At 44.0% G+C, this 72,089-nt stretch overlaps 1 protein-coding gene across 1 annotated transcript; it reads right to left on the minus strand.

Moving 5' to 3' along the window:
* Positions 1 to 29,979: 29,979 nt before the first annotated feature.
* TNFSF10 (TNF superfamily member 10) lies at positions 29,980 to 52,011 on the minus strand. Its single transcript, XM_073674907.1, has 5 exons — positions 51,824 to 52,011; positions 38,636 to 38,782; positions 38,470 to 38,515; positions 35,447 to 35,560; positions 29,980 to 32,694 (listed from the first exon to the last, which is right to left on the minus strand). Exons 1-5 carry the CDS (start codon positions 51,947 to 51,949, stop codon positions 32,285 to 32,287), a joined length of 843 nt encoding a protein of 280 aa, XP_073531008.1. The 5' UTR covers positions 51,950 to 52,011; the 3' UTR covers positions 29,980 to 32,284.
* Between the last annotated feature and the right edge of the window lie 20,078 nt (positions 52,012 to 72,089).

The following is a 72,089-nucleotide window of genomic DNA, read 5'->3' on the forward strand; positions in this document are numbered from 1 at the left end:
GGCTGGTCTCAGATGAGGTAGCAAAAACCTGCTGCCAGATTCCCTTTAAGAAACCGGACAAAACAGTTCAACAATGTATTTCTTACCTTAAAATACACCACATACTTATATACGCTATGCATCGTGCTACAATTAGTTTGATAGTGGCAGCGAAGGGTTTAATGACTGGGATCAGTGAGGGCACGACCAATAAATTAATTCACAATGACAAGAAGATATGAAACACTATCAGTAGCATGGAGCCTGTGCTGGCATGAGATTTGCATTTCTCCACAGACTAGCAGACAAAAAAAAAGATTTTTCATATTTTAATAGAAATATTAGACAGCATGATATAGTACACTAAGGTTATGCAGATACTTTAAACCCTTTCCATACAAGGTGATTTCCCATTTTTGTTTTCTCCTTCTCTTCTTCCAAGAGCCACGTTTTGTTTTTATTTTGTTTGTTTTTCTGTCCACATAGCCGCACGAGTGCTAGCCATTGGCACCCTGTGCAGGAGGTTGTTGGCACCCACATTGCAGTAGGCCGTTGGTTACAAGAAACAGCTCGCCCCTGAACCATGCGCTTTATTAGAAGCTCCTGAGAAGCACAGCTCCTGAGCCTGCAACAAAGATGGTGACCCAACATTGGATGTACCACCATCATGTTTATCAGACTTTGCCTAACTTTACACTGCCTCTTGGCTAGCTTATTTTTAGCCCACTTTGTTTTGCAAAAATTATGGCTTATAATAGTGCACTTTTTCCAAAGCCACACACCTCATTGGTTAGCAATACATTTTCGCACATGCTTTCACATTCTAAGCTGCTCCCCTTTATGCTCAGACACATCCCCTAACCTCTAAATCTTGCTCTAAAGAGGAGCAAAAAGTGTCTAAAACGCCGAATAAATGTGGCATGGCATGTGCTTCACAATTGTGGCTAAATTTGATCCAGAAATCTAGGGCATTTTGAACAGTAAATCTGCCCCATCTTGTTTTACTTTCACCTTGCTAAAACTGGGAAGGACAGTAAATCTAACTAGAACAAGAATATTCAACAGGGTGTTGTAAAGAATTTAGTAAGTGAACAGGTTTATCAGCCTTCCAGATGAATTCTTACCTCTTGATGCTGTAAAAAAGAGTAGAGTAAATTCCTTGACAAGTACAATAGGCAAAGTGAGACGTTTCAAAGAAGAACTTTTGGCTCTCCTGACTAGTAAATAGTCACATTCCTTAAGAAATGTCATTCTGCTATTCTCCCTGCAGATGTATAAATAAAATGACAACTGGGGTATTGCCATTCCTTCAGTAAACTGGGCATGTTTCTATCTGCTTCGACACTGTCCAGGACCGCCTTGTCACAGTGGAGAAACTTGTTAGGTCATGCGAATACATAAGCGTTAACAAAACCCCTTCATATGTATGTATTTTGCTTAGTTATATATGCGGCATAATATTTCATAACATTTTACAGACATTATCATCACTCTACCCATTGGAACACACAGTCTAAATTACTTTTAGACCTTACTGGGAGTCTGTCAGCAGTTTTTTTCTATTTATTCTACTAACAGCATTATATAGGGGCAGAGAGCCTGATTCCAGGGATGTGTCACTTACTCAGCAGCTCACTGTAGTTTCAATACAATCTGTGTTTTGTCAGCACCAGGTTATCAGTGCAGGACTAGTTGCCATGTGCCAGGCAGTCCATCTAATGTGATTGGCAGTTTGCAGACAATGCACAGTGTGCACAGGAAGCTGGCAGTCAGTGGTGTGGACAGGGTTATACACAGCATTCTGACCACTGCTACATTTACAGCAGAGAAAACAGAGATTTTATCAACACTGCATCAATCAGTCCAGTAAGTGATACATTGCTGGAATCAGGTTCTCTGTCCTTAAAGCTTGCAGCAGTAAGAGGCTGACCTGGATAGTCATGCGCCTCTTTCCCTTTTGTGAATGTATTGTTCTACTCTGTGTTTATATATGAATATGTAAATGTCTATTGTCTAATGTTAGTTACAGGGACAGTATATGTTAGGAGTGGATGGTATATTAGATTAGGCATTGGATACAGTGCAGTGGTGGGCACAACAGTTTAGGATAGAAATAGTTCATATATTTAGTAATAGCTCCAGTGTAGAAGGAGCCGGGGTAGTAACGGAGTAGTTTGCCCAGCAACCAACGGAGACAGTTGATGATTGGTCCAGTTGAAAAAGGGGGAGGAGTTTGGGCCATAGGAGAGCAATGGTTATTCCTGTCAGAGCAGTTGTTGCTGTTGGTAACATTAAAGTATGTGCTGGAGGAATACTAAGGAGAAGTTCAGGGCCCTTTTTTCTTGTCTGTTCATCAATTTTTTAGAGATGTCCAGTTCCTGATAATGAAACTGTTGTGCCATATGTAAACCATTACTTTATGACCATCCTCTCAGTGTTCCATGGTATACCTAATGCCTTGGAAATGTATTGTACCTTTCTCTTGACTGATAACTTTCATCAATGATATCCCTTTGCTGTGTTGTAAGATGTTTACGGACCATGGCTTGTGCTATAAAATACAACTAAGGAAATGTCAGGAAAATCCAACAAAAACAGCAAACTTTATATTGGGTTAATAAGTATCACTTTAAATGACGGCAGCTGTGTACTGACTAATATTTAACATAAGTCTAAGGCTGTGTGCCCACTATGCGTTTTTTAAGCGTTTCCGCAGCGGCAATTCCGCTGCAGAAATGCTTGGTAGAAGGCCTGCCATGTTCCCCAATGATAATCCGCATGTGCTGTGCACATGTTGCGGAAATTTCCGCTGCAGATTATCATTGCGGAAAAAAACGCAGCGCTACCAATTATTTTGCGGAATCACTGCGTTTTTGCCGCCATTGACTTGCATTGGACCGCATGGAATCCGCATCACTGCATCTGTACATGCGGATAACATGCGATTCAATGTGTGGATGGTACCATAGTACCTGTAAAAAAAAGAATAAAATAAAAAATATACATTATACTTACCTTCTGATGGCCCCCAGTGTCCTTGTCCTGGCTTGCCGGCAGCTCGCGGTAGACTAAAAGGACCTGCGGTGACGTCATTTAGTCATGGGACGGGTCTACCTCGAGCTGCCAGCAAGCCAGGACAAGGACACCGGGGGCCATCAGAAGGTAAGTATATATTAATTTTTTATTTTCTGACATTCTTTCGGTCACAGTATATAAATCCATGCCGTTTGCATTGATTTATGTAGTGTGACCAAGTTGTCAAGCACTTTCCAAGTGATGCTAAAATCGCTTGGAAAGCGCTTGTCAATCCGCATGCGAAATCGCATGTGAAAAACGCTTCACATCCGCATGTCCCTGGCAGGAAAAACGCATGTAAAATCCGAATGCGTTTTTTCTGCCAGGGAGATGCAGAAACGCTCAGGAAAAATCCGGAGCATTTCTGCATCGTGGGCGCATAGCCTAAATGTTATTGGCTAACTCTGAACGTAACCACATCCCTAATTCTAAAAAGGTGTTCACACTGATGCAACCACATTATTTTTATTTTCTTATTTTTATTTTCTCCAGCAAAAAAAAATGTTAGTTTGTTTCTGTATGGATTTGTACAAATTATGGGTGACATTAAACGTGGAAAAAGTTCTGAAATTATTCTTCTTGGTATGATTTTTTTACATTTAAGGATTATGGAGGCCACTGTGCTCTTAGGAACCTTGAGTAATGCAGAAATTCTTTCGTAACCTTGGCCAGATCTGTGCCTTGCCACAATTCTGTCTCTGAGCTCCTTGGGCAGTTCCTTTGAGTTCATGATTCTCATTTGGTCTGACATGCACTGTGAGCTGTGAGGTCTTATATAGACAGGTGTGTGCGTTTCCAAATCAAGTCCTATCAGTTTAATTAAACACAGCTCCAATGAAGGAGTAGAACCATCTCAAGGAGCATCACAAGGAAATGGACAGCATGTGACTTAAATATGAGTGTCTGAGCAAAGGGTCTGAATACTTATGACCATGTGATATTTCAGTTTTTCTTTTTTAATAAATTTGCTAAAATTTCTACATTTCTGTTTTTTTCAGTCAAGATAGGGTGCAGAGTGTACTTTAATGAGAAAAAAAATGAACTTTTTAGAATTTACCAAATGGCTGCAATGAAACAAAGAGTGAAAAATTGAAAGGTGTCTGAATGCTTTCCATACCCACTGTGTGTGTTGTAATGCAGCGGCTTGCGGCATTACTGTAATTGTCCAGGGGGTGTTTTCTGGCTGACCATGTACCTCTCCCTCAGGTGACTGATCACATGACTGTGACATCATCACAGGTCCTGTGCGCACAGAAGGACTGATCACATGACTGTGACATCATCACAGGTCCTGTGTGCACTGAAGGATATATAAATCCTGGTGGTTTTGAAACAGGGTGAGAGGCGTGAGGCCTGATCCTTGTGTGTGGGACACCGTTAGCCTGGAGAGGCTGGAAGAGAAAGAGTGGCCTGGTGAGGCCTAGAAAGAGAAGCCTGGTCCCTGTGTGGGACTCCACTAGCCTAGAAGGCAGAGGCTGGATCTCCCCTGTGTTTGAGATACCAGTAGCCTTTGAAGGTACGTGGCCTGGAGGCCCCATCTGGGAAGCCTTAAAGCCACAGCTGTGACAGAACTGAGCTGACTGAAGCAGCTACGACCCGGCAAAGGTAAAAACACTGCTTGATGTGGACATTGATATTGTTACCTTGCTGAAGGCTGTATCTGGAGCCAAGTGGGCATGTCTGTCACTGGAAAGGCTCTTGGATGTTATATGTGTAACATGTCGGCGAGCCACTGAGATGGACTATGTTATGGGCGGTTTATGAGGTGTAATAAACTGCCGGACAACATATTACAGGAAAACGTTGCATGTGTGCTTTAATTGACCTGGTGAAGCGGGTGCCCCCAGCGTGATGAATAGCGCTACCTTACATGTGGTTGGAGGATGCGGGCAACTGCAGTCTGGTTGCTAGGGGCAACTGCAGCCTGGTTGCTAGGGGTAAGGGCACAGGACGACGATTGTGGATGCAAGCATCTTGCTGTGGCTCGGCGGGGTCACGAAGATTAAAGCATTTTGCTGTAACTCGGCGGGGTTACGAAAATTGTCGTCGCACTCAAACCTGGTTTGCTGTGGCTCGGCGGGGTCACGAAGATTAAAGCATTTTGCTGTAACTCGGCGGGGTTACGAAAATTGTCGTCGCACTCAAACCTGGTTTGCTGTGGCTCGGTGGGGCCACGAAAAATTTTCCAGGGAGAGCGGTGTGAAGTGTCTAGTGTGAACAGTGTACCGCGATGGCCATGAATGGAGCAGTATCTCCAAACGGAATGGAGAAAGCGTTAGGTAACCGGCTGCAAACGGTCTGCAGCAAAATGGAGTGTCCTGAAGAAATGCAGGAGCAGATAAAGATGGCTGTGAATGGAGCAGCAAATAAGACTGAAGCTATTGAGCGATTAAAGTGCCTGTTAAAATTGCAGCAGCAGGCATTTGAGAAACAACAGCATGTATTTGAGAAACGACAACAGGTTGTGGTGCAGGAAGGGCAGGAGCTGTTGGCCCATTACAGAAAGGCGGCAGAGGACTATTCCTTGAGTTCTCCTGTGGTGTCGGTACTATCCCAGAGTACCCAGGGAGGTGGTAAGAAATGTTGTGAACTGGGTCCTAAGACTATTGCTGATTTTTTTTTGTAAAGTACCCCCTTCCGGTGTGGTTGTTAAAAAGGGGACGAAGTCAAAAAAAGGGGTGGAGCATACAAAACAAGAATTGGTTACTGGTCATGTGTTGGTATCGCCTAAAAATCACAATTCGACCGTTGATAACGGGGTAGCTCCAGTAGAAGGGGTTGACGTCAAAGAGGGAGGTGACTTGTTAGTCCACAACACCATGGGGAGTGACACAGACCCCATAGCTGACGGTGACACTACGAAAGTAGAAAGAGAGTTCAGTCAGGAGGAGCTAGACGAGGTGAAAAAGTCCCCCTCTCGTCGTCGACGGCGCAAGGGTCACAAAAAAGTTGTTCCTGTAGCTGGTGCTGAAAGGGCAAATAAAGAAAACGCAATGTTGTGTGCCTTTATTCCGACTGTGGATCCTCCTTTAGAAGCAGAAGAGGAGGTGACGTTGCCAGTAGCAACCTCCGGTAAAGTATCAGACAACAATGAAGAGTTGGATGCAGTTCTGCAGATTTGTTGCAGGCAGGATGATCTACTGAGACAGAAGGATCTGGAACCGACAGCCCTGAAAGAGGAGGTGGCCAATCCTGACCAAGAGCTGGAGCCTGTCAGGCAGCGGTGTCAGAGTGACGTGCAGCAACTAAGGAAAAACCTGGAGAACGTGTCCTCACACCAGCTGAGCCTGGAGTCTGAATGGCAGAGAATAAGCCAGGTTGTGAGGAGCTTGCAGCGAGAACTGGAGGAAAGCAGTGAGGAAATCAACAACTGGAAGGAAATGTTCCAGAAAAATAAAGAGGACCTCCGCAGAACCAAAGAGGAAGTTTTTCAGTTGAAGCTTGACAAAGCGGAGTCTGAAGATGAGCTGTACGAGATGAAAAATCGTTTCTCCCTGGGGTGGAATTATATACTTAACAAAAAAGTGTGAAACAACTGAAAATGTGCCTTATATTCTAGGTTCTTCAAAGTAGCCACCTTTTGCTTTGATGACTGCTTTGCACACTCTTGGCATTCTCTTGATGAGCTTCAAGTGGTAGTCACCGGAAATGGTTTTCACTTCACAGTTGTGCCCTGTCAGGTTTAATAAGTGGGATTTCTTGCCTTATAAATGGGGTTGGGACCATCAGTTGTGTAGTGCAGAAGTCTGGTGGATACACAGCTGATAGTCCTACTGAATAGACTGTTAGAATTTGTATTATGGCAAGAAAAAAACAGCTAAGTAAAGAAAAACGAGTGGCCATCATTACTTTAAGAAATGAATGTCAGTCAGGGTGAAAAATTGGGAAACTTTGAAAATGTCCCCAAGTGCAGTTGCAAAAACCATCAAGCGCTACATAGAAACTGGCTCACATGAGGACCGCCCCAGGAAAGGAAGACCAATAGTCACCTCTGCTTCTGAGGATAAGTTTATCCGAGTCACCAGCCTCAGAAATCGCAGGTTAACAGCAGCTCAGATTAGAGACCAGGTCAATGCCACACAGAGATCTAGCAGCAGACACATCTCTTCAACAACTGTTAAGAGGAGACTTTGTGCAGCAGGCCTTCATGGTAAAATAGCTGCTAGGAAACCACTGCTAAGGACAGGCAACAAGCAGAAGAGACTTGTTTGGGCTAAAGAACACAAGGAATAGACATTAGACCAGTGGAAATATGTGCTTTGGTCTGATGAGTCCAAATTTGAGATCTTTGGTTCCAACCACCATGTCTTTGTGCAACGCAGAAAAGGTGAACGGATGGACTCTACATGCCTGGTTCCCACCATGAAGCATGGAAGAGGAGGTGTGATGGTATGGGGGTGCTTTGCTAGTGACACTGTTGGGGATTTATTTAAAATTGAAGGCACACTGAACCAGCATGGCTACCACAGCATCTTGCAGCGGCATGCTATTCCATCCAGTTGGCGTTTAGGTGGACCATCATTTATTTTTCAACAGGACAATGACTCCAAACACACCTCCAGGCTGTGTAAGGGCTATTTGACCAAGGAGGAGAGTGATGCGGTGCTACGCCAGATGACCTGGCCTCCACAGTCACCAGACCTGAACCCAATCGAGATGGTTTGGGGTGAGCTGGACCGCAGAGTGAAGGCAAAAGGGCCAACCAGTGCTAAGCATCTCTGGGAATTCCTTCAAGATTGTTGGAAGACCATTTCTGGTGACTACCTCTTGAAGCTCATCAAGAGAATGCCAAGAGTGTGCAAAGCACTCATCAAAGCAAAATGTGGCTACTTTGAAGAACCTAGAATATACATATTTTCAGTTGTTTTCACACTTTTTTGTTAAGTATATAATTCCACATGTGTTAATTCATAGTTTTGATGCCTTCAGTCTGAATGTACAATTTTCATAGTCATGAAAATACAGAAAAATCTTTAAATGAGAAGGTGTGTCCAAATTTTTGGTCTGTACTGTATATATATATATATATATATATATATATATATATAGTACAGACCAAAATTTGAATTAACACATCAAAACTATGAATTAACACATGTGGAATTATATACTTAAAAAAAAAGTGTGAAACAACTGAAAATATGTCTTATATTCTAGGTTCTTCAAAGTAGCCACCTTTTGCTTTGATGACTGCTTTGCACACTCTTGGCATTCTCTTGATGAGCTTCAAGAGGTAGTCACCGGAAATGGTCTTCCAACAACCTTGAAGGAGTTCCCAGAGATGCTTGGCACTTGTTGGCCCTTTTGCCTTCACTCTGCGGTCCAGCTCACCCCGAACCATCTCGATTGGGTTCAGGTCTGGTGACTGTGGAGGCCAGGTCATCTGGCGTAGCACCCCATCACTCTCCTTCTTGGTCAAATAGCCCTTACACAGCCTGGAGGTGTGTTTGGGGTCATTGTCCTGTTGAAAAATAAATGATGGTCCAACTAAAGGCAAACCGGATGGAATAGCATGCCGCTGCAAGATGCTGTGGTAGCCATGTTGGTTCAGTATGCCTTCAATTTTGAATAAATCCCCAACAGTGTCACCAGCAAAGCACCCCCACACCATCACACCTCCTCCTCCATGCTTCACAGTGGGAACCAGGCATGTAGAGTCCATCCGTTCACCTTTTCTGCGTCGCACAAAGACACGGTGATTGGAACCAAAGTTCTCAAATTTGGACTCATCAGACCAAAGCACAGTTTTCCACTGGTCTAATGTCCATTCCTTGTGTTCTTTAGCCCAAACAAGTCTCTTCTGCTTGTTGCCTATCCTTAGCAGTGGTTTCCTAGCAGCTATTTTACCATGAAGGCCTGCTGCACAAAGCCTCCTCTTAACAGTTGTTGAAGAGATGTGTCTGCTGCTAGAACTCTGTGTCTCATTGACCTGGTCTCTAATCTGAGCTGCTGTTAACCTGCAATTTCTGAGGCTGGTGACTCAGATAAACTTATCCTCCGAAGCAGAGGTGACTCTTGGTCTTCCTTTCCTGGGGCGGTCCTCATGTGAGCCAGTTTCTTTGTAGCGCTTGATGGTTTTTGCAACTGCACTTGGGGACACTTTCAAAGTTTTCCCAATTTTTCGCACTGACTGACCTTCATTTCTTGAAGTAATGATGGCCACTCGTTTTTCTTTACTTAGCTGCTTTTTCTTGCCATAATACAAATTCTAACAGTCTATTCAGTAGGACTATCAGCTGTGTATCCACCTGACTTCTGCACTACACAACTGATTGTCCCAACCCCATTTATAAGGCAAGATATCCCACTTATTAAACCTGACAGGCCACACCTGTGAAATGAAAACCATTTCCGGTGACTACCTCTTGAAGCTCATCAAGAGAAGGCCAACAGTGTGCAAAGCAGTCATCAAAGCAAAAGGTGGCTACTTTGAAGAACCTAGAATATAAGACATATTTTCAGTGGTTTCACACTTTTTTGTTAAGTATATAATTCCACATGTGTTAATTCATAGTTTTGATGCCTTCAGTGTGAATGTACAATTTTCATAGCCATGAAAATACAGAAAAATCTTTAAATGAGAAGGTGTGTCCAAACTTTTGGTCTGTACTGTATTTATATGTATATATATATATATATATATATATATATATATATATATATACATATATTTAAAAAATATATTTATATACACGGTGTGCAAAAGACTCATAAATATCCAAACTTAATATTTTTGGAAGTTGGAGTGGGTTTTTTTTAGATTTGGCTATCTTAGGAGGATATTTGTTTGTGCAGGTAACTATTACTGTGCAGAATTATTAGGCAACTTAATAAAAACCAAATATAATCCCATCTCACTTGTTTATTTTCACCACGTAAAGCAATATCAGTGCACAAAATTTAGAAATATACATTTCTGACATGCAAAAACAAAAAACAAAAAAATTAGTGATCAATATAGCCACCTTTCTTTATGATGACACTCAACAGCCTTCCATCCATAGATTCTGTCAGTAGCTTGATCTTTTTTCGATCAACATTGCGTGCAGCAGCCACCACAGCCTCCCAGACACTGTTCCGAGAGGTGTTTTCCCTCCCTGTAAATCTCACATTTTATGATGGACCACAGGTTCTCTATGGGGTTCAGATCAGGTGAACAAGGGGGCCATGTCATTATTTTTTCTTCTTTTAGACCTTTACTGGCCAGCCACGCTGTGGAGTAGTTGGATGCATGTGATGGAGCATTGTCCTGCATGAAAATCATGTTTTTCTTGAATGATACCGACTTCTTCCTGTACCACTGCTTGAAGAAGTTGTCTTCCAGAAACTGGCAGTAGGTCTGGGAGTTGAGCTTCACGCCATCCTCAACCCGAAAAGGTCCCACAAGTTCATCTTTGATGATACCAGCCCATACCAGTACCCCACCTCCACCTTGCTGGCGTCTGAGTCGGAGTGGAGCTCTCTGCCCTTTACAGATCCAGCCTCTGGCCAATCCATCTGGCCCATCAAGAGTCACTCTCATTTCATCAGTCCATAGAACCGAAAAATCAGTCTTAAGATATTTCTTGGCCCATTCTTGCCATTTTATCTTATGTTTCTTGATCAAAGGTGGTCGTTTTTCAGCCTTCCTTACCTTGGCCATGTCCCTGAGTATCGCACACCTTGTGCTTTTTGATACTCCAGTAACGTTGCAGCTCTGAAATATGGCAATGTAACGGGTCTGGGAGGCGGAACCTCTGAGCAACTATACAAGGGGGCGGTCCTTGTAAGGAAGCGGGTGGCTCCCAGGGAAGACGGGCAGTTAGTCACGGCAAGTGACAGGGACAGTCTCTGGGTAGAAGGACAGCAGGCAGGTGTCTGGTGAGCGCTCCCAGGTGAGCGGGCGAGAGTCTTTGGACAGGCAGGTGGTCACGGCAAGTGACGGCAGAGCCTCCAGGTAGGCTAGCAGGCAGGTAGCAGGTGAGCGCTCCCAGGTGAGCGGGCAAGAGTCTCTGGACGGGCAGGTGGTCACGGCAAGTGACGGCAGAGCCTCCAGGTAGGCTAGCAGACAGGTAGCAGGTGAGCAGGCAAGAGTCTCTGGACAGGCAGGTGGTCACGGCAAGTGACGGCAGAGCCTCCAGGTAGGCTAGCAGACAGGTAGCAGGTGAGCGCTCCCAGGTGAGCAGGCAAGAGTCTCTGGACAGGCAGGTGGTCACGGCAAGTGACGGCGGAGCCTCCAGGTAGGCTAGCAGGCAGGTAGCAGATGAGCGCTCCCAGGTGAGCGGGCAGGCTGGTCCATAGACAGACTGACAGGTGTCGGAAGGCAGACCGTTGGACCGCAGGCTTGCAAGCAGGGAAACGGATATCAGGCAGGTATCAAGCAGGAATCTGGCAGGTGACTGGCAGGTAACAGGCAGGAATCTGGCAGGTGACTGGCAGGTAACAAGCAGGAATCTGGCAGGTGACTGGCAGGAATCTGGCAGGTGACTGGCAGGTAACTGGTAACGGGACCTGAGGGCTGAAGCAGAGTGAAGGCTTTGCAACAACATTGCTCGGCCACCTCCATTTTGGAGGAGGTGCCTTATATATGGTGAAGTCCTCCGGCCATTGGCCGGGGACTCCTTAGGACGGCGCGCGCGGCCCCTTTAAGAGAGGGGCAGCGCGTGCGCGCCCTAAGCACCGTGGCCGGGAAGCAGCGCGCGCTGCCAGCAGGGCGGGAGGAAGACGCCGGGCACGGAGCGGAGAGGTGAGGGGAACAGCGTCCCTGCCTAGCAGGAGGCAGGGACGCCGACGCTACAGTACCCCCCCCTTTAGGCCCCCCCTTTTTTAGGCCAGAGAGAAATTTATCAAGGATGAGAGGGGCATGGATGTTCTCCCGAGGCTCCCACGTTCTCTCCTCAGGACCAAACCCCTTCCAATCTACCAGAAAAAAGGTTTTTCCTCTTACCCTTTTGGTGGCCAGAATGTTCTCTACCTCAAACTCGTTCTCAGCGGAAACCGGAGCAGGAGGCGTACTTGTAGACTTGGAAAAAGAGTTAAGTACCACGGGTTTGAGGAGAGATACATGGAAGGAGTTAGGGATCCGTAGGTTGGCCGGGAGTTTCAATTTATAGGCCACCGGATTGATCTGTTTGATAACTTCCAGTGGGCCGATGAACCGAGGCCCTAACTTGTAGGAAGGAACCTTGAGCCGGACATACTTGGACGAGAGCCAGACTTTATCTCCAGGACGGAATTGTGGAGGATCCAGGCGTTTTTTGTCAGCGTGTTTTTTCATCCGCTCGGACGACTGAAGGAGTGCGGATCGGGTACTCTCCCAAATGGAGGAGAATTCGCTAACGAGAGATTCCGCAGCCGGATTGTCCACCGAGGTGGAGACGGGAGACGGGATCCGAGGATGCTGACCGAAGACTACAATAAACGGGGATTTGGAGGAAGATTCGCTCTCGTGATTATTGTAAGAGAACTCGGCCCATGGTAGGAGATCCACCCAGTCCGAATGGTGGGCATTAACGAAGTGCCGGAGGTAACTGGTCAGGTTCTGATTGATCCGCTCCACTTGACCATTGGACTGTGGATGGTAAGCGGAGAAGTCCAGAGTGACGTCAAGCAACTTACATGTGGCTCTCCAGAAGCGTGAGGTGAACTGAACCCCACGATCTGACACGATGTGGAGGGGCAGGCCATGGAGACGGAAGATGTGGCGGATAAAGTCTTTAGCCAGTTCGGGTGCAGACGGGAGGGCCGGCAGGGGAATGAAGTGCGCCATCTTGGAAAAGCGAGTAAACAATGGTGCAGCGGTCTCAGGGAGCGCCAAAGGAATACTGGACAATTTAGTAGATGTCAACCGACTCTTATTCTTCCTCCAATACCACTGCCACAACGCGTTTCAACGGTCTAAGCCGTCTTCATCAGGTGGGGTAACCACTGTTGAAACGCGTTGTGGCAGTGGTATTGGAGGAAGAATAAGAGTCGGTTGACATCTACTAAATTGTCCAGTATTCCTTTGGCGCTCCCTGAGACCGCTGCACCATTGTTTACTTGTGAGATATCTCCATGCGGAGCTAAAGCGGCAGGAGCGGCCTGGTCTATTTGGATGTTTGAGGACCTGCGGTATCCAACCACCGGGTTAAACTACTGAGGACCTGCGGTGACGTGGTATCTGGTCCAGCAGGATCGTGTGACCACTTGAGGAGCACGGAGTTGCGAGGCAAACACCGACAGGACGGTACTACAAATAGAGGTGACCCGGAGCCTCATTAATTACATGCTTAATCTTGGTTGTGTAGACGTACACAACCTTCACAGGTGAGTGTACTGGCACTTTTTAAATTCAGCAAATAGCCCTGTGAGTCTACACATGCGCCCTTTCTTTTCTTTTCACATCTTGGAAAAGCGATCAGCGACCACCCAAATGACCGTACAACCGGCAGAGACAGGGAGATCCGTTATAAAGTCCATAGCTATATGCTGCCACGGGGCGGCAGGTACTGGAAGAGGAAGGAGGCGACCGGCTGGCAGGTGTCTCGGATCTTTGTTGCGGGCGCAAGACACACAGGCAGAAACAAAGTCTATTACATCCTTGTGCAGGGTAAGCCACCAGTAATGCCGGGTAATGAGCTGGAGGGTCTTTCTCTGACCGGCGTGGCCAGCTAGCTTAGACGAGTGACCCCAGTGTAGGACCCTCCTCCGATCAGGTACAGTTACGAACGTCTTACTGGGAGGGAGACGATTTAGATTCACGGGGGCCACTTGCATTACTCTGGCGGGATCAATGATGTGCTTAGGTTCCTCCTCTAGATCAGATACCAGGAAGGATCGGGACAAGGCGTCAGCTTTGATGTTTTTGTCTGCCGGGCGAAAATGAAGAACAAAATCAAAGCGGGCAAAAAACAAGGACCACCGGGCTTGGCGCGGGTTAAGTCTCTGGGCACTCTGAAGGTAAGCCAAATTCTTGTGGTCCGTTTAAATTATTACCGGGTGAAGAGCCCCCTCGAGCAGGTAACGCCACTCCTCCAGTGCCAGCTTAATGGCTAACAATTCTCGGTCTCCAATAGAATAATTGCGCTCAGAAGAGGAGAAGAGTTTGGAGAAAAAAACGCAGGTTACCATTCTTCCGGAAGATGACTTTTGGGTAAGTACCGCCCCGGCTCCGGAGGAGGAAGCGTCAACTTCTAGGAAGAATTGTTTGTTGCCGTCCGGACGATGCAGCACCGGGGCGGAGGAGAAAGCCTGTTTTAAGGAAAGAGAGGCCTCCTCTGCTTCGGGCGGCCATCTTCTGGGATTAGTGCCCTTACGGGTGAGCGCAGAGATAGGGGCAGTCCGGGAAGAGAAGTGCGGTATGAAGAGGCGGTAATAGTTGGCGAAGCCCAGGAACCGCTGAATAGCCTTCAACCCCTCTGGTCGGGGCCACTTCTGGATGGCAGACAGTTTCTCAGGATCCATTTGTAGGCCGGTCTGAGAGATTATGTAACCCAGAAATGGAAGAGAGGTCTGTTCAAAGATGCACTTCTCATATTTAGCGTAGAGGTGATTCTGCCTGAGCCTGAGCAGGACCTGACGAACATCCCTCCGGTGAGTAGGAAGGTCCGGAGAGAAGATCAAGATGTCGTCCAGGTACACCACCACGCAGGAGTAGAGAAGGTCACGGAAGATGTCATTGACCAACTCTTGAAAGACGGCAGGAGCGTTACAGAGACCGAAGGGCATTACAAGGTACTCATAGTGGCCGTCCCGGGTGTTGAATGCCGTCTTCCACTCATCCCCCTGACGGATACGGACCAGGTTATACGCCCCACGGAGATCCAGTTTGGTGAAGATTCTAGCCCCCCTCGGACGGTCAAATAATTCAGGAATGAGCGGGAGGGGGTATTTATTCTTCACTGTAATCTGGTTAAGGCCTCTATAATCTATACATGGACGGAGTGAGCCATCCTTCTTTTTGACGAAGAAGAAGCCTGCTCCCGCCGGGGAGGTAGACTTCCGGATAAATCCCCGGGCCAGATTCTCCTCAATATATTCTGACATGGACCGGGTCTCTGCAGCGGACAAAGGGTAGATACTCCCACGGGGAGGAGTAGAGCCGGGTATCAGGTCGATTGGGCAGTCGTATGGTCTATGAGGGGGTAATGTCTCTGCTTCTTTTTTATTGAAGACATCCGCATAAGACCAATAGGGATCCGGTAGACCGGGTAGATTGACTGGGGTAGGAGAAGGACGAGCAGGATGAACGGGAACTAGACAAGTCTTATGGCAGTCCTGTCCCCAGCGAAGGACTTCTCCGGTCTGCCAGTCAAGCACGGGTGCATGTTTCTGGAGCCAAGGTAGGCCTAGCAAGAGTGCGTGAGAGAGTCCAGGCAGAACATGAAAGGAGATGCTCTCAGAATGCAGCATTCCCACCTGTAGAGTTAGAGATTCGGTGATGAGTTGGATGGGATGTGGTAAGAGGCCCCCATCCACGGCGGCGACAGATAAAGGTACGGCCAGAGGTTTGGTGGGAATACGGTATTTCTCTACCAGGGATTGAGAGATGAGATTTCCAGCAGCTCCTGAGTCAAGTTGAGCCAGTTCAAAATAGCGGTTCTCTCCGCAGATGATAGAGACTGACAGCATCAGGGATGGAGAGGGTTTACTTTTGTCTAGGGCGACCTCTCTGAGCGATCCTAGACACAGGCGTTTCCCGACCTCTCTGGGCAGGAACGGATCCGGTGCTCCTTACTGCCACAGTAGAAGCAGCTCCCCTCGGCACGGCGTAAGTCTTGACGGGTTTTGACCATCTTGGTCTGGTCGACCTGCATAGGCTCAGGTGAGTGTGCCTGGGGAGTAACGGAGGGAGTGACGGGTTTCTGGAAGGTAGGAGCTAGATGTGGAAACCTCCTCTCACGGGTGACCTCTTTGGCGCGCTCCTGGAACCGGATGTCAATCCGGGTGGCAAGTGTTATTAAGTCGTCGAGAGTGGTAGGAATGTCCCGACCGGCGAGTTCATCTTTAATACGGCCGGACAGACCCTCCCAGAAGACAGACACCAGGGCGTCGTTATCCCAGGCCAGCTCCGAAGCAAGGGTACGGAACCGTATGGCATATTGGCCTACGGTGAGATTTCCTTGATGGAGGCGTAGCGGAGACGATGCGGATGAGGTCTTCCGTCCGGGTTCGTCGAAGACTTTCCGGAAAGCCGTGAGAAAGGCTGGCAGGTCGGACACCAGGGGGTCTCCTCTCTCCCATAGAGGATTCAGCCAAGCCAGAGCCTCCCCCGTGAGGTGGGACATGATAAAGGCTACTTTGGACCGGTCAGAGATAAACTGGTGGGACAAAAGTTCAAAGTGCAGGGTGCACTGGTTTATGAAGCCCCGAGCTTGAGCCGAGTCACCTCCAAAGCGAGGAGGTGCAGAAAGCCGGGGTCCGGGGCAGGATACCATGGTATTGGTGGGCAGCGGCGCTGCCGGGTTGCGAGTCATGACACTAGCGGTGGTAGCTGGTGGAGCAGTCAGAGTGTCCAGGCGAGAGTTGACATTCCGCAGGTGACTCAGGATGGACTCCTGTTGGGACCTCTGACGGGACAGTTCATGACATAGATCCGAGAGCGAGGGAGCTTGGGTGCCACCGGGTTCCATGGCCCGAGCAAACTGTAACGGGTCTGGGAGGCGGAACCTCTGAGCAACTATACAAGGGGGCGGTCCTTGTAAGGAAGCGGGTGGCTCCCAGGGAAGACGGGCAGGTAGTCACGGCAAGTGACAGGGACAGTCTCTGGGTAGAAGGGCATGTAGTCACGGCAAGTGACAGGGACAGTCTCTGGGTAGAAGGGCAGGTAGTCACGGCAAGTGACAGGGACAGTGTCTGAGTAGAAGGACGGGTACTCACGGCAAGTGACAGGGACAGTCTCTGGGTAGGAGGACAGCAGGCAGGTGGCTGGTGAGCGCTCCCAGGTGAGCGGGCGAGAGTCTTTGGACAGGCAGGTGGTCACGGCAAGTGACGGCAGAGCCTACAGGTCGGCTAGCAGGCAGGTAGCAGGTGAGCGCTCCCAGGTGAGCGGGCAAGAGTCTCTGGACGGGCAGGTGGTCACGGCAAGTGACGGCAGAGCCTCCAGGTAGGCTAGCAGACAGGTAGCAGGTGAGCGCTCCCAGGTGAGCAGGCAAGAGTCTCTGGACAGGCAGGTGGTCACGGCAAGTGACGGCAGAGCCTCCAGGTAGGCTAGCAGACAGGTAGCAGGTGAGCGCTCCCAGGTGAGCAGGCAAGAGTCTCTGGACAGGCAGGTGGTCACGGCAAGTGACGGCGGAGCCTCCAGGTAGGCTAGCAGGCAGGTAGCAGATGAGCGCTCCCAGGTGAGCGGGCAGGCTGGTCCATAGACAGACTGACAGGTGTCGGAAGGCAGACCGTCGGACCGCAGGCTTGCAAGCAGGGAAACGGATATCAGGCAGGTATCAAGCAGGTGACTGGCAGGTAACAGGCAGGAATCTGGCAGGTGACTGGCAGGTAACAAGCAGGAATCTGGCAGGTGACTGGCAGGTAACAGGCAGGAATCTGGCAGGTGACTGGCAGGTAACTGGTAACGGGACCTGAGGGCTGAAGCAGAGTGAAGGCTTTGCAACAACATTGCTCGGGCACCTCCATTTTGGAGGAGGTGCCTTATATATGGTGAAGTCCTCCGGCCATTGGCCGGGGACTCCTTAGGACGGCGCACGCGGCCCCTTTAAGAGAGGGGGAGTGCGCGCGCGCCCTAAGCACCGTGGCCGGGAAGCAGCGCGCGCTGCCAGCAGGGCGGGAGGAAGACGCCGGGCACGGAGCGGAGAGGTGAGGGGAACAGCGTCCCTGCCTAGCAGGAGGCAGGGACGCCGACGCTACAGGCAAAACTGGTGGCAAATGGCATCTTGGCAGCTTCACGCTTGATTTTCCTTAATTCAAGGGCAGTTATTTTGCGCCTTTTTTGGCCAACACGCTTCTTGTGACCCTGTTGGCTATTTGCCATGAAACGCTTGATTGTTCGGTGATCACGCTTCAAAAGTTTGGAAATTTCAAGACTGCTGCATCCCTCTGCAAGACCTCTCACAATTTTGGACTTTTCAGAGCCCGTCAAATTTCTCTTCTGACCCATTTTGCCAAAGGAAAGGAAGTTGCCTAATAATTAAGCACACCTTTATATAGCGTGTTGATGTCATTAGTCAACACCCCTCCTCATTACAGAGATGCACATCACCAGATTTACTTAATTGGTAGTTGACTCTCAAGCCTATGCAGCTTGGAGTAGGACAACATGTATAAAAAGTATCATGTGATCAAAATACTCATTTGCCTAATAATTCTGCACACAGTGTATATACCTATATTTAAATATTTTTTTTATTGTATTTAGTGTGCAAAAGTAGCAAAACATAAAAAATCTCACAAACCCTACAATATCAACCTGCTTTCACTGTAATCCCTCCCTCCCTCGTTCCTACTGAGCCCCGCATTATGCCCAAATTGCTGTTTGTTTCCACATGTATGTCATTGCTGTAGCGTAGCAGGAAGAGCCCACGTAAAGGGAATCTTTCACCTATAGAAATAATAATTACTTGCAGATTACTTTGTACAGGGAGAAAATGAAGTTATATTCTCCATGCAGCTGCTCGCTTCCAGTTATCAAGGTGTTACACTAAACTATTATAAATAATACTTATGTTCGACCACATATATTAAATGGGTACTCCCAAATTACATAGACATCCACGAAGACAGAGGGTATATAAATCCAACAGAGTAAAAAATGTAACTTTTATTGATAAAATTTAAAAGACAACAATATATTAAAAATCAGGAAAAGGGGAGTAAAAGACAGAGTGACACCTCACCCAGTATTACTAGAATCAATTTTAAATAATACCCCTGAGTATGTCACAATTACAAACATTAATGTGGTATATAGAGATAAATAATCATAGTGTAACCACCTAGTAGATAGTATATAGCATGTGGTTATATTACAACATATTCCTAGTGCAATGAAATATATACAAAATAGTCAGACCCACAATGGTACCAGTTCAATAGATCATGCACTACTAGGATAGTTTAAGTAGTAGAAAGCAGAGTAGAATCTACAAGGAATATGCAAATGTTAATAAATAAGTGCTATTAGTGCAGCAGGATTGTCCACTGAAGCAGAGATGGGAAACGGAATCTGGGGGTGTTGACCGTAGACTACAAAGAACGGGGACTTGGAAGAAGATTCGCTCTCATGGTTATTATAGGAGAACTCGGCCCATGGAAGGAGCTCTACCCAATCGGTATGTTGACGAAGTGCCGGAGGAAGCTGGTAAGGATCTGGTTGATACGTTCCACTTGGCCATTGGACTGAGGATGATAAGCAGAGGAGAAATCCAGGGTGACATCCAACAGCTTACACGTAGCTCTCCAGAAGCGCGAAGTGAACTGGACCCCTCGATCAGACACAATGTGAAGGGGTAGGCCGTGGAGACGAAAGATGTGATGGATGAAGTCCTTAGCCAGCACAGATGCAGATGGGAGTCCAGGCAGAGGGATAAAGTGGGCCATTTTAGAAAAGCGGTCAGCGACCACTCAAATGACAGTTTTGGCAGAGACAGGGAGATCAGTAATAAAGTCCATAGCAATGTGTTGCCAGAAGAGAAGGCTTGTTTTAAGGAGAGGAAGGCCTCCTCTGCTTCGGACGTCCATTCCTTAGGATTAGCACCCTTATGGGTGAGCGCAGAGATGGGTGCAGTATGGGAAGAGAAATGCGGGATGAAGAGGCGGTAATAGTTAGCGAAGCCCAGGAATCGCTGAATCGCCTTTAACCCCTCCGATCGGGGCCACTTTAAGACGGTAGAGACCTTCACGGGGTCCATCCGTAGACCAGTCTTAGAGATAATATAGCCCAGGAATGGAAGAGAGGTCTGCTCGAAGAGGCATTTCTCAAATTTTGCGTATAGGTGATTCTGCCTGACCCTAAGCAGGACCTGACAAACATCCCTCCGGTGTGTGGGTAGATCCGGAGAGAAGACCAAGATGTCGTCCAGGTACACCACCACGCATGAATATAAGAGGTCACGGAAGATGTCGTTAACTAGTTCTTGGAAGACGGCTGGAGCATTACAGAAGCTGAAGGGCATCACACGGTATTCATAGTAGGGTACTGAATGCCGTCTTCCACTTGTCTCCTTGGTGGATCCGGACCAAGTTATACGCCCCACGAAGATCGAGCTTGGTGAAGATCTTCGCGCCTTTAAGGCGGTCGAACAGCTCTGAGATGAGTGGCAGGGGATATTTATTTTTGATAGTAATCTGGTTAAGTCCCCTATAATTGAGACAAGGGTGTAGTGAACCGTCTTTCTTTTTTACGAAGAAGAATCCAGCTCCAGCCGGGGAGGTAGATTTCTGGATGAATCCCCTAGCCAGATTTTCTTCGATGTACTCCGACATGGCCCGGGTTTCGGCCAGCGACAAGGGGTAGAATCGCCCATGGGGTGGAGTGGCACCGGGTACCAGGTCGATAGGGCAATCATATGGCCTATGAGGTGGCAGTGTCTCTGCTTCCTTCTTGTCAAAGACATCTGCATAGGACCAGTAAGGTGCCGGTAGATCAGGTAAATTAGACGGAGGTCGAGCCGGGCGAACCGAAACCAGGCAGGTCTCATGGCCATCCTGCCCCCAACGGAGCACCTCACCGGATCGCCAATTCAGAACGGGTTCTTGTCTCTGTAGCCAGGGTAGACCTAGCAAAAGGGAGTGAGAGAGTACGGATAGCACATGGAAGGAGATCCTCTCCGAGTGCAGCATTCCCACCTGAAGGGTTACAGGCTCTGTGACAAGCAAGATGGTCACCGGAAGGAGTCTTCCATCCACGGAAGCGACTGCCAATGGTTAAGCCAGAGGTTTGGTGGGAATCTGATACTTCTCTACAAGGGACTGAGAAATGAGATTCCCAGCGGCTCTGGAATCCAGGTGGGCGGTTTCAAAGAAGCGGTTCTCTCCACAGGAAATAGAAACGGATAGAGTCAAGAACGGAGAGGATTTACTCTTGCCTAGGACGACCTCTTCGAGTGGTCCTAGACACTGGAGTTTCCCAGCTTCTCCGGGCAGGAACGGATCAGATGCTCCTTACTACCACAGTAGAAACGGCTCCCCTCGGCACGGCGTGTTACTTAGCGAGACTTGACCATCTTGGTCTGGTCGATCTGTATGGGTTCGGGTGAGCGTGCCCGGGGAGTTGCTGGTTGGGAGGCAGGTTTCTGGAAAACAAGAGCAAGATGAGGAAATCTTCTCTCCCGGGTAGTCTCCTTAGCTCGTTCCAGGAAACTGATGTCAATCCGGGTAGCTAGTAACACCAGGTCATCCAGGGTGGTAGGAATGTCCCGGCCGACTAGCTCGTCCTTGATCTATCCAGAAAGACCCTCCCAGAAGGTGGACACTAGGGCCTCGTTGTTCCAGGCAATCTCAGAAGCGAAGGTATGGAACTGTATGGCATACTGGCCCACGGTGAGACTCCCTTGGCAGAGACGGAGCAATGAGGAGGCAGTAGAAGTCCTTCGTCTGGGCTCATCGAAGACCTTCCGGAAGGCAGTGAGGAAAGCCGGAAGATCGGACACCAGGGGATCCCCTCTCTCCCATAGAGGGTTTAGGCATGCCAATGCTTCCCCGGTGAGCTGAGACATGATGAACGCCACCTTGGCCCGGTCGGAGGGAAACTGATGTGCCAGTAGTTCAAAGTGCAGCGTGCACTGGTTCAGAAAACCCCAACATAAGATGGGGACACCCCCAAAACGAGGAGGCGCAGAGAGCTAGGGTCCTGAGCTGGATGCCGTATCACTGGTAGGCAGAGGCGCCACCGGGGCGGGTGTCGCTCGGCTCGAGGCGGACACAGGTGGGATGGACAGCGTATCCAGGCGAAAGTTGACAGACTGCAGGTAGGTCAGGATGGTTTCCTGGTGGGATCTCTGACGAGAAACCTCCTGGTACAGGTCAGCAAGCGAAGGAGCCTGGGGGCCACCGGGTTCCATGGCCCGTGCAAACTGTTACGGATCCGGGTGGTGGAACCTCTGTGCTGCGGTGCAAGGAGGGACCAGAGGGGCGTAACTAGGTATCAACTCGGACTGACCAAGGTCGCACGGTGGCTCAATCAACTCCGTGAACCAGGGAAGGACCGAGCAGAGGGACCAGGTGCTACTCTGGACCAGTCCTTGTATGGCAGGCTGACGGGTGATCCGGGAAGATGGACTGGCAGACAACACGGGTAACTGGCAGGAGCCTCCAGGTAGGCTGGCTGGTAGGCACGGCAGGTAACTGGTATGTTCTCCAGGTAGGCAGGCAAGCCTGGCCCATAGACAGACTGGCGGGTTTAGACCGTAGGCAGACCGTCGGGCTGGATAGTGCACTTGGCTGGCGGAGACAGGTAGACGGACTGGACTGGTAGTCAGGCTGGCAGACTGGACTGATAGTCAGACTGGCGGACTGGACTGGTAGTCAGGCTGGCGGACTGGACTGGTAGTCAGGCTTGCAGACTGGACTGGTAGTCAGGCTGGCGGACTGGACTGGTAGTCTGACTAGCAGCAGGACCTGAGGGCTGAAGCAGAGTTAGAACACAGAGCTACAACCTTGCACGGGCACCTCCATTTTGGAGGAGGTGCCTTTTATATGAGAGGTCCTCCGGCCATTGGCTGGGGACTCCTTAGGACAGCGCGGGCGGCCCCTTTAAGAGGGAGGGAGCGCGCGCGCGTCCTAAGCACAGTGCTCGGGAAGCTGCGTGCGCCGGCAGCAGGAGGGCCGGAAGACGCCGGGCCAGGAGCGCGGTGGTAAGTGGGACGGCGTCTCTGCCTATCAGGGGGCAGAGACGCCGATGCTACAGTATGTACAGCAGTCTCAGAGTGTATCCTATTTGATGTATACAGCAGAATCTCAGTGTATCCTATGTGATGTATACAGCAGTCTCAATGTATCCTGTGATGTATACAGCAGTCTCAGTGTTTCCTATGTGATGTATATACAGCAGAGTCTCAATGTATTCTATATGATGTATACAGCAGTGTCAGTGTATCTTATGTGATGTATATATAGCAGTTTCAGTGTATCCTATGTAATGTAGACAACAGACTCAGTGTATCCTATGTGATGTTTACAGCAGTCTCAGTGTATCTTATATGATGTAATTCAGCAGTCTCAGTGTATCTTATATGATGTAATTCAGCAGTCTCAGTGTATCTTTTGTGATGTAATTCAGCAGTCTCAGTGTATCTTTTGTGATGTATGTACAGCAGTCTCAATGTATCCTATGTGATGTAAACTGCAGAATCTTAGTGTTACAATACTGGTGGAACACGACTGGAATCCGATGGCCAGAGACAGATGAGCAGGAACAGCAAGTGTAGTTGGAATTCTTGATTGTAGCAATATGTAGATCATAGAAAACAATCCATATAGCAGTGCGAACAGTCTGGGTAAGACAGTTTTAGAACCTGGATACTGGAACTAGACAGAACGCTAGACACAATACTCACACAATGAGTGAATATTCCATGTGGCTTTAAGTAGGCACAAACAGGAAACAAGATGGCATCCACAGGTTCAACATCGGCCATCTTACTATAGGGCGATTACAGAACACAATAACAGCCTCCAGTGGTAAGGAGTTGAATTGCAGCACAATTTAGCAAAATGAATAACAGCCGCCTCTAGTGGTCAATCCGTAGAATGACAATAGAATCCTGACATTACGCCCGCTTTCAACAGCGGCCTCTGGATGCTACTTGACTTGGTTTATTTGGATATCTCTGATTAAACTCTTTAAGCAGTCGGGGAGCATTAATATTTTCGAAAGGTTCCCAGGATTTATCCTCAGAGCCGTATCCTTGCCATTTTATTAAGTACTGCAACCTGTTTCTGAATAGTCTAGAGTCCAGGATCTTTTTGACAGTGTAATGGTCTTGTCCATACACTTCAATAGGATTAGAAGGAGGTAGCGCCATCCTAGAAAAGGATTTGGAACCAATGACTACAATAAGGAAACCTGAAACACTGGATGTATCTTCATTGTTCTGGGAAGTTGAAGACTGAAAGCTACTAAGCTAACTTGTCCAATAAGTTTGAAAGGGCTAATACATTTTGACCCAGTTTTAGTGCAGGTATATGAAGTTTAAAGTTCTTGATCGAAAGCTATACTTCATCTCTCACTTGAAAGCTTGGAGAAGGTCTGTGAGATTTGTCCGCTGCTTCCTTATATTTCTCCTTGGCAATTTTTAATGTGCCCTTTAGCATTTCATTGTATTGTCAATGACTGCAGTAATTGATTTTTTTTTAGGAACATTGGGAAGAATACTTTGATGGTAATCCAAAGTTGCAAAGAATGGTGTCTGTTTAGTTGAAGCATTTTGACAATTGTATGAAAACTCTGCCATAGGAAGCAAATCAACCTAGTCATTATGAAGATGGCAAATGTAGCATCGGAGATATTGCTCCATGGTTTGGTTAGTGCATTCAGTTTGACTAATAGATTGGGGATGGAATAGACAGGCTAATCTGACATCAATGTCCAATGCTGTCCAAAAATTCTTCCAGAATCTTGATGTAAATTGTACTCCATGATCAGTGACGACTTCATCTGGAACTCCATGATGACGAAACACATTCTGAATTACAAGATCGGCAGTCTCCTTAGCAGTGGGCAAATCCGTACAAGGAACAAAATGTGCTGCTTTGCTGAGTTGGTCAACCACAACTAGGATGGAACTCTTCTCTTTTGAAACTGGTAAATCAACAATAAAGTCCATAGATAGGGCAAGACAGAATTTACAGTGGCTGCAATAATCCCATTGGTGATGTGCGAGGAGTTTTATACATGGCACAGGTGCTACAGGAAGAAACATATTCTTTAACATCTTTTTGGTAATTGGGCCACTAATAGAAGCGAGACAGAAATTCTTGTGTATTTTTAAATCCTTTGTGCCCTGCTAAGTTGGAGTCATGGATCAGTTTTAATACCTTTTAGCCTCACAGCTTCTGGAACATAAATGCAATGATTATAAATCCATACTTTATTTTGAAAGGTCTTAGATATATCATCTGGTGAATGCAGAAGAATTGGTTCTGTCTCATATGCTTCCCGTATATTTTCAAGCAAATCTAACTTATGGATCACCTCCAGGAAGTTGGACTCAGACAGAAAAGTTGGTGGTGCTGTTGGAAAGGAATCTTTGGATAACATCCTAGATAAAGCATCAGCCTTACCATTACGAGAACCAGGTCTGCAAGAGATAAAGTTTAATCTGTTAAGAAAAATACTCCATCGAGCTTGGCGAGAGAACAAATACTTGCAAGACTTGATAAATTCAAGGTTACAATGGTCAGTTAGAACCACAATTTGATGAGCTTCTCCTAGGTGAGGTCTCCATTCCTTGAAAGCAGCAATGATGGCTAGGAGCCCCTTGTTCCCCACATCATAATTCCTTTTACACGGTCAAACTTCAGAAGAAATAAGCACAAGGATGCAGCAAATCTTTTGATCCCATTCTTTGTGATAGAGTGGCCCCAACTGGAAGATCTGAAGCATCAGCTTCTACAATAAAGGCATGTTCAGGATTCTGATGAATCAGTATAGGAGATGTAGTGAACTTTGTCTTCAGGCAAGTCAAAGCATCTTGTGCTTAAGGAGACCAGACAAACAGTATGCCTTACTTTGTTAATTGGGTGATTGGTGGAATTATATCTGAAAAATTCTTAATGAAACATCTGTAAAAATGAGAAAAGCCAAGAAATCGTTGGACCTCTTTCATGTTTTTCAGGCTTGGCCATTCAATGATAACTTGAATATTGCTAGAATCCATTTGTAATCCTTGAGTAGAGACTATAATGCCCAGGAACTGGATCTCTGTTTGATGGAATTCACATTTCTCCAGCTTAATATACAGATGGTGGGTTCTTAGATGCTCCAACACATTTTTCACATGGTTCTGGTGTTCTGCAGAATTAGAAAAGATCAGTATATCATCCAGATATATGACCACAAATTAATAAAGCAAGTCTCTGAAAATGTCATTAACAAAATGCTGAAATATTATGGGAGCAATGAAAAGCCCAAAGACATGACTAAACACTTATAATGTCCATAGTATGATCTAAATGCTGTCTTCTATTGATCACTTGTTCTAACATGAACCAAGTTGTATGCCCCTCGAAGATCCAGTTTTGTAAACATCTTTGCATGATGAACTCTGTCCAGAAACTCAGGGATCATAGGCAGAGAGTAATGGTTCTTTACAGTAATGTTATGTAATTCTCTGTAATCAATGCAGGGTCTCAAGGAACTATCTTTATTTTTGGTAAAAAATATAGGTGCACCTGCTGCTGATGAACAAATAAATCTTTGGCTAAATTTTCATCTATGGGTTCTTTGAGGTTCTTTAATTCCTGCTCCGCCAGTGGATAAATTCTTCCAAAGGGTATAGCTGCTCCAGGCGATACATCAAATGGACAGTCATTCGGCTGATGGGGAGGAAGTTTGTCGGCATTTTTCTTGTCACATACATCAGCAAATTCTTTTATATACAGGTGGTAGATCAGAAGGTTATTCAAGATCCTCTACAACCTCTTCATTTGATGAAGTGTGTGGGGAGTGGACAGTAGGTGGAAAAGACACTTCTTTAGTTTTCCAGTTGATTGTGGGATTTTGAGTTAGTTGCCATGGCAATCCCAGTATGACTGAAAAATGTGGAGAGGAGACTAACACGAAGGATAAGACCTTATGCTGATTAGGTTTCATAACTATATGCCAGGTTTCAGTCTCTTGGTTCACTGGTCCCAAACTTAGTGGGTATCCATCAATAGTTTCCATGGTAATAGATGAAAGTCTGTCTTGAATCTTTACCCTGTTTTTTGGCAAAAGAAATGTCCATAAAATTTCCATTTGCTCCCGAATCAACCATGGCAGATGTGGAAATCCATTGAGAAACTAAGTGAAATTTGATAGAAATTAAGCAATGAGAATCCTAATTGTCTTTTTTAATGTTGGGCGAAATAGATGAATTTGAATGAATGATGGCATTCATTCTTCATCAGAAAGGTTGGGATCCGCTACCACTGCCACTGTTTTTACATAGTCGAGAAGAACAATTGATGAGTAAGTGGTCAAACTTGCCACAGTAGAAACCCTGATTTTCCCAAAGTCTATATTCTTTTCTCTTGGCACTTTTATGTTTGAATAGACTGTCAACCTGCTTGGGTTCAGCTTCAGATATGTGAGGACTCTTTATTATAAAGTCTCCTGGATTAGTGCTTGAAGCAGGTGAATAATGATTACGGTACCAGGTTGAACTCAACTTCTTCAGTCTTCTCTCAGATAACCAGGTGTTAATTTGAATACAGTGGTGAATGAACTCATCAAGGTTTGTAGGAACATCAGCCCATGCTAATTCATCTTTAACTGGGCTGGATAGTCCGTTCTTAAAAAAAAGATAATGAATGGAATAATGCTGCAAAATTTTCAATCACCCACTGTCTGAATTCTGTGGCGCAGGAAAGCCTCCAGATCATTACGTTAATCATCATGAGTTTCAATAAGGGGGCTTGCCCAGGCTAAAGTTTTATGTGCTAGTAGCATAATGATACACAATACTTTTGATCTGTCAGTAGGGAAGTGATCAGGGTGTGCACTGAAGTACAATCTGCACTGGTTGATGATCCTTGATATTTGTCATGGTCTCCACCAAACCTGAAAGGTGGGAGTGAAAGGGTGGTGGAGGGATCAGAGCTATATCTTGATTTTGTAATTTGAAGGATCTGCTAGAACTGCTGTGAAATCTTATTACTCAGGTCTTGTTCAATTTTCTGTAGATCCTGTGTAGCTTGTCCAAAAATGTAAACGTTATGGTTTGTCCGAGTTTCAAATGTTGTATATTTTGTCTTCAATTTTCGCATGTCTGCATAGATGTCAGTAAGCAAACAGTTTATTTTGATGAAACAATCCTCCAAACCAGTTCCCTCAGTGTTTTCCATGGTCAGGCTTGAGTATCCTGTTACTATACTGGTGGACAACGGCTGGAATCCGATAGCCGGAGACACATGAGCAGGAATAGCAAGTGTAGTTGCAGTTCTTGGATGTAGCAATGGAGATCATAGGAAACAATCCAGAGAGCAGTGGGAACAGTCTGGGTAAGACAGTTCTAGGAGCTAGAGACTGGAACTAGACAGAAGGCTAGGCATAATATTCAAGCAATGAGTGAATGTTCCATATGACTTTAAATAGGCAAAAACAGGAAACAAGATGGCATCCACAGGTTCAACATTGGCCATCTTACTAAAGGGCGTTTACAGAACACAATAACAGTCTCCAGTGGCAAGGATTGGAATTGCAGCACAATTTAGCAAAGTGAATAACAGCAGCCTCTAGTGGTCAATTCGCAGAAGTACAACCAGAATCCTGACAATTAGTGTTTCCTGTGTGATGTGTACAGCAGAGTCTGAGTGTATCCTACGTGATGTATAAAGCAGTTTCAGTATATTCTACGTGCTGTACACAGTAGTCTTAGTGTATCATATGTGATGTGTACAGTATAGCCTCAATGTATCCTATGGGATGTATATAGAGGAGAATCTCAGTGTATCCTATTTGATGTATACAGCAGTCACAGTGTATCCTATGTGATGTATATACAGCAGAGTCTCAATTTATCCTAAGTTTGTATACAGTAGAATCTCAGTGTATCCTAAGTAATGTATTCAGCAGTCTCAGTATATCATATGTGATGTATACTGCAGATCCCCAACTGCTTGCGTTCTATAAAAATTACATGAGCAGTGATAAATTTCCCTCTTTGAGGAGGCATTCATTGAAATATGTATCTGTGTTCAGAACAACTTACTGCTGCGAGCATTTCTTTTTAAAACTTATCATTGCAAAGAGTCAACGATGCTTTAGATTGAGTGGCTCAAACCTGGAAATCAGTTGTGTGTAGCATAGTCATCAATACCACCTAACATCACACCCCTCACCAAAAATAAGCCGTTTCATCCACCACACTAGGGGTGAGTTAGTTAAATATTTGACCAAATATAACAGTATAATTTTAAGTTGATAACTTCGTATGGCCCACAAATTGTATTGTAAATATCCAAATAACCCTTGGCAGAAAAAGAGGCTCTGCCCCACCTGCCTTAGGGGTTCTTCAATTGGCATCTGTTAACTCTTCCAGGAAAATCTGTACTCCATCCCTTCTGAGCTCTGCAATGTGCCAGAAATATTAGTTTCTGTTCCAATATGGAATATTCTCACGTTGTGGAGAAATCGCATAACAAACTGTGGGGTACATTTTCTCTTGTTACCCCTTGTGAAAAAGTAAAATTTGGTCCTAAAGCGATATTTTAGTGGAAAAACATAATTTTTTTTCGATTTGCCAAAGGTGTAAAATTCTGAAAAAATCACACGTGGGCCCAAAATAATTACGACACGCCTAGAAGAATTTTTAATTGGTATAGTTTTGAAAATGTGGTCACTTGTGGGAGCTTTCTGCTTTTTTGGCACCTCAAGGTTTCGGCAAATGTGACCACAAATTAGTTCAGGTAAATTTGCAATCAAAAAGCGCTTCTTTCCCTTATGAGCCCTGCCGTATGTCCAAACAGTAGTTTCTGACCACATATGGGGTATCACTGCATCCGAGAAGTGCATAACAAATTTATGGGTCCATTTCATTCTGTTACCCCTATTGAAAATGAAAAGTTTAGGAAAAGAAACATTTCAGTTGAAAAAGAGAGGTTTTACAAACCATGCTGTGGAGAAAATACACATGGATTATCAAGTATGCTACAGCACGTCCAGATGTGAAATTCATCCACCTATTTGCAGGAAATTTTACTCTTTTCCATGCAAATGTTTAAAATCCACAGCAAACCTCAATGAAAGATATGCAGGTTTTGCTGAACTTTTGATCCACAGTGCAAATTTACCTGCCATGTGAAAGAAGACAAGCGTATGGTTTCTGTTTTTATTTACGTAAAAAAAAGTATATTGAACATATTAAAAATGCATTTACTGGAAATGGTAGTGAGCAGATGATCACAAACTCCAAGCTGAATATTGTACATTACTGCATAATTCAAGATTTGCCATTTAAAAAAATAGAATTCAAGTCAACAGATTTTAAGCAACATGTATAGCCATAGAGAAGTATGTATAATTCCGTACACATTTATAATAATGATATAGACTTTTGAAATTACCATCTCAGTTCATTAGTCAGAATGATATAAATTGTCCCACATGAGTATATGTTTGCTTATTGCTACAAATGTATTAATTACTGTTATTATTATTTATATTGATTTTTACTTCAGTGGTTTTCCCATATTGGTAGGCCTATTAGTGGCATATTTTACAAGATGTGTTAGTATAGGTGAATATTTTAATCTATTTGTGAGAAATGAAAAAAACCATTCCTTCCATTTAATAAAAATTTTGAAACTTACAAAATTGTACAAGATTGAACATTATCTACATTCATGTTTTGTCTTCAAAGGTTGTTTTTGCTTAATATAAGCAGCTTATTGTCATTTCTATTAGAAATCGTATACTGTAAGATGCAGATCAACTACATACACAGGCACAGTCATGTACAAGGATCCAGAACTATGGCACACAGAGTCTGTACAGTCGGAGGTATAGGCACTCCATGTGCCATTGCATAGTGCCTCCATCGTGGCACCATGTTATAAGGATATTCTCCCTTAAAAGCAATGCTTCTCAGGGGAATTATCTCTGTCAGATGGCATTTGATGGAACATGCCACTTTTTTATTATTGAATTCAACATCTTGAATGATGTATGGATCCATAATACGCTGATAGTTATGAGCCCTAATTGGAAGAACACCACATCTGAGGCCTGGCTCTCACTAGAATCTCTCTTACAGGCATGTGGCTAGATCTTTATTCCAAGGCTTACCATATAGTTTAAAAATAAATGTGGTCGTCTATTTCTGTACAACCCAATTTGTTCACGATTATCCCCATTTGAAGGTTTCCCCATAAGCCAAGACCTTCATCCATTATCATTGGAGAACAATGATATAAGTTCTTGCACACCAAGAGCACTCAATCTATGCTGCCCTTAATGCTACGGATCAGCACGGGATAAAGTCTTTTGTGCGTGCTACTACCATAGTCTCGTGGAACTTATACTGTTTCTTGACAGGTCACACTTAATAGTCTAAGAGTCAGACTGTCATATGACATGAACAATACTGGACAGTCAAAGAATGTTTCATGTTCATCCGTCATGTCCATGACATCCAGAAGCCTTGTGGGTTGTCTTTAGGTTTACAAAATTACAAGCTGTTCTTGCTGATGAAGTGATACCGACACATTGGCTACATTTTCTTTGTCTGCTGTGTCTTCTTAGATGCTACAACTTTGAGGGGAAAAAAAAGTATGGAAATATTGTAGTGTTATCAGTAGGGCCAAAATGTTTTCAATTATTTTGAATATTCCTTCAAATGGGAATTAAGCAGAAAATGGGAATTAAGCAGAGTATGTAATACTTTAAAATATTCTGAGCAATGATTTGTTATTTGGTGCAGTTCCTAAACTTAAAGGAACACTAAACATAGATAATGCAAAATGACAGGAATTATCCCATAATCCCCTCCAATCTCATCTCATATTAAAACTAGACGGAGTAAGATATAAAGAATTCTTCTGTACGCATCCCAGGAGATCAGCCATTTCTCCTCTCCTCCTTCTCACAACTCTGCGGCTGGCTTAGGAACAGCTGTCTGCAGCAGGATCCTCTCCCTACTGCTTTGTCTGCTATAAAATACTAGGAACATTAGGCCTACCACTCAGAAACCTGCCAGACAAAATTGGAGGAATTTGGAGGAAATTTACGCCTGTGTTCTCTGCAAGACTTCCACACGAATGTACTGAAATTCCTACAGACTAACAAACAGTGGGAGCAAGTTTATCTCCTGTTAACGCTAATCATTAATTTCTAGGTTTAGTATTCCTTTAGGACAGTGATATAAGGCAGGGGGGTCCAGCCCCCCACTGAATTAGACTTGGCATGGATACCCAGATCAATCATTTATGGTGCAGGTATCATCCCATTGCTTCCCAGAGTCTAAAACATCAGGTTCACTGAACACAGTCCTTGGTGGCTTTCGGTATCCCTGATATAGAAGGATGCAATATGTCAATGCACTCAAGGTATTAAGCTGCACAGTTTTGTACTTAATGCTTAATTCTCTTGATACTTTTGCAATCTTGTTTCTTCATAATTCCTTCAGAATATTAAAAAAGCACCGAAAAATGTTGCTTTTTCATCCATATCAAGGATACGTTCGTGACTTACAGTGACAAATAACCGATCTTTTTCATTTAGCTTGAACACACCGCCTTGATAAATGGAATGAAGTCCATACTCCGCATCTTTTGACCAACATGTTGTTTTTACGTTTTTCATTAGTGCTATGGGATCTCGGTAGCTTGTCATTTTGTAAATGTGTTGCACTAGTTGTTTTTCTTTCCCTTCAGCATCCTGCTGACGGAAATACGTCTGGGCATAGATATAATAGAAGCCACTTTTTGCAATGACCAGTTCTCCATTTTGTACTTTGATGCTGTTCATATCGGACAGGGTATTATTAGACCATCCAATTATTTTATGCCCACTGTAGCGCCCATTTGATAAAACTGTAGAGGAAAAAGAGATATATGTGTTAATGACAATAACACAATGCAAAAAATGACTTTTGTATAATGCATGTTACTATTTTGGAGAATTAAGTGCACCAGTTGCTTACATCATTTACTAAAAGCCTGCCTATATAGTGAGCTCACCGTAAATGGTTCTAATGTACAGGTTGGAGCATCACCTATTTCAATCTACTATGAAGCCAACAAATCTGTATCATGTCCCTCCGCCATAACTGATATCTGCGAAGAAGAAGCTTTTGCTCTTTCAGACATCATTCATCTATGTATTAGAGACATCAAAAACATTTTTTTTCAAACGTAAGGATGATTTTCAATTGTATTCTCAATTTTCTTGTTTTTTTTTTTTAAACTAAAAAATACCAAGACATATTTTTTATATTAGGGAATTATATGCACAGTAAATACTGTCCATTGTACCCAGCTATCTTTGTCAGACTGTAAATGAAGCAGCAGGACACATGGCTGATCACTGCTCCATTCAAACTAGAATCCCATTGGCCCTAGGACTAATTTTGGACATGGAACACCCTCCATTATTGTGGTTTGTGTCCTCTATGGTGTTGCATTTGCACTCCTACTGCCTATATTTTACACGCACACACAGCTCTGCTATGTTCTCATTCTTACAGGCACTACCCCCCATCCCACCCGCTTTGGCAGAGCTGGCCGGAACTGGCATAAAGTACCAAAAGACACAATATTTTCACACAACTTCATGTTGCGCAAAGATTTTACAACTTTTCAAAGTGTTTTACATCAGAAATGTGGGATAAATTTGATGAATCAGCCCCTAAAGCTAAACCTGTGGCAAAAATGAAATAAAACTGGATATCTGGATTGAAATATACTGCGTGAATGCAACAGTCATAAATAAGAAGCAATTAGTTTAATTAATAAGGGAATGTGCGCACCGCATTTTTTCATGAGTTTCTGGAGCAGGAACTGAGCAGAAACTCCAAGTCTTTGAGGAAGATTTAGAGAGAATGTGCTCAGTTTCTGCTCCAAAACCTTCTAAAAAATTCATTGTACACATACCCTTAGGTATTCACAGAGTTTTTCTTGGGAGGTTTTTAAACAAAAACTAAGTGGAAACTGTCCAAATCCTCCTCAAAAAAGTGCCATTCTGCTCAGGGTCAGCTGAAAAAACTGAGCAAAAACACTCCATGTGCATATAGCCTTGGGGACATTTAGGCCTGTTCAATCCCATGAAACCTGCATATGTGCAAGTATACCAACCAGATGTAGTATGCATGCTAGACTTTTTTTTGTATGGACTGTACTACTGGGAGGGATGCAAACTCCCATCACAGTTACTAATTATGATTAGACTGTTGCTGCCATGAGGTTATAATGCAAGAGATCATAGTTAAGCCTCCTGACTAGTGTTGAGCAAGTATGAATTGTTAACCCCTTCGGCGAGCACACTCAGGTGCTCGCTGAGTATTTGCGGCGTTCTCGGCATTGATGAAAGTGTTGCTGCGGCTGCATGTGTCACATCTGTCATACACCTGTGACACATGCAGGGATTGCCTGTTTGTCAGGCAATCCCTACATGTGTCACAGCTGTGTAACAGTCGCGACACATGCAGCCGCGGCGGCTGAAACTGAAATGCTGAGCACGCTGAAACTACTCGGCGAGTACCCGAGCGTGCTCATTTCAAGGGTTAAACGAGCACGCTCGCTCATCAATGGCTGTGGGGAAAAACAAGCGCAATAGAGTGTTATCCAGACAACAGCATAGAAAGAAAAGTGGTGCTGCTCACCTGATGCGGTTGTGTGAGACACAAATAGACTAAATAGGTTTCAGAGTTAAAATTTACAGCTGAACTAATTTAAAGCAATTAAAATAGTTTAAAAGGTGTACGTTTCTTTTAAGGTAAGGTTACCAAACAAGACATCTTCTGTTAGGAGATGCAGGTAGCCTGCGCTGCTGTTAGTATATCCACAAAGGAATCCAGTAATGACAAAGGGTAACAGTGCGGTTTATTCTTGATGCGTTTCATAGTGCTCTCACTCCTTCATTAGGAGAACCACAAAGATTGTACACAGTAACATGGAACAGACTTAAATAGTTCAAAAATTCTGTATGCCAGGTAGGTGTTTTTTTAATTTGGTGCTCATATTTGATTTTTTGAACTATTTAAGTCTGTTCCATGCTACTATCTACAATCTTTGTGGTACTCCTGATGGAGTGAGAGCACTTTGAAATGCATGAAGAATAAAGCGCACTGTTACCCTTTGTCATTACTGGATTCCTTTGTGGATATACTAACAGCAGCGCAGGTTACCTGCATCTCCTAACAGAAGATGTCTTGTTTGGTAACCTTACCTTAAAAGAAACGTACACCTTTTAAACTATTTTAATTGCTTTAGTTCAATTAAATTATAAACAAAAAAAAAGTCCATATTTTCTTGCAATTACCACTTATTGGACTGACTTAGCCTATGGGTTAGTATCTTACATAACCAGGAATATTAAATCATTTTTTTCACTCCATGGAGAGATAATTTACGTGTTTGTTTGTTTTTGGTTGTTGTTTTTTTACTGAGTATGGAGAATAAGACTTCTCAATTAGAGCTAGCGCCCCCCAAAGAAGTGAGAAGTTAAATAAATTGTTGTATAGCCTTGGAATCATAGTTAGAAAATATGCAATTCTTTGTTTTCTGCGTTAGTTAAATTTGTATAAATAAAAGTCTTATTAAACATCATATAAATCTTGTATCGTACCTTTTACCGCAGTCATGGCTTTCTTACTATCCCCAGTGACATGGGCAGCAATCATTGGGCCAGTGTAGACTTGCCTCTCAGCAACGGAGACTGGGAGAACTTCGGAAACCTTTTCTGGATTAAGAAAAACAAAGAACAGATTTAGACAATGATATATAATCTGAATTGAATGTACACTACAGATACATGAACACTGTAACCTACGGCCATGGCCCCAGTATTCAGTCAGTATTTTTTCTCAGGAGAGGGGACCAAAACCTGGAGTGGGTGATAAATGCAGAATTGGTGACTTGTTTCTATTATACCTTTTCTCTGATTGTTCCTCACCTGGTTTTGGCTCCCACTCCAGAGAAAAATACTGACCGAATACTGACTAAATACTGATAGTGGGGTCGTGGCCTAAAGCAGCAGGTGGTGGCAAATCTTAGAAAGTGTATATAAGGCTAAGTGCGCACGATGCGTATTTGAAGCGGAAATTTCCGCTTCATTTCCGCATGTCCTTTTTCCTGGAAAACACATGCGGAATTTGGCATGCGTTTTTCGCGCGTAATTCGCGCGTTTTGCACATGCGGAATTGCCTTGCGTTTTCTACTGCATTGTAGATGGCAATTCCGCATGCGTAAACGCACAAAGAATTGACATGCTGCGGAATTTTCCGCACAACAAAACGCTGCGGAAAATTCCGCAGCATGGGCATTACAATTGCGGAATGCCATAGGGGACCATGGGAGAAGGCTAACATGCGTAATTCATGCGTTTACGCTGCGGAATTTTCCGCACAAAATACACATGAAATACGCATCGTGTGCACATAGCCTTAATGTCGGAAATGTGTTGAAAACACTTGTGGAGAAATGTCAATGCTGGCCATGCACCTAACATAGCTGTGGATGATGGTGGAATACTAGACTATCTTTCCAATCTTCTCCATGAGTAGGGATTGGAAAGTGAATATGTTTATTTCAATTCAGAGGTGAATCTTCGGCTGTCAGATTGGCTGTCTGGTGGCTATTTTTCTATGTGGGGAATATCGGCTCTGCCTGTTTTTTTCCTTCCCCAATCGGAAGACAGCTGATTTGGCAGCATAGAAAATTCAGCCCTTTCATAAAGGGAGACCAAGACTGATCATATATATTATATATTATCATCTATACATACATTACCAATGTGATTCGGCCTTAGGGGTGGATATTACTCACAATTCCTAAGAAAGGCATACGAGTAGGGCAAATGACTATATTCTCTGTCTAGATTTGCTGTGATTCACTTGTCTTTCAGTAGAGTAATTTAGAGGGGTATTACAGTTTGTGCAAATATAGCTTTTTTTATTGTATAATAAAAAGGTCTACAATTTTCAGGGAACAGCTTATCGGTGGGGTTGCCTGGTTTTGATGACCTCTCCTAATGATAGGTACCAAAGATCCTCTTTAAAAAAATAATGAAGGCAGCCAGAGATATTAATTACCATGAGCGATTCATACTGAAAGTATATCAGAAAATTGTAGACGTTGGAATAATAAAATTACCTTCAAGTAATTTAACATCTTTAAATTACTCTTCTGAAAGCCAAGTGAATCACAACAAATCTACACAGAGAATATAACCATTTGTACCCCCAGTGATCTAGTATTGATTTATTTCCCCTTCCATGTGTATCCTTGCAGTATTGGCTTTAGTGAAGACACACTGATATGTGGTATTATTTATAGTGAGAAAATCCATAATAATAGTTTTGTTACAAGCACTTTGGAGCTCTGGTATTGCCTCGTGAACAATCTTCTTTGTACTGACGCAGATGTTATAATTAAAAACTAATAAAAGGTTCTCTTTAAGACATTTATAAGGATCAGCCTGAACAAACAAAACTAACAGAAGAGGTCAGCCACACGGTGACAAGAAGTATGGATTGAAGTAAGAACTTATTAATAGGTCAAATGTATAGTTAAATGCATTGTGCAAACAGTGAAGCATTGGACTTTGGTTATTTCACTTCAGAAAAGTATAAAATTGATTGAATAGTTACAACAGTAGCAAGATTGTACAGAAAAAAAGTACAAAGTTTGCAGTTTTCACATACATGGGTAACAGTCTGACAATGAAAAAGGTTTGATGACTAATAGATGACTAATATGATGTCTGAGACAACGTAGCAGCCATAAAGGGGAAGGTGTCCGACAACTATGACCATGGAGGCAGCTGCTTCATGTGCATGAGGTTCTATAATGAAGGAACACAACATATGCGCCATGTCCTGAAATCACTGTGTGCACCACTGAGCACTTCTGACTATCAAACCTATACAGCACAGTGATCGGGTCAAGGGTTGTGTCCAAAGCTTGACCAAAAAGCAATAGAGGAAATTTATTCTTCTACTTGCTTCATTTTTTCTGCTGGAAAAAAAAAGTTGTACATTTTGGTGCATGTATTTTGCGCAACAATTTGTAACTTTTTTATTAAATAGTGCTCAAGTCACTATACAATAAGTGATAACAACTCGGATAGGCTAGACATGGTTTACTGTAGCCCAACATCTAAATTATTCTCTACATTTACGCCAGCCCAAACTGGCCACAAAGATTCAGTAAATTTATTAAGAGGCCTAAGCTTTTTAAGAAATTTGTTGCATTTTACTTTAGTTCTCTTTCAATAAGACCAGCGTATGAAATGCCCGTCGCAAGGCCCCCAGTAAGGTCATGTTCACACGTTCAGTATTTGGTCAGTATTTTACCTCAGTATTCGTAAGCCAAAACCAGGAGTGGAACAATCAAAGGAAAAGTATAATAGAAACACGTCACCACTTCTGTATTTATCACCCACTCCTGGATTTGGCTTACAAATACTGATGTAAAATACTGAACGTGTGAACGTGGCCTAAGTATAATAGTTGAGCTGGGAGTGGAGCGAGTGACCTAATACAATCATTTATTGGAAATTAGATGTCTCCACCCTTTATTTAAGTGTTTTGGTCAAACCCTAAAATCGGGTACTAGGCTGCAGAAAAAAAAGATGGTGGAAAAAGATACCTTTAATCAGTGATGTTATTTCAACTCCATACTTTTCCTCCAAAATCTAAAAAGAAAAATCCATAAAATTACTGATTTAACAGTTAATAATGAAAGAAAACCTTCACTGTGATAGCTTAAACTGGACTGACCACATGTTGTACAAAATAATGTGAGAATAACTTACATTTCTGAGAAGTCGCTGGACTTGTTTCTTCACTTCTCTACATGGTTCATTGTCATCAGCACTGTGGACGCTTGCTGCTTGAAACACATAACTGAAGTCTTCTCCTACCAAACAGGCAATATTGTTTCTTATGTAGTTTTCATTCATCTAGAAAAGAGAAAATCTCTGTATTAAAAGATGTTTATTCCTATGGGTATTGAATATTACATTGTACTTACTTCAAAAGAAACAAAATCAGTGCAGTATGAAAAAACCTTCCACCTTCCAGTACAATTAAACCCACCAATAGTCTTCATAGATAGAGATGAGGGAGCCCAACCTGTAAAGTTTGTGGTTCGTACCGTTTTACAGTTCGGGAGTCCCAGGGGTGAGGGAGAGAGAAAGCGAGAGAGCTTTTCCAGCACAAAACTTCGGGTCCACATTGATTTCTATGGGGTTCGGTTTAAGGTTCAAGTTCGGGTACAGTTCTGGTACCCGAATCGAACTTTGGACTAAAGTTCGGTCGAACCTGAACTTCCATGGGTCCTCTCATCAATTCATAGACCTTCCCATCTTTTCAACCTGTATACATTATTGATAACCCAAACATACAATTCTGCTTTCCCCCAGCGTGTAACGCTATGTTCACACACAGTGTTATTACAGCGTCTTTTTAGTCAAATTAAAAGCTGCTTATTACAGTTCCAGCAAAAGATATGACATTTTTCCTGGCTGAATTTGAGAACTGGAGCAATTTTTAAACCTCCAGCATGTCAATTCTTTCAGAGTTTTTGGAGCATTTTTTTACCCATGGAAAGCAAGGAAAAAGTGAAAAAACACAATGTAGGTTTTGTGGCGTTTTCACAGCAATTTTGGTAAAAACTAATTTATTAAATATGTACTGTAGACAAAGCATACAAGTAGTCCGCACCCAAAAAAATGCTGGAAAAAATTTAAAAGGAAAATGCTGAAAAAGAGGAGTTTTGAATGCAGTATTTTTTACTGCCAAGAGAGAAAATTTTTGGTTGCAGAAAAAAATGTGGCAAAAATGCTCCTAATCTAAATGCAGATTGACGAACTTCATCTCTAAGTACCCTAGTGGTCATCAGGCACAGGGGCTAATAAAACAGCATACTGTATATCCATAACCTGCACAGCCAAGTATAGCATTCAGATTTACTAATACAATGTGATCACTTTTGTAACTGGATATGAAATAAAACTAGGAAACATATGGATGAAGTCTGCTCATCTGACTCATGGGGTTGTACAGAAATTCAGTGTCAGATAGAAAAAAGTTGCTTCCAAGAAAAAATAATGCACTGTATGATGGCATCTACCATGAAAAAATGAAATTGTAAGTTCAATATGGCAAGAGTCGGATGTAAATTAATACAGTCACTGTGAAGTCCAGCAAAATGTCAATAAAATATTATATGAGAAAACACTAGGGAAAAAGTAACGCAAATAGGGTCTTATCCGACAAACAATAAAAAGTATTCTTATCAGATTGTGCTAACCTGATCCATGATATTATGCGTTTTTAAGTTGATGTCAGTTGTTCACGGGTCGTCAAAAGCGATGAGAATGAAGATATGGAGAAATTGTGTATACCTGCTGTGCTGCCAATTATTGAAGATGTCACAGAAAATTATTAAACTTGCATTTTTTATTCAACCCGTTTCGAAGCGTTTCGCTTTCTCTTCAGGAGACAAGCACATATAGACATTAAGCATACAAGACAGTTTTTAAAGGCTTGAATTTCAAATAAAGGCGTCAAACTAACACATGACAATGTGTTAAGACACGCAGTAGCTTAAAGGGGTATTCCCATCTCTAAGATCCTATCCCAATATGTAGTAGGTGTAATAATAATAATATTAGCAAATACCTCCAGTAAATTACCTCCAGAAATTTAGCATAGTTTTTATGATTTGCTATGTCACTTACCCCATGTAGGGCATTGCAGGACCTTAGGTATCCATGGTTACGTCCACTGATATGGTGAGTTAGCTAGTTGCTAGTGGTCATAATCATGGATACCGAAGGTCCCGAAATGCTTGCACACGAGGAAAGAGGCATAGCGAATCAAAAAAACTATACTACATTTGTAATTGGAAGTATTTTATAATATTATTATTACTGCACCTACTACATATTGGGAGAGGATCTTGGAGATGGGAATACCCCTTTAATAAATAAATAACACAGGGTACTATAGATTTCCCTATGGAAACCTGGGTTCGAGTCCAACTCTTGTTTTTAGAGTAAATGAACAAACAATTTTATTTTAAATTAACAATTTAATTAGGACATACTTTTATGTTTTAAATATGTGTGTAATATATCATTTCTTATACACTTAACATAAAGATTTTTTATGTGCATTTATTTTTACCAATGTTATCTGATTTAATTATGTGCCGACCTAGTGAACTTTGACACAAGACACAGTTATGTGTTGGTTTGGCGCCTTTATTTGAAATTCAAACCTTTAAAAATGTCTATATGTGGTTGGCTCCTGAAGAAGTGCCTGTCACTTTGAAATGCGTTTAATAAAAACCACAAATTTAATAATTTTCTGTGAATTGACGTCTTCAATAATCGGCAGCGCGGGAGGTATCCACGATTTTTTCATATCTTCAATAAAATATTATAGTCACCTAGACGTACAGAAAACAGTAAGAAATGATAATATTGGTATTAATAATTTAACAAGACCCTTATATATTGTCCCTCTAGCTTCCTGCATACAGCGTTTCGGATCATTACACAGTTCAATGTATGTTTTACCCAAATCTTGGACTATCTTCAGTTTCCTTTAAAACAAGAACCATCAGGGCGAGCAGTTCACTTGTAACATCAAGGAAGAAGGAAGTATGGTAACTAATTTTTCTCCTACGCTTTATTTTTGCAGCATGGGAAATAACCGCATAAAAAAAAAACAGGATTTATTTGAACTATTTTTTTTCCTACTTAATCTTTAACATGTAGACAATACACGTAGCAGTTTTATTATACACATGCCCTGACCTGATTTTGTTCAGAGCTCTGGGAATAAGCTTTAACTAAACATAACCCAGAATGAATCATAAACTAAAGCCTCAAGGCTAGACATTAACTCAGAACTGAAAATAATATAAATGAATGAGAAAACCCACAAATATAATCAGCATTTCAGAATTTGCTGACTTGTTGCTTTCAGTAGGTGGTGTTATGCTAGGTGCCAAAAACATTTGCATTACACCAGAAATTAGTTATTACTGATAATATGTTTACAATGGTGTATATCACTCTATATCACTATACATTATCACAGTTTTAGAAGCTTTTCGTAGATTTGCCTCTACTCTGAAGAAATTAATGCCAGAAACAATATGGCCACACAGATGACCGCTTATTCTGAAAAGTCACTTAAAGGTATAGTTCTCCTTTAAGAAACATTTACATATCTCAATATTCCTGGTACTGTCCTAATGATGACTGATATCACTACTGTTATTATCTTTAATTACCATACATAGCTATAGTGATTTCAAGGGCATAGATCTTACAAAGTCTGACAGATAGGGTAGGTACACAACCTTTTTCTCTCCATTCGAGAAAAACGGTTCAGTTATGCTAATCAGACTCTGATGAGACTTTGATCAGAGTGGCATTAGTTTTTCTCGGACATGGAGAGAAAAAGAAAAGTTTCTCCGCCTTTTTCCATTCAGTCAGTCCATGAAAATCGGACCGCACTCAGATGTCATCTGAGTGCGGTCAAATGTTTTCCATAGACTTGCAAAATCGGTCCGTCGCAAATTTTTTCTTCAGACCACTCAGTCCAAGGAAGAAAAATCAGACATGTGCACAGCCCCATAGAATAACATGGGCACGAGTGCCATCCATCAAAACCACGGATAGCCCTCATCCAATTTGAATGGTTATTTGCACAAGCCCTTAAGGTGCTATGGGACCCCTGGAGCAAATTGTTGCAGAACAGATTGGTTGTAGTCCTTAATTTAATGTGTGACGAGAATCTGTCATTACCTCTTTACCAAGATGGTGCAGGAAATTAACATAAAGATCATGCAAAAAAATGGGAAGAGAAGTATTATGTCCTCCTGTCCATGATGGTTTGGGGGTGGAAGGATCAATTAGCAACAGAAATCCACCCCCATTGCACACTTGGCTATGAGCTCCCTTCGCATCTATATACTTCACAGGGCTGGAGTTTGGTTTTTAGCTCTGTGACTTTATGACAATAAGATGTAGCTTCCTGTTCAATTACTGAATATATTGAAAACTACTGTAGTAGGGACCTGGGACTGACTACTATGAGAAAACTAGTCAGCCAGTAACATCAGTTTCCTGCTTTATTAGATTTAGCTCTGAAGCTTTTGTTTATTCTTAGTGGTTTGAGGACATTTCCTGGTCTACATTTATAAGGAACCGAAGATGAAAAAAAGTTTTTCTTATAGCAAGAGGTCATCTCTTGGAATTTTACTTTTTTTTGCTCTAAAGATAAAATTAGCAGTACTCTGTTGAGGCAAGACTTTTTTGTTCCTAGATAGGATTCCTGGACTCTGAAGGTAATTTGAGACAGAAATTTGCATATACTCTGACCTGTTTCCTTGTGCAGAAGATTGACAGTCATTGATCTGAGCTGTCCTACAACTTTAATAAAAAGTTTACTTCCTAAAAATGTCCTGCAGATACAAAGTTTGCTGCTGAAAGTGAATTTTGCAGTTTGAGAACCTTGAAGCACCACTCCAGCTTTTATTTTTATTCCAGCACTGGAGTGGTGGCACTAATGTACTGTAAGTTCCCTGCCCCTAGTCTTATACTTATCAGCAGTCGTCTTCATCTGTTATTGGCGCCGCTCCGGCTGTCTTCTGCAGTTTGTGATCTGCCGGATCGCTAGTGTTTTCTGGGCGAGCCGATCACTTCTCAATGTAAGTCTATGAGAGCGAGGCCAGAACGAGACGCTGATAGACTTACATTGAGAGCTCGTGACCGTTACCTCAGGACTGCAGCAGAGCTGGAAACAGCTGAATACAGTGGCTGGTAAGTATATTACTAGGGGCAGGGAACTTACATTAATGCTACCACTCTATCATTGAAAAAAAAGCACCCTAGTGGTTCTTTAATATAGATTATGCTGTGGATAGTGCTTATAAGCTCTGACCTATGTACAGCATCATCACTAGAGATAGAGATTGCCCGATCTCCTTCTCCACTCTCTTTTGTTAGCAGAGGTTGTCTCATAAAAACGACCCGTGTCCTTATGCCCTATTTTATAGTTTATAGAACTAATAAAAGGGGGGACACCTATGAATAGCCGCCTCCAATGATCAACAAGAAACACCACTAAGGAATATCGATTCCGGCTCTGGAGATGTTCCATATTTGTTCTATGTGACCCTTTTATCACAGGTCTTCCACCAGTTTATATACTAGTATGCCACGTTTAGGCTTTTGTCACCTTTTCCATCATGGTTTTTCCAGTTTTTACCATTGATTAAAGCTGCATTCACCCATTTGTGTGAAATGTCTGAGTGAAGTCTGATTATTTAATTGGACAGCACTTGCATCCATAGAGTAGAATGAATATGTTCACACATCCTTGGAAATCATGGATCCAAGAGTGGGATCCGTGTAACTCAGAGCATGATCTATTCTAATCTTATTTTGCAGATCAGAATCAACCATTAAAGTCTATGGGGATCCATGAGACACGGAAGCCTTGGAAACAATCACATGGATGTAGGAATGTAACCTCAGGCATGAGTATTAGGCCACTTTCACACATCAGTGTGTCACAGTCTGAGTGCAGATACATGGACCAGCTGCGGGTCTACTGACCTGAACTTGACAGCCCGATATATACCTATGAGGCTGCTAAATTCAGGTCAGGTGATCCGCGGCCAGTCCATGATTTACAGTCCGCACTCTGATCATGATACAAGGATGTGTGAATGCGGTCTTACCATCTGAAAGAAACGGATTGCTTTTTTCTCAGTTGTCAACCTAGTTGCATCACTTTACTTTTCACTGAGCCAGGTAGACTGTCTGAACATTTTTTTTCCATTGACTCTTTGCCCAAGATCATTTAAAAACAGATAATTAATATCCTGAAGTACAAAGCAGGTCTTCAATTTTATACGGCTTCCCATAGTCTTTAATGGCCATGTCTGATCCGCCAAACGGATGATAATAGGACATGCTCTGAGTTTCATGGACCAGAGACACCGATCAGTTTTTTAAAACAGATGTGTGCACGGATTAATGGCACTCTATGGGTCCCTGTGCTGTCCAAGAAAAAAAAATGGATGTATGTATGCAGCCTTAATCTAAGACCACGGCCCCACTATCAGTATTTGGTCAGCATTCGGTCAGTATTTTTTCTCAGGAGTGGGAGCTAAAACCAGGAGAGGGTGATAAATGCAGAATTGGTGACTTGTTTCTATTATACCTTTTCTCTGATTGTTCCTCACCTGGATTTGGCTCCCACTCCTGAGAAAATATACTGACTGAATACTGACCAAATACTGAGAGTGGGGCATAGTGTAAACACTATTAGTATGGGTTGTGATACCGCAAAACAGTTTACATGCACAAGCTTGGAGTAAAATGTTCATAGAATTGCTGCCAATCACGTAGGGACATGTGAATTTTGCAGCAATTTTAGAGGTGTAGTAATGGTGCCAATATTAACCTTACATGTGAATGTGTTCTGCTGATTACTAACTGGATGTGTTTGGTTACAAAAATAAGCAATTGCAAATATTCTGGTCAAGACAATATCAAGTATTTGTGCTGACACATACAAGTCGCAAATGCCCATCGGCACACTGACACAATAATAGAAGCAGTATAACAGCTCCTAAAGGGCAGGGAAGAGGAATGTGAGTATGTTTGAGCTATTTATGTAATTGTATATTGTAATAAAAGGCTTTGAAGGTAGAAAATCGCTTTTACAGTACACTCAGATATGATGGATATGTTCTGCTGCACATTTGGCTGCTGATTCACTACAACATCTTCTCTATAGAAATCAGTCTGCAGATTTCAAAATCTAATATGCCATAAATCCATAAATTCCCCCATTCCCTTGCATTGTATGGTACCATGCTTCAGGCTTGTGGTGTAGAATCCATGCAAAAAAAGTGTATTACCTGGGAATACTGCATTTGGCAAGAATTATACAGTGAATTAAAGGGAGTTTGTCAGCCCAAATTGACACTATAAAGTAAACACATATCCTTATAGGGGGTGTAGCCTTATGAAAACGCCACCTTGGCATGACTCTACCTCCCTCATTGGTGAATGACAGCATTGGCTTGCCTGGAGTGATTGCCATCTGCAGAGAAAACTCCAGGAAGCCAATGCTGTCAATCACTGCTGAAGGAAGTGGAGTGTGTAAACATTTTGGCCGAAAGAGTGCAGTAAGACTCTTGGCCACACCCAGGGTGCACTGTACATCCTAATTTGCATATCTGATTGAACTTCAGTTTATTATTATTATTGTGTTTTTGGGGAATTTTTTTTTAACATGCATTTTAATTGCGTTTTTGACGCTGCATTTTTTTGTCTCTAGGTGCCATGTCATGTTTTAAATAAAGCTGCTTTGTTTTTGATACTTCTTGGTATTTGGCTTTGACAAAACTTTATTGATATACTCAGGTGCGGATTACATGTGTTTTTTATGCGTTTCTGCCTTGGAAAAACACTAAAAACGCATGTGTATTTTTTACCTGCTGATTTTCAGAACCTAATGCAAGTCAATGGGGAAAATCTGCACGTAAAACTCAGCGCACCCGCAATAGAAATTGACATGCTGCGGATTTGAAACTCGCACCGCAGGTCAATTTACGCTGAGTAAAGAAAATCAGAGTGGCCGTGAGATCTGTATAAATCCCATCCACTTTGTTGAAACTGTAAGACGCTGCGTTTCTGACATGGCGTCAAAAACTTACCAAAACCTCATCGTGGAATTGTAGCCTAAAGGGTCTATATAGTCTATAGCATGTTCTATCAGCCTAGGCTGACAGACTCCATTTGGACCCCAGGGGGAAAACTGCTTGCAACCTTGAGGCATTTTTGCCCTAAAGATGCTTGCAGTAATGGTAAACACATGTGCAGCGCTCATCACATTATATACTCCATAGGGGATTCCACTCGTACGGTAAATCCCACCTCAGTGGATGCCTGCAAGCTATCAGCCATTTCTTATCTTTCATTGCTGGACTGGGCTCAGCTTCCTTGTTTGTGAAAAGAAACAGGATGAAATCCAGACACTCCCTAGGTTAACACACAGCTCGGGTAAAAACAATACTTTGTATGGTTTCATTTTCAGATAGGTAGGATTGCATTCAGTGGTAAAAAATTTATAATTAGCGTCAAAAGTGTGAAGAACTTCACTGCTGCAACACAGAGGATTCAGCCTTATTAAATAATACAAGCCCAGCATTCTTCTCCATACTGTATTTTCTTTCCTAAACAAAAAGTATGACATGTTTTTTTTTGTACTGCATTGTTTTTGGATAATTCCTCTTACTTAGCTTTGGTAACATTTTGTTAATGTAGTCGTATGTAGATTACACGTGCTTTCAGTGCAGAAACGCATTAAAAACTGATATATACCTGTGGATTTTTCTCATCGTATTTAAGTCTATGGGGAAAATCTGCAAATACATCGCATATTTACTGCAAGAGAAATTCTGTGAATTTCAAAAACGCACAGCAGTTAACTTTTTGCGCTGTGTTAAAAAAAAAAAAAGTACAGCGTGCATGAAATTTTTATAAATCTTAGCCACTTTTCTGGAACTGTAATACACTGCATTTTATGCACAGCATAGTGGAAAAAGCACTCAACGTAGGAACTTAGTCTTATGATACTAATGTGCACCACAAAGATCAGAAGTACGGTAACTGGAAAGTACAGGTGCATTCATAAATCTGACCAATTGAGTTATATTTTGAATTTCAAACTGCCTCCAGCGACCAGGAAGTGTTCAGATGCCTACTGCATACTGTGTTATTACTAGGTTTAAAGGAGTTGTCCTCTACTAGGAAAACCCCTTTTTGATCTAAATGTTCGGCCCCAATAAAATAAAAAAGCTTATACTCACCTCCGGTCCCGGCGCCATTCCAGAGGTGTCGGCACTCGCAGTCCCGGGACTCTCGTGCGGTTCTCTTGACACGTGAGCCTGGCGCCCAATCAGCGCCAATGTTGCTGTCCCGCCTTCAGACATTTTGAACACAAAGAGGATGTCATAGATCAGCTGCAGCTACAGTGACACCAAAAATGATTGGGCGCCGGGCTCACGTGTCATAAGAACCGCATGAGAACCCTGGGACCGCGAATGACGACACAGCTGGAACGGCGCCAGCACAGGAGGGAAGTATAAGCTTTTTTATTTTATTGGGGCCAAACATTTAGATCAAGAAGGTGTTGTCCTAGCAGTGGACAACCCCTTTAATGTACAGGTTGTATGTATGTAGTACATTTCAAAGCTCCCTCTAATGGTCATGGTTGATAGCGAAAATGTAATAATTTATGACTGAAGCTGCCTATTAACAAACAGTTCTATCTACTATAAAAATATATTAAAAAATAAAGCCAGGCAAAATTTCCAAGTTATTTAGATGAAAAAGATCATTTTTATTGGTGGATATTCAACTTTTTTTCAGGTGCCCACGTGCCTTTTTACATCAGTTAAAGTCAAAAAAATTAATTGAAGTATGAAGCTATCAATTACTTCACATCTATTTTTTTACTTCAAGACTTAGCTGCACTTTGTGAACTTGCCCTTTGAATCATGCAGTTTTGTACAGCATTTTAAAGCTGGAGTTTAAAAACCATTCAAGAAAGATTTCTCTAAAAATGAATCCTTGAATATGCATGTTATCTTCCTATTTTGGTTGCTTATTGCATGCAATCTGGTCATAATAGTGTGAACTATGGTCAAAACAATATGCCGTCTCCTGAGATTGTACCTGGCAATCTGTTTGTAACCTTATCCAAGAACATTGCCTTGTATACTTTTTATCACTTTACAATTATACAGCCTTGTACCTGATAACCTTCATAAAAGATAGCATTTACAGGAAATGTTGAGAGTAAAAACAGTGAAATTACAATGTATCAGGGTTTTTTTTTTTATCTACTAATGGGTAAAATTAAAGTTCAGCTAAAACAATTGAGTCAATTCAAGGTCCTTTCGGAAGAGAAGCAAACGGATGAAAACTAGAGAAGTATATTAATTAAACTTAGATTAACTTAATAATACTACCAGACCCTACCTAAATAATACTACCTATACATTGGCCAGCTCGCAATTTAGAAACTAGTAGTAAGACCATGTTCACACAGTGTTTCTCATGCAGAAACAGCTTCAAGAAATGGTCCGTTAGTTGGTGTTTCTTTTTCCTGATGCACTTCTTAAAGGGGTTTTGAAGATGTTTTGAATAGGTTTAGAAGAGTTTGAAGAGGTTTTTTTCCCTGAAACGGAGGGTGGGGGCGGGGGGTGTTTCTAATTAGACCGTGCCGAGTTTGGACCAGATTTCATTAGGCCCAATTGAAAGTGACATGCACTTTCTTATTTTTCCCACCAAGAGTTTTTAAAAACTTCTTCAGAATAAAAACCCTCAAAAATCTTCCCGTGTGAACTGCAAAGTGGATTTCACATAGAAATGTATAAGTAGAGTTTTCTAAGCATTCTTGAGAAGGATTTTGGGATGGATCCACTCCAAAAACCTCCTTAAAAGACTCAATGTGAACATAGCCCTAGTGTGCAGTGAATCATTATAAGACCACGGCCCCACCATCAGTATTTGGTCAGTATTCGATCAGTATTTTTTCTCAGGAGTGGGAGCCAAAACCAGGTGAGGAACAATCAGAGAAAATGTATAATAGAAACAAGTCACCAATTCTGCATTTATCACCCACTCTTGGTTTTGGCTCCCACTCCTGAGAAAAAATACTGACCGAATACTGACCAAATACTGATAGTGGGGCCAAGGCCTAAGGAGTGTGGTGAAGGCCCCAGTCATCTAGTCCCTTTTACCTCCCTATAATCCAACCATACATATAATATATAGAACATACAGTAACATATAGCCAATACATTACACCACTGTCCTCTGCATTTTACAATACCTGCATGTACATTTGCATACCTTTCATCCTGCTAGTTTGGAATTTACATGTGATATCTTCCTTTATTTAGCAGGGCTCCTATAGCCAGGCACTGTTTGTGCTTTCTGGTTACAGGGTTGTGCTTGTTTACAGGCTCACACACGACGTCTCTATTGTAGTCTCTAACAACAAGCTGTGTACATTTGGTTTGGCTACATGGATGTGTATGTAAACACCAGTGCAGCCATAATCCCAGAGTTTCCACTAGAGGAACTTCACCAGAATTGCAAAATGATCACAAAACTTACTACTACTGCTCAACTGCATGGTCAAAACATCCTAAAACGTCTTCATGGATGTGGTTGCACACTAAGCTTTTGATGCAAGGACCACAACACCCACAACTGAGCACCATTGTAACATTGCAAAACACCCACAATTCAGCGACATTGTAACATCACACAACACCCACAATAAAGCAACACTGTAACATCACATATCAACCGCAACTGAGCAACACTGTAACATCACACAACACCCACAACTCAAAACTGGAACATCACACAACGCAACAATACTGTAACATCACACAACACCCACAACTCAAAACTGGAACATCACACAACACAACAATACTGTAACATCACACAACACCCACAACATAACACTGGAACATCACACAACACAACAATACTGTAACATCACACAACACCCACAACATAACAACACTGGAACATCACACAACACAACAATACTGTAACATCACACAACACCCACAACATAACAACACTGGAACATCACACAACACAACAATACTGTAACATCACACAACACCCACAACATAACAACACTGGAACATCACACAACACAACAATACTGTAACATCACACAACACCCACAACATAACAACACTGGAACATCACACAACACAACAATACTGTAACATCACACAACACCCACAACATAACAACACTGGAACATCACACAACACAACAATACTGTAACATCACACAACACCCACAACATAACAACACTGGAACATCACACAACACAACAATACTGTAACATCACACAACACCCACAACATAACAACACTGGAACATCACACAACACAACAATACTGTAACATCACACAACACCCACAACATAACAACACTGGAACATCACACAACACAACAATACTGTAACATCACACAACACCCACAACATAACAACACTGGAACATCACACAACACAACAATACTGTAACATCACACAACACCCACAACATAACAACACTGGAACATCACACAACACAACAATACTATAACATCACACAACACCCACAACACAACATCACACTATTACACTTCTGCATGAGATTGGAACATAGGATGAGCTGCAGATGTTGTTGACCCAATATGTCTGAAGCAGAAGTGTTGGGTTTGTTTATGTCTTTTCTGTTGCTTTATATAGGACTGAAGATCCACCTAAGCAGTAACTTCCATGATAGAATTATCGCTCTTCAGACAGTACTGTCCTGAATAGTTAAATAGCAAATTCAGCAGATTTCATGCACACACAGAAATAAAAAGATAACAAGCTTCATATCTAACTTAGAGAAAACCAGCGCTAATGTGCCCCGGGAACATTTCCAGACACAAATACTGGACAACCTTGTGATTTCTGGAAACTAGCCAGAGATATTAACTGGGGTATTCTGCAGCTGCAGAGCAATAATGTTGTAGAATATACCCTGCAAACACCATAGAAAAATAGCACAAAGGATCTAAACTGTAAGAAGTCAGAAATCAGTATTGCATGAAGGAAATCAACATGATTTATTCCCTTCTTCCACAGTAAGCTGAGAAAAGTCAGGAGCGAGAGAAACATGTACAGTATGTATATAGTGTATGGGAAGTATAATATATGTATATATTTTTATACATATACATGAAGTATAATATACGTATATATATATATATATATATATATATATATATATATATATACATGTGTGTGCTACTGTGAAAAGGCTGTCCCTCCCAGCTGTTAGGAAAGCTTCAGTCTGAAAAGCTTGACAGGGTGAAGAAGACGCAGCATACCTGTTTCATTTCATTTCTGAAGTAAATAAATGTGACTGCAAAAAATAGAGACTGAAGCAACAGTATGAAAAGGACAATTCCAGCCAGAGGGAGGTAGGGGGATCCTGGAGCAGCCTTCATGTTCATGGTAGGAGGATTGCTGCCTGAGTGGTGAGGTGCACTTTCCTCTACGCCCTCTTATAGGGAGGGAGGAACATTCTTAAACTCTTTCGTTTTTACCTTACTGCATGAACCATGGTTCTTATACAATCTGATTTTATAGGGTTTGGTTCAAGTTTATCAGACTTTTTACTGGCCTCTGTAAGATATGTGTGTATCTTTGAGTAGCAATCTACAAACCGGGGTGAAACCTGATGACTTTTTACAATCACATTATTAACTTTTTAGAGTCAAAGGAAAATTAGATGGAAAAGTAGGAAATGAAGAAATGTCTATCAAGTTTACCCCGTCATCCACCAGCTTAAAGCCACTCAGACCTTGCACTAAAAGTGAAGTATTCTACTGTTCTCCATAAATGCAACTTAAGCTGGGGTGTCATATGTTTATTCCCTTTAATGCTGTCTCGCATATCCAATATGGTTAGATTTGTATATGTTTGCCCAGTAATTATTTGTCTCTATCAGAAGAAAGAAAATAAAAAAACAACCCTAGTCCGTATTCCCTATAGATTAGAATTGACGACTTGAGCTGTCCAAAATTTATGTAAATGTCCGCCATGAAATCCTACAAATACCCTGGTTGGGAAAATAACTAGCCACACCTTCAATGCCAAAATCAGTAGATTACAGGGGGTGCCAGATACACATCCACAACAATCAGCTCCAATATATTAAAAGTATAGGTCAGTAATCCGCTTACTGAACAAGTTACTGTAAAGTCCTTAAAGTGCATTTGTCACCAGCATTCACACTGTACATTGCATATATTATTCAATAGGTCTCTTAGACTGAAAGGGACTGATGCATTTAATCTGAAAATCCATACCTAAGTGGTTGTATAATCATGAAAGTTAAAATGAATTCAGCTATAAAGTGAGAGATCTCATGAATCTAAGAGTATTCATTCTCTTCCCACCCAGTCTGATTGCTGCAGCATCTACTGAACAAGGATTGCAGCAGCAGGGAGGAAAGGCAGTGAGCAGCTTTCAATCTGAGTGAGCCGGTGGAGATTGAGGACAAACTATTGCATAGGATTATACAGTCATTCTTAAATGGATTTTCCCAGGAAGTACACCAATCTCATGAGAACTGATTTCATAATGTATGTGCAGTTTGTATTTTGAAATCTGGAAACAGATCCTCTTTAAGCCACTTATTAACCCATTTGCACACCCATTCACCAAACCTAAGCTACTTAATTTTATTCAGTAGCCTTTCATATAGGAAAGTATAGAGTCAGTGGTGTACCGCCAATGGCGGCAGGCTACGCCACTGGTATGGGACCCGTGAGGCGGGGGGACCCCGAAGCAGTGGGGGTACGAGGAGGATAGGAGAGTATTGTATTCACACGCAGTAGCCGCTGCTGCAGCTACCACGTGTGCCCGCTGCTAAAGGGAAATGAATATTCCCTCTTCTCCACTCCCATGAGCATGGAGAAGAATGAATATTCACTCTCTTTTGTAGCGGGCATAGATGAGCGCTAAGCAGCAGCTCCTGCTGACAGTGCCCGCTACTAAAGAGAATGCATATTCACTCCTCTCCACACCCATAGTCCTTGCGCGGAGAGGAGTGAATATGCCGGCAGCTTACATCAGCATCTGAGAGCGCGTGCTGCTCAGATGCCGACATGAGCTGCTGGCAGACAGGATGCAGTGCTGGAGCAGAGGTGAGGAAGGAAGGTGAGTATGTGTTTATTTTTTTGTGTGTGCAGTGATAGGGCCACGCATACCAGGATTGGGGGATGAGGGGGCCACACACACCAGGATTGGGAGATGAGGGGGCACACACACCAGGATTGGGGGATGAGGGGGCCACACACACCAGGATTGGGGGATGAGGGGGCCCCACACACCAGGATTGGGGGATGAGGGGGCCCCACACACCAGGATTGGGGGATGAGGGGGGCCATGTGTACCAGGATTGGGGGATGAGGGTACCATACATACCAGGATTGGGGGATGAGGGGTGCCATGCATACCAGGATTGGGGGATGAGTAGTGCCATACGTACCAGGATTGGGGTATGAGGGGGCCCCACACACCAGGATTGGGGGATGAGGGGGGCCATGTGTACCAGGATTGGGGGATGAGTAGTGCCATACGTACCAGGATTGGGGGATGAGGGGTGCCATACGTACCAGGATTGGGGGATGAGGTGTGCCATACGTATCAGGATTGGAGGATGAGGGGTGCCATACATACCAGGATTGGGGGATGAGGGGGCATACATACCAGGATTGGGGATGAGGGGTGCCATATGTACCAGGATTGGGGATGAGGGAGCAATGTGTACCAGGATGGGGAAATTTACCAGTAGCTGCTGCATTTCGCACCCTAGGCTTATACTCGAGTCAATACGTTTTCCCAGTTTTTTGTGGTAAAATTAGGGGCCTCGACTTATACTCGTGTCAGTTTATTTAAAATATACAGTATTTTAAAATCAGTGAGTTCATGGTGCCCATAATACTACAAGACTGTGGGGTGCATTATACTATATGGGGGCTGCATTTTACCCTATGGGGTGTGTAATATACATATTAGTGTGTAATAAACATATGTATGGAGGACTACGGGGAGTACATTATATTCTATGGAGGACAATGGGAAGTTCATTATACTTTATGGAGTACTATGGGGGGGTGCATTATACTATATGGAAGGCTATGTGGGGCCATTATAACATTTTGAGGGCTATGTAGGGGGCCATTATACTGTATGAAAGCAATTATACGGTGTGAAGGTTTGTTTGGGGTCCATCATACTGTTTGGAGGGCTGTGTGGGGGCCATTATACTGTTTGAAGGGCTGTGTGGGGGCTATTATACTGTGTGTAAGCCCATTATACTGCATGGAGGGCTGTGTGGGTGTTACAGTTGGGGGATCATACTGTGTTGGGGTCACCATACTTTGCCTTGGGAGTTGAAGTGGGGTACAATAGGGTCACTATACTGTGCATGTGGAGGCTAATGTGGAGGAATGCACCATGGGGGTGCTTGGAGTATACTTTTATTGGCATCGTACTTTATGGGGGCAATGAAAGAGGAATCTTCAGCAGGAGGAAATTTGTTATGTAAAGGCTGGAAAGTTGTGAGATATGCTCTTCTGTGACACAGACAAATATTTATTTATTTTTGTTTTGTGGGGGGGGGCAATTAGAGCTTCTGCTTAGGGCCCCATGATTTCTATGTATGCCCCTGTGTAGAGTCATACTTAATCTTAAGAAAGGTCCACAAGATCTCAATAGGGTTTTGTTCGGGTCAGGAAGGGCCCATGTCAATATTCTTTCATCATTAGAGAGGTTGTCCACTACTTTTACATCAATATCTGATCGGCCGGGGTCCGACACCCGGCATCCCTGCCGATCAGCTATTCTCAGTGCCGGCGGCCGGAAGTACTTACTTAGGGAGCTTGGCCGTCTACTTTTAGTGGCCGGGGCTTGTTACTGCACATCCACCTCCTATTCAATTCAATAGGAGGTGGATGTGTAGTACCCAGCAGCGGCCACTACAAGTAGACAGCCAAGCTCCGCAAGTAAGTAATTCCGGCCGCCGGCATCGATAACAGCTGACCTGCGGGGGTGCCGGGTGTTGGACCCCGGCTGATCAGACATTGATGTCCTATCCAAGGATAGGACATCAATGTAAAAGTAGTGGGCAACCTCTTTAAGGCCTTTACTGATTAGTCGAGCAGGGGAGTAGTTTGATGCATGCGATGGGCATAAAAATCATAGTTTTCTTTAAAGATGCAGACTTTTTCCTGTACCACTGATTGCGTAAAGTGTCTTCTAAAAACTGACTGTAGGTTTGGGAGTCCATCTTCAACCCAAAAAGATCCAACTAGCTCATCTCTAACAATGCCAACTCATAACAATACCCCACCTCCACCTTGCTGGTGTCTAAGTCAAAATGGAAGTCTGCACCCATTACTGATCCAGCCACAGGTCCATCCATTTGGTCTGTCAAGAGTCGCTTTCATCAGTCCATAAAATATTTGAAAAATCAGTCTTCAGATACTGTATTTCTTTTTCCAGTCTTAATGTTTCAACATCTGTGTCTTGTTCACTGGTAGTCTGGTTTAGTGGTGGCCGGGTTTCAGCCCTCCTTACTCTGGCCATGTCTCTGAACACCTTATTCTTCTGGGCCCTCCATGGAGGTTGCAGTTCTGGAATATGACAGCCCTGGAGGATAATGACTTCCTGGTCGCTTCATGTTTCATTCTTTTCAAAGCTTTGGAAGATAATGTGCATCTTTTTTTCTCAAAATGTTTTTTGCGACTCTGCATAATGATGCAGATGGAGTTACTGTGTTCTGTTATACAGCATTTTTGGCCACATACGCCTAGTTGAGGTGGGCAGCAAGACTTAAAATAAGAAAAATAAAAGAAAATAATGTACGATAGAGCCCAATGTGACTCCATCTGCATCATTATAATCAATGACCCCATCAGTACATACAGTTAGGTCCATATATATTTGGACAGAGACAACATTTTTCTAATTTTGGTTCTAGACATTACCACAATGAATTTTAAACAAAACAATTCAGATGCAGTTGAAGTTCAGACTTTCAGCTTTCATTTGAGGGTATCCACATTAAAATTGGATGAAGGGTTTAGGAGTTTCAGCTCCTTAACATGTGCCACCCTGTTTTTAAAGGGGCCAAAATTAATTGGACAATTGACTCCAAGGCTATTTCATGGACAGGTGTGGGCAATCCCTTCGTTATATCATTCTCAATTAAGCAGATAAAAGGCCTGGAGTTGATTTGAAGTGTGGTGCTAGCATTTGGAAGGTTTTGCTGTGAAGTAAACATGCGGTCAAAGGAGCTCTCCATGCAGGTGAAACAAGCCATCCTTAATCTGCAAAAACAGAAAAAAACCATTTGAGAAATTGCTACAATATTAGGAGTGGCAAAATCTACAGTTTGGTACATCCTGAGAAAGAAAGAAAGCACTGGTGAACTCATCAATGCAAAAAGACCTGGGCGCCCACGGAAGACAACAGTGGTGGATGATCGCAGAATAATATCCATGGTGAAGAGAAACCTCTTCACAACAGCCAACCAAGTCAACAGCACTCTCCAGGAGGTAGGCGTATCAATATCCAAATCTACCATAAAGAGAAGACTGCATGAAAGTAAATACAGAGGGTTCACTGCACAGTGCAAGCCACTCATAAGCATCAAGAAGAAAAAGGCTAGACTGGACTTTGCTAAAAAAAACATCTAAAAAAGCCAGCACAGTTCTGGAAGAACATTCTTTGGACAGCTGAAACCAAGATCAACCTCTACCAGAATGATGGAAAGAGAAAAGTATGGCGAAGGCGTGGTACAGCTCATGATCCAAAGCATACCACATCATGTGTAAAACACGGCGGAGGCAGTGTGATGGCTTGGGCATGCATGGCTGCCAGTGGCACTGGGTCACTAGTGTTTATTGATGATGTGACACAGGACAGAAGCAGCCGAATGAATTCTGATGTATTCAGAGCCATACTGTGTGCTCAGATCCAGCCAAATGCAGCCAAACTGATTGGTCATTGTTTCATACTACAAATGGATAATGACCCAAAACATAAAGCCAAAGCAACCCAGGAGTTTATTAAAGCAAAGAAGTTGAATATTCTTGAATGGCCAAGTCAGTCACCTGATCTCAACCCAATTGAGCATGCATTTCACTTGTTAAAGACTAAACTTCAGACAGAAAGGCCCACAAACAAACAGCAACTGAAAACCACCGCAGTAAAGGGCTGGCAGAGCATCAAAAAGGAGGAAACGCAGCGTCTGGTGATGTCCATGAGTTCAAGACTTCAGGCAGTCATTGCCAACAAAGGGTTTTCAACCAAGTACTAGAAATGAACATTTTAATTACAATTATTTAATCTGTCCAATTACTTTTGGTCCCTTTAAAAACAGGGTGGCAAATGTTAAGGAGCTGAAACTCCTAAACCCTTCATCCAATTCTAATGTGGATACCTTCAAATGAAAGCTGAAAGTCTGAACTTCAACTGCATCTGAATTGTTTTGTTTAAAATTCATTGTGGTAATGTCTAGAACCAAAATTAGAAAAATGTTGTCTCTGTCCAAATATATATGGACCTAACTGTACTACCGAATTCTTTTTTGTGGGGGTTCCAACATAAGCCCCAATGGAGCCACTGAACCTAAGGACAAACATGATCTGAACATGGCCTCAGATTTGTAACAATTTTTAACTTTCCAAAGTTAATCAAATCTATTTTTTGGCCCATTTTGTCTGAATAAAACAAGCAGCCTAATAATTTGGCACACCTTGGTGAAGGGTGATTATATCTGTAGGTCACAGCATTATTATTATTTTACATTGCTTACATAGCGCTATGATATTCCACAGTGCATCACAATCACTGTCCCTATTGGGGTTCACAATCTAAATTCCCTATCAATATGTCTTTGGAGTGTGGGAGGAACCAGGAGAACATGGATGAAACCAACGCAAACACAGGGAGAACATTCAAAGTCCTTGCAGATGTTGTCCTTAGTGGGATTTGAACCCAGGACCCCAGCCTTGCAAAGCAACAGTGCTAACCACTGAGCCACTGTACTGCCATCATTACACAAATACAGATCACCTGTTCTGCTTCATCTAATAAGCATTCAAGTTTTTCCAACTTAGAGTTGGAAAATCTGCATAAAAATTATATTTTCAAAATACTTCCTTGCCTAATAATTGTGCACTCAGCGTGATTGCTACGGGTGATATACCCTAACTGAGAGAGTTAGCCACTTCTTCCAAATACAATTGTCATTTTATTCTGGTTTAGGCAAAGTTCTGACTTGAGCTCAACAGAGGTTACCATGTTCTGGTTCCTTTAATATCAAGATTCGATCCTGATAGCTCAATTCACCTATAAGCCTAGAATGTAAGCAAATAATTTGGATAGACAGTTGCTAGGGGCAATTGTGAATAAGAATTTATATAGAAATGTGCCGCTGTGGTGGCATAATATGCTGATGTTTAGGCTAGAGCTACATGGAGACTTTGGTCACAACTAGAGATGAGCGTTGTTCTACTCGAACTGTTCGCCAATCTCAAATTCGAGCTGTTTTGGGCGGTGTTCGAGCCGTTCGGCGAACACGAACAATTTGATAAAAATTCGGCTGTTCGAGGTTATGTTCGATAACTGTTCGTGCACCAAAATCATAACTGGATTTTTTCTCAGTAATGATGAAAATTAATGTTAATACGCAGTTTGAGTGTACAGCGGGGTGGGGGGAGGGGCAGGGGATGGATCTCTGCAGGAACAATGAAGATCTCCATTTTTTTTTCTCTTTCCCGCATTTGCAGTGGGGAGGTGCAATCTGTCAGCCTATCAGCAGCGCACACACGGAGCGAAGTGCTTTTTTTCACACAAGCAAGGGCATGTGTCATTGGCAGTGTATGTCACATGTCCTTGCCCTATAAGACCAAGCCATTTTCCCCGTCGCCACCATTTTCTCACTGCTGCAGCTGCGTGTTAGACGGCACCGCTGTTGCTGTGTGCGCTATACCTTGTTAATTTCAAGCCAATTTTCGCACAAATATACAGATAGCTTGGGAGTAGGGAATAGTTGTGATTGCAGTCCTTTTAAGGACTAGGTTACAGCATTTCCTACGACTTTTATCAGGGAGGTCTGTGCTCTTAAATAGATAGGTTGTGGGAGTAAAGACTAATTGTAATTGGAGTCCTTTTCAGGACTAGGTTACATCAGTTCCTATCAGTTTTTGCCAGGCAGGTCTGTGCCAGTGCTGTGCAAGTTTTTTTCACAGCATTTGGCTGAATCTAGCAAAGCTAATCCTTTTTGGCCTATTGCAGAGTGTGTTAGTCAGTGGAGTAGCCTATCTGTGCTGCAAGATATACCACCTGTGTATAGAATACCAATTTTTTTACTGCACCTAGTGAAGTAAAATCTTTTGGGCATAGCATCATTCTATTAGTCCATCTATACTGACCTCCATCAGGTTGCAAACTGAATCTAATTTTTTTCTGCATCTAGCTCTGAAAAAATATTTGGCCTTCTAGCAGTGTGTCGGACTTTCTCTATTAGTCCATCTATACTGACCTCCATCAGGTTGCAAATTCAAAATAATTTTTATCTGCATCTACAGTACCTCTGAAAAAATATTTGGCCTTCTAGTAGTGTGTGGGACTTTCTCTATTAGTCCATCTATACTGACCTCCATCAGGTTGCAAATTAAAACTAATTTTTATCTGCATCTACAGTACCTCTGAAAAAATATTTGGGCTTCTAGCTGTGTGTGGGACTTGTTGTATTAGTCCATCTATACTGACCTCCATCAGGTTGCAAACTGAATATATTTTTTTCTGCATCTACCTCTGAAAAAATATCCCACTTACTGTCAACCCACAGTCAGCCAAGAGATGAGGTCAGCAGAGGAGGTGGAGGAAGATGCTAGTGACGACGAGGTCAGGTTGCGCCTTCCTGGACAGAGACGTAGTACTGGAAGCACGTCAACAACTGCATCCTCAAACACAACTCTGCCTCTCACCACAAGTCGTGGTGGCTCTTCAGGTCGCATGGGTGCTAAGCCTTGCATAGCCTGGGCATTTTTTCAGATCGATAAAGATGACCCAACTCGTGTTATCTGTAACATTTGTCAGCAAAAGCTAAGTAGAGGCCAAAAAATACATAGTTTGAGTACTTCATGCATGAACCGGCACATGGACATGAAGCATAAGTTGCAGTGGGAAGCTCAGTGTGCTACAATGCGGCCTAGCCGGCCGGGCCAACCACCGTCTGCCATATCTTGTGCATCCGCGGCCTCTTCATCCTCTGTGACTGGGGGGACAGCAGTCACACCTGTTTTGGGGCGCAGACCTGCCACCTCTTTACCCGCAACAGCCAGCGTGATTGGCAGGTCATCATTTTCTTTGGAGGTGGTAACAGCAGCTGGTGTTGAGCGCTGTCCGACATCGATAGCACCACCTTTGGATCAAGGCAACCTAACATGTCCGCCTGCATCTTCCTCACAGACCGGCAGTTTGCCGGGGACACCCTTATCAACCCCGTCTAAGCACAATAGCCAGCCCTCGGTCCCTCAGATGTGGACAAGTAAAAGACCATTTCCTCCTAGCCATGAGAAAGCTAAGAGGTTGAATTTCACCATCTGCAAGCTCTTGGCTACAGAAATGCTGCCTTTCCGCCTGGTGGACACAGAGGATTTTCGAGACCTTATGTCCGTCGCAGTGCCCCAGTACCAGATGCCCAGTCGGCACTACTTCTCAAAGAAAGGTGTGCCTGCGCTCCACCAGCATGTCGCACACAACATCACCGCTTCTTTGAGAAACTCTGTGTGTGACAGGGTGCATTTCACCACAGACACTTGGACGAGTAGGCATGGACAGGGGCGTTACATGTCGCTGACTGGGCACTGGGTAACTATGGTGACAGCAGGACAAGGGGCTGCTGTCCAAGTCTTGCCGTCCCCACGAGTTGTGCGTCAATCCTCTTTATGTCAAAGTTCCTCCACTGCTTCTGCCTCCTCAACCTCCTCTCGGTCTTCCACCTGCACCCAAAGCCTGTCTGGTCATGCCACAAGCTTTCTAACTGCGCAGAAGGGATCCTGCACACCTCCTTACCATGCTGGCAGTAGGGCTCAACGTCATCAGGCGGTTTTTACATTGAAATGTCTGGGAAATGTGAGTCACACAGCTGAGGAGTTGTGGTCAGCTCTGGAGAACCAATTTCATGAATGGTTGTCTCCACTGGACCTGAAACCAGGGAAGGCCGTGTGCGACAATGCTGCAAACCTGGGTGCGGCCCTTCGCCGGGGCAATGTCACACACGTGCCTTGTATGGCTCACGTGTTGAACCTGGTTGTCCAGCAATTTTTAGCCCACTATCCCAGACTAGATGGCCTTCTGCAGAGGGCACGGTCGCTGTGTGCTCACTTCCGCCGTTCGCATCCCGCAGCTCAGCGACTTACATCTCTACAGAAGTCGTTGGGCCTGCCACTTCACCGGCTAAAATGCGATGTGCCTACCCGGTGGAATTCAACTCTGCACATGTTGCAGCGACTGTGGCAGCACCGACAAGCCCTGGTGCAATACGTTCTGACGTATAGCCTGGGCCAACGAGATTCAGAGGTGGGGCAAATCACGCTGGAGGAGTGGTCTCAGATCAGGGACCTATGCACCCTTCTGCACAGTTTTGAAATGGCGACGAAGATGTTTAGTGCTGACGATGCCATTATCAGCATGACTATTCCGGTGATTTACATGCTGGAGCACATGTTAAACAGAATTCGGAGTCAGGTGGTGGCACAAGAGGAGGTGGAGGAAGTAGAGGAGGAGGAGTTGTATGCGGAAGGGCTAACATCTGCAAGGTCCAGACGGTCGGCAGCACCAAGGCGGCAGGCATGTGAGGGTGGGGGAGATGGTTTTACCAGGGCGCATGGTAGCAGCCAAACTAGTGAGGAAGGTGCAGGAGCCCAGGAAGAAGTGGAGGACGAACTGATGGAAGACTTATCAGATGAGGGAGACCTTGATCACATTTCTGTTGTGCGAGGTTGGGGGGAGAGGACAGAGGAAGGAAGCATGATTGTTACCTCGCCACCAACACAACAGGGACTTGGTGCTCCTGGATGCGCAACACACATGAGTGCCTTCTTGCTGCACTACCTGCAACATGACCCTCGAATTGTGAGAATTAGAAATAATCCTGACTACTGGGTTGCCACACTGTTAGATCCCCGGTACAAAAGTAAATTTGCAGAAATTATTCCTGCCATAGAAAGGGATGCACGCATGCAGGAGTATCAGCAGAGACTGTTGCAGAATCTTACATGTGCTTTTCCACAAAATACCAGTGGTGCACGTAGTGAATCTCACAGTTCCAACTTGCCAACCGTGGGACCGTCAAGTGTTCAGCACTCAAACCGTAACAGAACCACAGTATCTGCTGGTAACATCAATTTTGCGGAATCATTTCACCACTTTTTTAGCCCATCCTTTGCAAGGCCACAGGAGACAAGAAGTCTGACACATAGTCAACGCCTAGAGACGATGGTACAGGAGTATCTCCAAGTAAACATTGAAGCCACGACTGTGTCACTGGACCCTTGCTCTTTTTGGGCTTCCAATCTGGATAAATGGCCGGAGCTAGCCACTTACGCCTTGGAGATCTTGTCATGCCCCGCAGCCAGCGTTCTGTCTGAACGTGTGTTCAGCGCTGCTGGTGGTGTGCTGACAGATAAGCGCATGCGGCTCTCCACTGATAATGTAGACAGACTCACGTTCATAAAGATGAACAAATCATGGATCCGAAACGACTTTTCTACCTCTGTGTCATCCTGGGGAGAGTAAAAGCTTGATGATTGGTTAAAATCACCCTACCAACCGTTTTAAGCTTTCAAATTACTAATCATGTTTATCTGTATCTTGACTGGAAAATAATTTGGGCTTTGTAGCAGTGTGCAGCACTGATCCTATTAGGCCATCTATAATAAGCTCCACCAGATTTAAAATTAAAAATAATTTTTAGCTGCATCTAGCCCGGAAAATAATTTTGGGGCTCCGAGATGCGCAAGACACATAAGTGCCTTCTTGCTGCACTACCTGCAGCATGACCCTCATATTGTCAGAATTTGAAGTAATCATGACTACTGGGTTGCCACACTCTTAGATCCCCCAAACTTTTCGATCAACCTTTTCATTTTAATAAAGACCAAAAAAATGGTCATTTTTGAAATTATAAGCATTAGCAGGTTGTTAGAAACTGAAATCAAACAGTTTTCAACTCAAAACTTTATTCTAGGTGATGTTACATTTTCACATAGGACCCCTTGTTCGAAAGGAGCTTCTGAACTCTCTCGTCCATTGAATTTGTCAGGTTTTGGATGGTTTCTGCTTCAATTGTTTTGCATGAGGACAGAATACCCTCCCAGAGCTGTTGCTTAGATGTGAACTGCCTCCCGCCATCATAGACACTCCTTTTAATGATGCTCCAAAGGTTCTGAATGGGGTAGAGGTCAGGGGAGCATGGGGGTCACACCATAAGTTTGTCCCCTTTTATGCCCATATCAGCCAGAGATGCAGATGTTTTATGTGCAGCATGAGATGGTGCATTATCATGCAGAAAAATGATCTTGCTGTGAAATACACGGTTCTTCTTCTTGAACCATGGCAGGAAGTGCTGTTTGAGAAAATCCACATACATTATGGAGTTCATCTTTAGCGCCTTCAGGGATCCTAAAGGGGCCGACAATCTCTCTCCCCATGATTCCAGCCCAAAACATTACTCCACCTCCTCCTTGTTGGCGCTGTAGCCGTGTTTGCGTGGGGTGTCCATCAACCAGCCATCCTCCACTCCATCCATCTGGACCATCGAGCGCTGCACGGCACTCATCCGTGAACAAAACAGTTTTGAAATCAGTCTTCATGTAATGTTTGGCCCACTGGAGCCGTTTCTGCTTGTGTGAAGTGGATAGAGGAGGTCGACAGGATGGCGTATGCACAGCTGCAAACCTCTGAAGGACCCTGCATCTTGTTGTTCGGGGGACGTTGGAGGCACAAGCAGCTTCAAAAACTTGTCTGCTGCTATGACAAGGCTTTTTTGCCGCTGCTCTTTCAACCTGACGTAATTGCCTGTAGGAAAGAGTCCTCAATTTGCCCTTATCAGCACGCACACGTGTGTACTGTGAATCAGCTACATACTTCTTGATTGCCAAGACACTTCATCCTGATCATCGCACAATGTTGATTGTAGTCATGCCTTGACCTAAACACTCCACAATTTGTTGCTTCTCAGCAGCCGACACATCCTTTTTCTTTCCCATTTTGGCAGAAAATGTAGGCTGCTGAATAATGTGAGAGAGCCTTCTTAAGTAGTCTTGCCTTTCATTGGACACACCTGACAAACTAATTAGCACTGGTGTCTGCAATTGCTTACAGTGATATAAAGAGCCCTGACACACATCACCATCAATGAGTTTAACTGACAAACAAACAAATTCTTCCCTTATCACTCCTAAACACTTTTTGCATAATAATTTGGAACACAGTGTACATGTGCTTTTCCACAAAACACCAGTGGTTCACGTAGTGAATCTTACAGTTCTAACTTGCCAACCGTGGTCTGTATGGAGTTGTTCAATAAAGGGCCCAAAATTAAGATAACATAGATGGGAGAGGTCTCTATGAATAGGAATTCCTAAGTATTTGATACCCTGTGAGGGCCAGGCAAAGGGAAAGTTGGACTGGATGGAATCCTATATGGATTTGGGGAGGGAGACATCGAGGGCCTCAGACTTCGCTGCATTGATTTTAAAATTTGACCATGTAACAAAGTGATCTATTTCAGCCATAACAGCATGGATGGATATATGTGATTGAGTGATATATACTAGGACATCATCAGCAAATAGAGAGCACTTGTACTCGGTGCCTCCCACCTCAATCCACCTAATATTGGGGTTATGGCGAATTGATGAGAGCAGGTGCTCCGTCACTAGGATGTATAAGAGAGGGGACAGAGAACATCCCTGCCTTGTCCCATTGGTGATTGTGAAAGGTGATGAAAATGTTCTGACGCGCCCCCTGGGCCTTGGGACACCCGGAGCCGGACCCTTTTTGGTGGATGCTGGTGGTTGTAGTCTCCGTGGCGGCAACCCGGTTCCGTGGCTCAGGGCGGTCAAACCAGTGGCGGAACTATTTATGTGGTTTTGATGTTTAAATGTCCGACTACGCCACCCGTGGATTGCGGTCAGAGTGAACCGCCGCTCCAGGGCAGACCGCTGAGGCTGGTGTTGTGGGTGCAGCAGAGCGTAGCATAACTCCCCACGGGAGGAGTATAGCCTCAGGGCAGTGTATGCGGAGGATGGGGGTGATGGTGCAGGGCAGCAGCAGTAATGACACGGAGTCAGTGATGCAGTCCAGGGCCTTTACTCACAGTTCTTATTATCCAGACCACGTCTGCAGGTAACGGCTGCCCACGTCGTACTGTGCTCACCAGGTGAGGGGCTCAGACAACTCCCAGATAACTTTGGAGCGCTTCACAGGACCCCCTTTGTGTGTCCTTTGTCTGGCCTTTCTTACCAACCCTTCTGTCCGGCTGCCTCGGGCCTCCTCTTGGTAAACTTGGCGCCAGTTTCCCTGACCCTATGTGGTGCCTTCCTAGCGGGTGTAGCGAGGGGCTGCGCCACATAAAATGTCACAGCCTCCTGTTTCTAGCTGAGGGTCGTTTCCTGCCTCCACTAGTTTCGGGGACCAGTCTCCCCCTTTGGCCTGACCCCTCCACGCAGGTGGATTCTGGCGTGCGGTGGCGACTCGCCCGTCCGCACCCCTGAGATCCCTTCGTTCCTCGTTCCTGGAGCCTTCTCCGCTCCTCTTCCTTCCTTCTCCCTCTTCCAGGCCTGGGCCTCTGTTACTAGGCCCGCCTCCGGAGCAGAGCTCATGCAGAGCCCCTGCTCCCTGCCACTTCTGCTCAGACTTCTCTGCACTGAACTAAGATGGTGCCCACCTTTTATACTCCCTTCTCAATGCACCCAGGAACTGCTTCCTCCCTGCTCCTGCACTACAGGGTTCCCCTTCCTCAGTGTTCCCTCCCCCCACTCCAGCCAGGGACAGGGACTGTCGTGCCCATCTCAGGGGCATATTGGTCGCCCTGCCCCACGGCAATGTGGTGTAATGCATGCAGGTGTCGGGTCCTGATCCACACTACATCCTTACCTGAGAGTGAGATATCACACCTCTGGGTGAGGTGCAATACCTCTGTAGCAACCGAGCCCTCAGGGTGCTACAGTTCCATTTATCTTCAGCCTAGGTGACGTATTGCGATACAGGGCCGTGATTTTGGCTATAAAAGGGTCCCCTAGACCCCTACCCCAAGCTTTTTAAGAGAATCATATATGGCGTGCCAGGAGACTCTATGGAATGCTTTCTCAGCATCCAACGAGAGTATCTAATTACAAATTTTTAACTGCATCTAGCCCAGGAAATACTTTGTGCCTAGTAGCAGGGTCTGCTAGTCAGCGGATTATCCCGGCTGTTAAGCAAGCTACACCACCTGTAGTTTGGACACTTCATTTTTTCAAAGGAAATGCTTCGGGACCACGGGATACTCAGTGAAGAGCATCAGGAGGCACCCCAAGGCATAGGGGCTGGGACTGGCAGTAGGATGCCTTGCGGTGGACAGCCGAGCTCGATCCTTATAAAAGCTTTTTAACTGCAGCAGCTTTAGTGGACGCTACTGGAGCTGGAATTACGCGGCTGCTGGCATGAGACTTGCCCTCCAATAGATCCAAATTAGAGAGACAATTTAAATTAAAAAGCTTAGAGCTGCCTCCACCACAGGGGGGCTCGCTCGACCCACCAGCGGACAGGCACCAGTATTGGGAGAGGGGGGCTGGCCGTCAGGGTCCACCGCGGCTCTGGCACAAACCCGGCGACACGGGTTTGTGCCAGACATGCCTGCGCTTCTCAGTGTCTGCCGCATGGCAAGCAGGATGGCAGCGTTCTGCTGCGGTCCAGCCTGTTTGAATAGCTAGTAAATGCTAGGTATTCAGCTGGGGGCTGATATTAGTAGCCTGGGAAGCTCCGTGGGTATTACCCCCTTCCCAGGCTTCAAACATCTGCCCCAGCCATCTGTTTAACCTCCGCTAGAGACTAAAATTACGGGGAACCCCACGCCAATTTTTTTTTTAATAAATCCTTTATTTTAACACTAAATGACAAGTACAGTAATCAACGCTATCACTGTACTTCTTATAAATGTGACTGACATGTTTCTGTCTATCTAATCTACATGTGATGCTCTATTCTTTCTGTTATAAATTGTCGGGTACCGATGCTGAATTGCCGGCCGGCTTTTTTAAAGAGACGGTGCATGAAAACACTAATGTTTTTTTAAATAAATCCTTTAACGCTAAATGACAAGTCACTGTCACTGTACTTCTTATATATGTGACTGACATGTTTCTATCTATCTAATCTATGTGTGATGCTCTATTCCTTCTTGTCTAAATTGTCGGGTACCGGTGTATGCCGCTGCTGAATTGCCGGCCGTTTTTTTTAAAGAGAGTGTCTTCTGAGCAGTTTGTCAGCTTTTGGACACCCTTGAAGGTGTTTTCTATGTGTTTCTACGTGTTTTTGTTTGCCTGCCATTGGTTTTAACGGTGTTCGACGGTGTTCTAAGGTGTTTGACGAACCGTACCGAACCCGAACACTACGGGGGTGGCTCAACACTAATTATAAATACACATAATGAATAGGTTTCTAAGACTAGTTAGACACTGATTTAGGCAGTACATAATTTATCACAAGAATGCAGACCATATGCCATAGTGATAGCCCCAGGGGTGGATTAAGAGTAGCAAGGGCCCCGGGCAGTTTAGAAGGCGCAGGCCCCCCCACACACACACACCTGATGTATCACATGTCACATGATCCCCTGTGATAGATCATGTGATAGTTCACGTGAAATTAATTTGGCACAATATTAATTATAATAATTTTTATCGGTCGACCATGACAGCACCATGAGAGAGGGAATCCGCCCACCAAGACAGGAAACCTACAGGCTTAAAAGGGGGCGGCCCTCCCTCTCGCCTCAGTTTGGTTTCCTGTCCTTGATGGAGGAAGCCGGTCGCAGGCGTAAAACATGGATTGCGACGGCTGTGATCCTGCGCCCCTGTCTGGGGAAGGCAGCTCCAGCGTTGGCCGATGCTCGTGCGCCCCTATATGGGAGAGGCACAGCATCCTGAGGCACTGGGGGTTCTCTTTTTTTTTTTTTTTTGTTTGCAGTGGGGCTGCGCCCCTGTCTGGGGTGTCATCCCCTTTTTCTGCCTCAGCCAGGTGCGCCTCCCGTGGGAGTGTAGGCCCCGGCTAAACCCCAAAAGTGCGGTGGGGTCTGCATTCCAAGTGGGGGTGACAGCCCACCATCACCCTCCGTAAGTATGGGGAGGGGGGGCGAGGGCCAAGGTGATTTTGTCCCCTCGCCCTGCCCTGGGTGAACGCAGCACGGTACATTGCGAAAGCGCGGCTTACCTGTGGAAGCGCTGACAGCATGCGTCCTCGCGCGAAGCTCGTGCGGCGCGTACTTCCGGGTTTCGGTAAGTCGCGGCCCGATGATGTCTCCGCGACTCGGCGATCATGTGCGCGAAATTAAAAAAAAAAAAAAAAAATGGAGTGTGCTGAGGCGCTGCTAGAGGGGAGGAGCCAGAACCTATTTAACCTATCAGGTAACATGGCTCAGTGCTTCCCAAACCTTCATTCTTTCATTATGGAGTCTGAAGGTGTCCAGTTGCAGCAGCAGCAGGTTGAGCAGCCGCCATCTTCACCATCTCAGCGGCTGTCTGGGGAGCCCCAAAAAATGCATCGCGCACGTGGTCCTGGTAGCCGGTCCTCAGGAAAACGGAGCTCGGGGTCTAGGTCTGGTCACCAAACCTCTGGTAGAACGGACGAATCTGCAGCCTCTAGGGAAGGTCCCCCGGCTGAGAAGGGTCCTTCCTCCAATCCGGTACCAGCTGTTTTTTCTTCCTGAGCCGCCTGGGTAAGTGATCTTCGAGTAAGTTCACTTAGTAATATGGTATCCCTTCTCCCCTTCCATATTTTATCAGGGGAAGAAATGTACCGCCAAGGCAAAGCATATACAGTGTGCGCTATGCAAGTCTCTTCTTCCTGACGGATACCCTAAAAAGCTATGTCAGTTGTGCATAAACCAGACACTGGCAGAAGAGGGTCCTGCTCTAAGTTCTGGTTTAAAAACCTTAGTTAAAACAGAGATTCACAAGGTCCTCTCCAAGAGAGTTAAAGAGAAAATGAACTCGGACTGTGAGGTCCCCTTAGTCTTGGATGACCCCCTATCCTCTCCCTATGAGTGGGATTCAGATAGTGCAGACGTTTCCTCTGCTTCCTCCTCTCATAGTGGTGTGGGACAAAATTGCTTCCCCCTTGGTGAAGTGGACAGATTGATTAAAATGGTTTGCTCCACCATGGGCATCACAGAGGCTAGGCAGGAGAAGTGAGTCCAGGACGTTATGTTCGGGGGGCTGGGTCAAAGGAAGAGAAGGAGTTTTCCGTTGAACGAAAAAATCTAGGGCTTAATCCTTAGCAAATGGAAAAAAAATGGAAAGGTAGGGCGCTCTACCTCCATTCTTCAAAAGGAAGTACCCCTTTTGAGGAATCGGCCTCTTCCTCCTGGGAAAAAGCCCCCAAGATTGATGTGGCCATTTCCAAAGCCTCTAAGAGTTCCTCCCTTCCGTTTGATGATATGGGAGCTCTTAAAGACCCCTTGGATAGAAAGGCTGATTCTTTCCTTAGAGGGACCTGGGAGACTTCGGCGGGAGCCCTAAAACCCGTGGTGGCAGCTACTTGTACCGCCAGGTCCCTAATGATCTGGCTGGACCAGCTGGAAGCCCATCTTAAAAACAATACCCCCAGGAAGGAAATCTTGGCAGACATGTCTCTTCTTCAGGGGGCGGCAGCCTTTCTGGCGGACGCATCAGCAGATTCCATCAGATTTGCAGCAAGGTCGGCCGCCATGTCTAACTTGGCCCGGAGAGCCTTGTGGCTAAAATGCTGGCCGGGGGACATTCATGCGAGGACAAGACTCTGCGCTATGAAGGCCTTGTGAAGGGGGACATCTCTTTGGGTCCGTTCTGGATGAGCTACTGGGTAGAGCAAGTGACACAAAAAGGGCTTTCCTAACCTATCTGCCCCCACGTACAAACGTCCTTTTCAGAAAAGAAGGTTTCTACGTAATAAACGCCAGAAGGGTCAGGATAAATGGGAAGACCGTAGACCGAAAGGTAAAGGGCTCCTGTTCGGATCCTCTTCTGCTAGCCAAGGCCCCCGAAAACCGAGCCAATGACTCGCGGCCCAGGTAGGGGGGAGGTTATTGGGCTTCTTACCTGCCTGGACAAATATCTCTTCTAATAATTGGATCCTTGGTCTGGTAGGTTCCGGCCTGAGACTCGACTTTCAGCGAGTCCCTCATGGGAGGTTCGTCCTGACCCCAAACCGGTCCTCAACACGGGAGCAGATGGCCCTACAAGTGGAGGTCCTGAATCTGGTCCATAAGGCCGTCTTAGTGGAGGTCCCGATAGCAGAGAAGGGACTGGGGTTCTACTCACCGTGTTTTTGGTCACTAAACCTGACGGATCCTTTAGGTGTATTGTTAACCTTAAGGCCCTGAATACATTTTTGTTAATTCCCACCTTTAAAATGGAGTCCATTAAGTCTACTATAAAACTATTGTTCTCAGGCTGTCACATGGTAGTATTTGATCTAAAGGACGCATATTACCATATACCTATACACAGAAGCTTCCAAAAATACCTTAGAGTGGCCTTGGTCATAGGGGATGAAATCAGACATTTCCAATTTGCGGCCTTGCCATTCGGTCTCGCTATAGCCCCTAGAATATTTACGAAGGTGATAGCGGAGGTGATGGCTCATGTACGGGAACATAATGTGTTAATTATCCCTTACTTAGATGATTTTTTGATCATTGGAGACTCAGCCTCTCAATGTCTCTGCCATCTTAAATTGGTCTCCTCTATTCTGGAAGGCCTGTGCTGGATCCTAAATCTGGAGAAATCCAGGGTAGTCCCTTCGAGAGTACAGCAGTTCCTAGGTATCATGCTAGACTCAGACCTCCAGATGTGTTTCCTTCCAGAAGCCAAAAAACAGAAGGTCAAAAGGCTGGTGGAAGGAGCTCTTGTGAACCCGGTCATGTCCCTTAGGGCTGCAATGTCCTTACTTGGTACCCTGATATCTTGTCTGCCGGGGGTAATGTGGGCACATTACCACTCCAGAGTTTTACAGTGGGACGTCCTACAGAATGAGGTCTCGTTACATGGGCACTTGGAGAGACGGATGTTCCTATCTCCCCGGTCTATTGACTCTCTACAGTGGTGGGTGAATTTAGAAAACTTGTCTCGAGGAGTTCCCTGGGTGGTCAGAATATCTGAAATAATTACAACTGACGCAAGTCTACATGGATGGGGAGCTCACTTGGGGGATATGATTGCCCAGGGGTTCTGGTCGGACGCTGAGAGAGCTCTTTCCTCTAATACTAGGGAACTACTGGCAGTTGATAGGGCTGTTAATCATTTCTTACCATTCCTTCACAAT

The sequence above is a fragment of the Phyllobates terribilis genome, unplaced genomic scaffold (genome assembly GCF_046119375.1).
Source record: "Phyllobates terribilis strain yellow unplaced genomic scaffold, ASM4611937v1 Scaffold_3__8_contigs__length_932513732, whole genome shotgun sequence".
NCBI classification, from domain to species: domain Eukaryota; kingdom Metazoa; phylum Chordata; class Amphibia; order Anura; family Dendrobatidae; genus Phyllobates; species Phyllobates terribilis.

Coding starts and splice junctions, on each gene's coding strand:
- TNFSF10 (XM_073674907.1), bottom strand. CDS start 51,949: ATGAACATGAAGGCTGCTCCAGGATCCCCCTACCTCCCTCTGGCTGGA. Junction 38,516..38,635: donor TCCAGCGACTTCTCAGAAAT/GTAAGTTATTCT, acceptor TTTTCTTTTTAG/ATTTTGGAGGAAAAGTATGG. Junction 32,695..35,446: donor AGCCATGACTGCGGTAAAAG/GTACGATACAAG, acceptor TTTCCTCTACAG/TTTTATCAAATGGGCGCTAC.